The sequence below is a fragment of the Panthera leo genome, chromosome E3, assembly GCF_018350215.1.
Source record: "Panthera leo isolate Ple1 chromosome E3, P.leo_Ple1_pat1.1, whole genome shotgun sequence".
NCBI classification, from domain to species: domain Eukaryota; kingdom Metazoa; phylum Chordata; class Mammalia; order Carnivora; family Felidae; genus Panthera; species Panthera leo.
In genome coordinates, this window is record NC_056694.1 from 12,100,820 (window position 1) to 12,172,723 (window position 71,904).

At 49.1% G+C, this 71,904-nt stretch overlaps 1 long non-coding RNA gene across 1 annotated transcript; it reads right to left on the reverse strand.

The window, feature by feature from the left end:
* Positions 1–28,059: 28,059 nt before the first annotated feature.
* On the reverse strand, positions 28,060–58,028 carry LOC122210124. The gene is made up of 5 exons (XR_006197919.1): positions 57,910–58,028; positions 43,403–43,572; positions 32,394–32,865; positions 31,855–32,020; positions 28,060–28,830 (listed from the first exon to the last, which is right to left on the reverse strand). It is a non-coding gene; the product is annotated as an uncharacterized LOC122210124 (long non-coding RNA).
* Between the last annotated feature and the right edge of the window lie 13,876 nt (positions 58,029–71,904).

Here is a 71,904-nt window from a genome sequence, read left to right on the forward strand (position 1 = left end):
AATCAGAGTGAAATGCCAGGGATCTTGCCTTCTGTCTGCCTTCTACCGTTCACGGAGTCATCGTGCCTCCCTACGTGGACCAGGTGAAGTGGTCCCGGGACGCAAGCGTGCGCTGCGGCCGTCTCTGCACGCAGATGTCTATACATCAAGAGGAAGGCGAGTGTGCAGAGTTAATGACTGATGCACAGATAGGGTCACAGGGCCGGGGCATCAGAACACAAGGCCATTGGAACAGCAGGTGAAAGCACGATCTCTGAGCTGTGTCCTGAAGGCTGAGTGGGGGTTTCTGGGGAAGGAGGCAGGGAAAGGGGAAACGCATATGCCTCCAAGAATCCAAGGGGATCAAAACAGCAGAGGGATAGAAACAATACTTAAAAATAGAAAATAAAACAGTGGGTGCCTGGATGCCTCAGCCTATTGAACCTCTGACTTTGGCTCAGGTCATGATCTTGCGGTTCGTGGGTTCGAGCCCCATGTCGGGCTCTGTGCTGACAGCTCAGAGCCTAGAGCCTGCTTCAAATTCTCTTTTTCTCTCTCTCTCTGCCCCTCACCTGTTCATGCTCTCTCTCTCTCTCTCAAAAATAAATAAACATTAAAAAAATTAAATAAAGAAAACAGAATGCCAGACTTCTATTCTGAAACCTACATTTGGCAAGCACTTAATGAGCGCCTACTGTATGCCCTACACCGTATGCAAGCATCTTCCTACTGATCCAACCTCCTAAGTGATCCAAAGCCGTGTGGGTCCCCAGACAGCAAACCCTGGGGTCAGAAGTATGTGCGCCGGGCTCTTCTACCAGACACGTATGTCCTCAGCGCTTATGTAGGACGCCACACAAGGTTCTACATCAAGGCTGCGGAATGTCCCAGAACCCAGTGTCTGCATCCTGGGTCCACGTTCCGGCAGCCCCAGCTGCTAGCCATGACACTTTGCGATTAACCTCTTCATCCCAGCTTCTTCATCCGATTTGGAGGTAATAACGGCCCCTACCTCAGTGGATTATTATTAAGCGCCTACAAAATTCCCTGGCACAGAGGGAAGGACTGTGGACTCTCTGTATATGTTAGTTTGTTAACGAAATAAAATAGGTTTTATTGGAAAGCCTATTAAAAAGCGGTCCCTGCCTCCGGGAGCTGAGGATAAGAGTTATAACCTGATTCTGAAGGAGAGTCGCTATTCACCAATCTTAGCAATAAAAACTGAGCCGTACCTTCCAATAAAAGAAATTCGCCCTGGTTCTGAAAATCACAGCTGCTATTGAAAATTGCTAATTCGGGGAACCTGGGAAAAAGTCGGTCCCCTCTAGGCTAATCTTCATTCACAGCAAAAAGTAGCAATTCTGAGGCTTTGCCTGGGTAGGAGAGAAATGACGAGCAGTGGCAGTTACATTGTGTCTCTGGTCACAGGCTGTTTTCTGCAGGGATAAAAAGCATCTTCCGTGCCCTCACTGTTACACTCCCCCTCTCTTTCGGTTGACTTTACGGCGTTGTGTTTGTTTGGTTTTTTTTAATAAAACTTTTAAGGCAGAGTAAAAAATCTAACAGTATTCAGAGTCACTATTGGTTAGGTTGACTGGTAAGTAATTTTTGTAGAAATTAAAAAATCTCCTTTTTTCTCTTACGTTTTGAATCAGGTACCAATAAGGAGGGGGGAAAAAGGCTGACCCGGTCCCAATATTTGCTCTCACGAAAATGCTGGAGATTGCGTTTTCTGTTTATCAGCCCCGGGGCCGCGAGGAGGACTTGAATAGTCCTACCAACGCGGCGGGAGGGGGGAAGGAATGTGAATTTCCTTCAACAAATATGGTTGACCCACAGCCTAAACCAAGGTTCCAGGACATTCTCAAGCCTCCTGCTATCACTGAAAATGCTCCGTCCAGCCTCGATCATCACGGTTTCCTAGGGTCTCGGGGAGATGCTACCGGGCTGTGTCCGGCCCCGGGTCAAGGGTGCCTGACACGCGGGGAAAGGGTGCAACCATCCTCCTTTGGGTTTGGACGGACAGAGATGCCTTTCCCTTTTCGTTCCAGGAACAGAGGGAAGAGGCGACAATCACAACGTCAGGAATAAAAGACACATTCCAATCACTGCTTCCCTCTCAGGTTGGCTACTGGATTAGGACTACCGTTGAAAGAAAGAAAGAGAAAGAAAGAAAGAAAGAAAGAAAGAAAGAAAGAAAGAAAGAAAGAAAGAGAAAGCAGTCGCGTTTTCAGGCCAGTGGCCAGAGATCTAAGTGGGAAGAACCATAATGTGTTTGGGCTGGTTACGGTCAGAAGCCGTCACATGTCCTCGGTCACCCAAATTAAAGGCCCCTGGAGTCACAGCAAATGAGCTCTGAACCTCAGCCTTCAGGCACATTGGAAATTCTCACCTGCCTCTTGCCAGGAGCCGTGTTTTAAACGGTCGCCGCCTCCTGCCAGCCCGCTGTGGTTGCGCCCTCTTCACAGCCCGTGCCGGGGGCGGAAAAAAAAGCACGGCAAAGCTACCCGCTCTAAGGGCGATCCCTTACCAACCACAGAGGGACACAGCCCGGACTAAAGGATACTGTTAAATATGATTTTGATTTAGTGGCTCTGATTTTATCTTTTGTACTGCGCCAAGAAAAAAAAAAAGGCGGTAATATTTTATCAGCGGTTACATGGTGAAAGCATATTGGACACTTCAATTAGAGCCCCTTTATCTAGCTCGTCCTGCCTTAAGTGAAATGCTGCCTCGTGTTTCTTCCATCCCTAGGCAGCCACACGCAGGCCATGGCGAGGGGTCCAAGATGCTTTATTACACAGAAAATGAACAGAAGGCTATTGTGTCAGCTGGCAGTTTCTTGAGACTTAAGGACTTTGTGGCACTTTATTATGGGAACCGAGCTCCATCTTCCGGGACCGGCAACCCGGAGATTTTGCTGCCCGTGCTTCGCCCAGGAGGAAATTGTATAAGCCCCCAGGGGAAGCTTTGGCTGAAACCACGGAAGGCCGGCACAGCCAGATCGAGTGAACCCAGCCGCACGTCCGGCTCTTTCCTGGGCAAGATAAAACGGGCCACCGCGTGGGGTATCAGCCGATGAGATGCGGGGGGGCTTGGGGTAGATTCCATCAATCTACTCAATAAATGTTTAATGAGCCCCTTCTTTTATTTTAAATATTTATTTGAGAGAGACAGAGCGCTCGCACGAGCGAGGGAGGGGCAGAGAGAGAGGGGGAGAGGGGATCCGAAGCGGGCTCTGTGCGGACAGCAGAGAGCCCAATGCGGGGCTCGCATGCATGAACCGGGAGATCGTGACTTTAGCCAAAGTCAGACACTTAACCCACTGAGCCACCCGGGCGCCCCAAATGAGCCCTTTGTATGCCAGGCGCCGTAGGTCCCCAGGCCTTCACGGAGCCCACTGTCTAGTAAAGGGAAACACAGGCAACAAATGATCATAATACCAGAGGCATGCGGCAGAAGCTGTTGTCGTCATCATTTGCTCAAAATTCAACCCCTTCTCCCGTTTCTCGTGTCGACAGGTGCCAATAACTGTGTTGGGCAGAGGGATGTGCCCAACTGCATCCACACCTTGTCCGCTCCCTTCTAAGTTAGGACTAGGCTAGAACAGAATTCTAGACGACAAAATCCAAGCAGAAGTCTAGCGGGAGACCCTGGGATAGCTTTTGCACTCTTGAACAAAGAGGACAGACGCGGCTGGCGCTGCCCTAACTTCCATGTTTTGCCTTGAACATCGGTGCGATGTCGGGTACGGGGGCAGCCATCTTGCAACCATGAGGTGTGACAAGCGTGGCAAAGAGCTAACATGAAAAAGAATGGCAAAGCCCAAGGACAGCAAAGGCCCGCTTCCTGGTGCAAACACTGAGAAGCCGAGTCAACACCCATTGTCGCCAAAACCTGGATGTTTTGTTAAGCAAGAAAAACAAAAGACTTTTTTTTTTTTTCTGAAAGCCATTCTTCATCCAGTTTTCTCTACTTGTATAGCCATATTCCTAGCAGATACTGGCATCAGAGTTAAAAGATGTGCATAGGTTACAGATGGGAAAGGTCAAGGGAGGTCCTACTTGTTCCCAGAGGATATACTTCCTCCAGTGGAATGACAATGGAACGATCAAGCTTCAATCAAAGCACAGGAGTCCTTGGGGGGGTTGTGGGGGGAGGTCCAAGTAGAAAAACATACCCTAAGTTGAGGAAGGCGCATGTGCAGTGGAGTAGCATGGGTGTGGGGAAAGGGAAGATGTAAAAATGATGCTGGGGGCGCCCGGGGGGGCTCAGTCAGTTGAGCGTCGGATTCCTGGTATTGGCTCAGGTCACGATCTCCCAGTCGTGAGGTCAAGCTCTGAGGCCAGCCCTGCCTGATTGGGATTGTTTCTCTCCCTCTCTCTCCGCCTCTCCCGAACTCACGCTCTCTCTCTCTCTCTCTTAAAACAAACTTTAAAGAAAGAAAAAGAAAAGGGACTGTTGGCCTCCAGCTGGATGTGGGGAACCTGGCACCCGCGGATTGCAAACCTGGTGGCCGGGAGCACACTCTTCTGGCCCTGAGGAGCACCTGGGCAAGTGCCCAAGTAGATCGACCCCGCGGGGGTGGTGCAGGTGAGCACAGGATCCACCAGAAATAGATCTGCCACCGAAACCCCTCCTGGAAGAACTCCTTAGACCCATGGGAACTTTGCCTTCAGCCGCACCAAGTTAGATCGCCTCGAGACATTTTTTTTTTTTTAACGATACTACTCATAACAAACCCTTTTTTTGAGTGATTTCCCCCAATTGCCAGACACTGTTTTAAGTGCCTTACATGCATTAGCTCATTTCATCAATGACAACATCACAGGGGAAAACCTTCCAAAGCGAGATTTTTATGTCTCGCATTAAACCGTGTAGAGACTGCCACGGAGCGATGGCCACCGGGGAGAAGGGAGGGGGGCCGCGCCACCTGCGCCCTGCTGTTTTAAACCCGCTGCAGCGGGGGGCTGAATGTGTATTCCTTCAGGGCAGAGCCCCTGGAGAGAGGGGCACAGTGGCTGAGCCGGGCTGAAGGGAGGTAGGCAGGAAGGGGACATTTATCAGGACGCGTTATATGCCTGAGTCGGAGCCAGGTCCTTTGAAAGCCCATACGAAATTGATTGCACATTAACAACCCCTGAGCTAATGCTATCAAGAGGGTTATTTAATGGCATTACCCGGGGAAGAATCATGGCAGTTTTGTTCCTGCCCAGCGAGGAAATCCATTTTCACTTAGGACATCACCGCGCGAGTTCCGCAGCCAGCCGACCGGAAGAAAGCATGGATCCCATGGTCCCATCTGGAAAGGACACAGGCGATCATTCTGGAGGGCTGACATTTATCGGGGCGTGTACTCCTTGCCAGGCACGGCCCCCAGCGCTGTCTGTTCGTTGTCTCCTGGGACCCCTAGGCGGTGGGTGAAAATGGCATCTCGATCCGATGGGACGAGGAGAGCGAGGCACAGAAAGGTTTCAGTACCTTGACCAAGTTTACCCAGTGGCTGAGCCTATGAAATCCAAGATCCAGAGAGATCGGGTCACCTAGCAGGGACGCAGAAGTGATACACTGAAGGGTCCCTTCCTGCAGGGGCTAATCGGGGTCATACCCCGAACACCGGACAGCCAGTATGACCCCGGCATCTGCCGGCCGGGCTGGTAGTGGGCCCCCACAGTGGTTGGTGGGCGTCCATTGGCCGAACATCTGCCCTGGTGATGAACAGGGACCCAGCAGCATGACAACTATCTTGGAGGGAAGCCACATTTCCCCAACACCAGCACAATAATAAAGATCTAATTCTTTTTTTTAGTGTTTATTTATGTATTTGAGAGAGAGAGAGAGAGATATTGCACGGTGGGGGAGGGGCAGAAAGAGAGAGAGAGAGAGGAGAGAGAGAATCCCAAGGAGGCTCTGTATTGTCAGCACAGAGCCCGACACGGGCTCAAACCCACAAACTGTCAGATCACGACCCGAGCTGAAGTCGGATGCTTAACGGACTGAGCCACCCAGGCGCCCCCAGGTCTAATTCTTGAAACAAACTTTGAACGAGGGTTTAAACGAAGGCCAGCCATCTTTACCTGGCTTTCTTTTATTTCATGGTGCTCATGAATGCCTCCATTCAGTAAGCAAGCATTTATTGAGCACCTGCTGTCTACCCGCCCCAGCTGTTAGGACATAGTAATCCCTGCCTGCATGGAGTTTACATTCTAGTGAAGAGAGTGAGACCTTGACCAAGAAAAGTAACACATAGGTAAGCCCTACTGGAAGGGGACGCATGTTATATGACATAAAATAGAGACACGGGGTTTGGGAAAGCTGGGGCTGGAGGCAGGGCCCCAGTGAAAAGGTCACAGTTTAAGAATTTTTTTTTCATGTTCATTTATTTCTGAGACAGAGAGAGACAGAGCATGAACAGGGGAGGGGCAGAGAGAGAGGGAGACACAGAATGGAAAGCAGACTCCAGGCTCCGAGCTGTCAGCCCAGAGCCCGACGCGGGGCTCGAACTCACAAACCACGAGATCGTGACCCGAGCCGAAGTCGGTCGCTCAACCGACTGAGCCACCCAGGCGCCCCAAAAGGTCACAGTTTAGCAAGCCTTAACCAAGGTGAAGTAGCCACACGTATCTAGAAGAGCTGATACGGAGGCCTTCAGGTGCAAGCAGTCTGAGGTGCTTGAGACCTGGCTGGCCAGGGGGAAGACGGCATCTATGGGATTAGGCTCGAGTCCCAGCTCTGTCGTGTTCGGAACACGTTCTTGGCCTGAGTCTCACTCTCCTCGTGGCTAAAACGGGACTTATAATTACAGGTGCCTCTTGGGTTCTCGCGGGGATCGAACGGGACCAGATGTGCTAAGTATTCAGGATGCCTGTGGGGGTACACCCGGGGAGCCCTCAGGGATGTCTGACACCGGGACTCCATCCCACGGCGCCCAACTCCTCGTGCTACCCCATTGCCTGAGGAACAGGGACCGTGTCTCATTTCATTCTAGATCTCCAGACCTTTGATCGGTCCCTAACACTGGGTGACTTCTTGGTGGGGACTTACGGAAGAGGGGGCGGGTGAGTGACCCAGTGGGTAACTGGAGTTAGAACGGAAGTCCGGGACTTAATAACACAAGTCACTGGCTGTTGCGCTGAAACAGTATAGACACGCTCTAAAGGTGAGCGTCAGGTCAGGCATCTCCAGACCTCAGTGTTCTGGGGAAATGTAGCCAGGGATGTGAAGGAAGCACCAGAAACAGATGCTGACCCGAAAGGAAGCGTGTTAACCAAGCCTTCTGGGTGATTTAATGCTCTTGGACAGAGGTACGATTTGCCCAGGGTCCAGGGTCACTGCTGCCCGTAAAGCAAAGAAGCCTGAGCCTCAAGTACCTCCGTCCTCAAATAGCCTGGGGACAACCGGGCCTGTGCGTTAGACGAAGAAGAGAACAGAAAGGGAAGCAACGGGCAATCTCGGCTAGGAGGGAGGCCGGCCCCCACGCCCACGACCATGAGATGGCCTTCTGCACGGGCTCCGGGTGCCGTGCTTAGACAGCAGTCACCGCGGGACCGGCCGTTGAGTCCTGAGCCTCTCTTGCAGCCAAATTTAGTCCAACGCCTTGATTTAATTACACTCCTAGGTGCCTCGGGAAGCTTGTGTCCTCTTATCCACGATGCATATTAAGCTGGTAGACCTATGATTTCCTCCGCCGGGCAGGCTCCTAGCTTTGCATATCGGCGCCCGTTTACTTTGCTCCTTTCTAATTTCCCATCCTCCTGGCCCTGCGTCCCCCACCTGCTCCCCATAATAATTTCTATCCGCACACACACACACAGACACACACAACCGCCTCCCCTCTCTCCCTCCTCCGACTCCACCCAGATGGTGAGGAGCACACACCTGAGTGACCAGCGCCCCCTTTTACACCTGCCACAGAGGCGGGAAGAGTTCGGCGCTCTCGTCTTTAAGTGGAGGCGCCCTGGCTATAAACGGTCAAGGAAGCAGCTCGGAGACCCGCACGTCCCCACGGACGTCAGCGCTCGCCTTCCTCCGGACATGCCGCCTCTCGGAAGGTGGCCAAGGTCCTTACAATATCTGGGGGACCACACTGTCTCTCCAAGGAGGAAAAAGGAATAAAGGCTGGCAGGGGCAGGTTGGGGGTGTCCAGCCAAACTCTGCCTGGCTCCTACGTGTCCTCTCCCGGCCACTGCTTACGATTTGAGGACTCCCCGTGGTGTCTTGGTCCACTGTGCCAGACGCTGCCTGGCTCTTGGACCCCGGTGGCAAGTTCATGCTCCAGCCGAGCCCGAGGTCCGTTGCCGTCTGTGAGCAGTCTTTCCACCAAACCCAGGTGCAAGCATCTCCCTTCACGTGGAACCATCTGGACACTTCTAACCTGCTTGGTCCTCCAAGAAACCCTCCATCCGTTGGTCCTGTGGCCACTGGAGACCAGATGAACTCCCTGCCTCCTCGTCTATACCGCACACTGGATAACACTCCCAGGGGCTCCCAACCCTTGGAGAGGGTGGTGACAGAATCCACCTGCTGCCACGAACTCTATTTCTCCTTCACTCCGATCATTCCTTGCGAGGACTGGGGAGCAGGAAGGAAGTGAGCCCCAGGGGTAGCGGAATTCCAGGGAGGCCTGTCTTCACGCCTATCAAGACTTTCTGATAGACACCCTTCCAGAGACTCGCTGACAGACGGCTGCTGTTTACGTTTGCAAATTTTCATTAAAAATAAAACAAAACTGAAACAGACATTTTAAGGTAGGGGCATCCCTGGTGATGGGAGAGAGAGTCTTTGAAAGTCGCATGAAATGTACATGGCTTACTCTATGTAAATTGTAGCCTTGATTTGAGTGCCACGTGCTAAATACATAGCGCGTTTAATACATAACTCATTTACTCCTCACTAGACCCCTCCAAGGTAGTGGTATTTTCATTTCCTTTTCATAGATTAGGCAATCAGGGTTCTTAAACGGTGGATGATTTGCCCAGGTCCCACTGGGACTAAGTGGCAGGATAGAGATTCAAGCTCAGATGTCTTTATTCCAAACCCCATGCACTTAACCACTATGCAGAAAAGACATCCAAGTGGGACCAGCTGACAGTGTAGACACCCTGCCATCCCCATGAGGGCACGTGGCAGGGCCGGCAGAATTTAGAGCCTGTCTCAGTTTGAGGACAACCCACTCTAGTTTATGAGGCTTTCCAAAGGTCCCAACCACCAATGGACCAAATTCATAGGGTCAGCGGTAAGTCAGGGGTCCCCGATTCCTTTGGGGGACGTCACACAAGTCTCCCTGCCATTCAGGAGAAATTGTGTCTCCTCCACACAGAGGTCCAAGGGAAGCCATCCATTCTCCTGGGGGCACCTGGGACACCTAGAACTGATCAGAAACTGGGATCGTCTTTAAAGCCAAAGTCACCCTGTTTGTCAGCCCGGGTTTTCCAACCTCCCTGTAAGAGAAATCATCAGGCAGCCAGCAGAATTCTTGCTACTGGACAGAGCGCTTTCTTTTATCAGTTCTGACAAGTTCTGGCTGACTTTTCTTTTCCAGGCTGGATGCAAAGACCATCTTTCCATTATTAGACCAAATATTCCATTATTTGTTTAGATGAACGAGGAATGATTGGTCAGGTTGAAGCTGGCTTTCCTTTGCAAGCCCATCCTGAGCACACTCTGGCCAATCAGCCCGAACACGGTGCCAGTCTGGTGGGATTGTCTGGGGGTCCCCAAATCTCCTCAGGAGCGCCTTTGCAAAGGCTCCTGGAATAGATTGCATCTGCCACTCCTTCCATGCGTTATGTGTTGGTTTATACTGGTTCCATTTGGAAGAAAATCCTTCTCTCCAGGAACCTCAATTATCTCCTCGATGATAAGCTGGGGATCGTTATGCTGGATGATGCTCTCAGTGGTGGTGGGGAGGAGGAGGCTGATGATGGGGCTAAGTGACCTGTCTCCTAAGTTTGCCGTGAAGGTCATCAAAGTGGAATATTGGAGAATGTGAACCATAAAGAGCCGAACTGAAGCGGCCTTGCCTGACAGACGGTATGACAGGATAGAGCAATCCGCCGGACCGGGAGTTTGCTTGTATGCCATTTGCAAGGCTGGGCACGTCGCTTAACGTTTCAAGGGGGGGGGGGGGTCCCTCTCCCATCTGTGAGATCCAAGGCATGACTTTTGCCTTTGCTACCAGCAGGGTGGTTACAGAACCCACAGCGAGCATCCCGCAAAGTCATTTGTAAACTGTCAAGTATGGTGCAGGCATACAGCTAAATTCACCAAGGGAAGTTTCTAACATGGAGAAACCATATGGCAAAAGCCTTTTGTAACGCACATCGTCTCCTGCTTGTATGTTTCTTCAGTCCAAAGGATGCTTAGATTTCAAGTTAATTGTTTTAAGTTTATTTATTTATTTTGAGAGAGAGAGAGGAGCGTGAGCATGAGTGGGGGAGGGGCAGAGAGCGAGGGTGGGGCGGAGCGGGGGCGGGAGAGAGAATCCCAAGCAGGCTCCACGCTGTCTGCGCAGAGCCCGACGCGGGGCTCGAACTCACGAACCGGGAGTTCATGACCTGAGCCGAAATCAAGGGTCAGATGCTCAGCCAACTGAGCCACTCAGGTGCCCCTCAACTGTATTTTTTAAAGTTTATTTATTTGTTTAGAAAGGGAGAGAGAACATGCACAGGGGAGAGAGCCAGAGGGAGAGAGAGTATCCCAAGCAGGCTTCTCACCATCAGCGCGGAGCCCGACAGGGGGATCCGTCCCACAAACCGTGAGCTCGTGACCTGAGCTCAAAGAGTTGGACACTTAACCAACTGAGCCATCCGGGCGCCCCTAGATTCCAATCTTAGACGAGCTGCGATGAATTTACCACAGGTCCATACTGCGGAGAACTCCAGTCACTGGCTATTTGATGAATGAATGAATGAATGAGTGATGCCAGGTATAACAAAGAGATGGCTCTATTTTGATAACTCCAATGCCACATGATGTGTTTAAACTCCCCCATATAATTAGCTTCATGAACCATCACTGGGCAGCATAAATCTTTATTGGTACTAACTGAGAGTATCTGAATTCCTGAAAAATGTGCTCTTACTCCAAGTTTGATTAAGAATTGTGACACCCGTTAGACAGCGTTTCTGTTCATTGAGCATCGAGTGAGCGAAATGCATACAGACGCAGGGAACCGGGTAGGCACGCGGGCGAGACTTGGCCGTGCACTTGCTTTCGCGGCCAGCTTCAGCGCTGCCCTGGGCTGCAACCCCACCGAGTGCCCCGAGCTCTGCTGTGGAGAAGGAAAACCCTGCCAGCTTGCCTCACAGCCAGGCGGCCGTCTCTTCTCTCCTAGCCCTTCGGTGGCCCTCAGAATCACACAGTAGATGGTCCCGCTCACTCCGCCGTCGGCAAAGTCAACGGCAGTCTGTTCGTGCCAGCAGAAAAGAAAGCCACGGCTCTCTGGTTTCCTGGGCACCTCGCATCTTGCTTTCTCTACCTCAGTCCCCCCCTTTCAAGCCCCACCAGGACATCCTTCCCTGGTCAGCCCTCTGAACCTCACGCCATGCATGTGACCCCTCTAGGTGACAGAACGCTACCCTCAAAGAGCATTTTCCGGCATTTCCTTAACACTGTAAAAATTAATGGACTGGAAGATTTGTGTTCAGTTCTCGAAAAACTCTGAAAAAGCTGCGGTGGGAGGAAGCCTGGGCCGGCGGTGACAACGATGGCTGGCGTGGAAGCTGACCAATCCAGATAATCGGCCACAGACCTCTAATCTCGCCCGCATCCCTCTGTCACTCAGCAGGGACCCGGCCGATCATTCCATCAATACATTTATTTTGTCAGCTGTCACTGCATGGCGCCCACACGTCTCAGCTGGGTAATGTGCACCGAGACATGGAAACCTGCCAATATCAGAATCATTCCGTCCCTATCACGTGCCTTTCTTGTCATATGGATTTTCAATGCATTTCTGCCTGGCTTGGCAAATCTAAGCCATGACCTTGCTTTTAGCTGCTGGGTCCCTTTAATTATTACTATCAATTCCAACCAGCTTGAGTCAGTACATTCCCGAACTGCATTAACTCAGTAAGTTCTACCCATAAGATTTCTATTTTTTTCTGTCCAACATCCCCCTCTACACACACACACACACACACACACACACACACACACTTTTCCTATGACTGTTCATGCACGGTTTCTCTTTGAATAACTCCACTCCTGTCAGAAGGAGAGTACTGGATTCCTGACAATGTCAAATAATTAAACCATTGCCCGTTCAGCACCGAGTCCTGAACTTCCCAAACCGAGTACTGTAACAGGTTCACGGGATATCGGTCAGCATTTTGGGATCGTTTGGAGGCAACGCAAACGGTCCAAGCGTGGTTTTCAGAGAAAAATGACCTCTCCTTTCACTATAACCCCAGGGATGAAGTGAGGGCGTCACATACCTCATGAGGAAGGGATCGGGAAATGGCCTGTTTTCCCCCACTAGGACTAGAGCCCCCTTTGGGGGCTCTTCCCTTTCTGAGACCTTCGTCTGCTGCTCCCCAGGCAAGGGGCACCAACTACAATGATTTTGCTCAGAGGTGGCAGGCAGGACGCCAAGGCATGGAAGGGAAGGAAATGTGAGCTTTTTTTTTTTTATGTTTATTTTTGAGAGAGAAGAAGAGAACGTGAGCAGAGGAGGGGCACAGAGAGAGGGAGGCACAGAATCCGAAGCGGGCTCTGAGCCGTCAGCACAGAGCCGGACGGCGGGGCTCGAACTCACGAACCGTGAGATCACGACCTGAGCTGAAGTCGGACGTTTACCGGACTGCAGCCGAAGCTGCAACGCTTCTAGCTTATCTCGAAACCATCGTCCCACTCCCGATCCCTCTCAAGACAATCGGCGCAAAGGGCCCAGAGAGGCTCCTGCTTAATTCCCAATGTTTATAATTCTCTTCTCCGGCAGCATAATCGTGATTTCCCACTGGCAATGTCACCCACCGGAAAGAGTACATTCCGCAATCTCCCTTGCGGCTTACAGGCAGACATGATTAGGTTCTGGCCGGTGAGATATACATATAAGCCGTGTGACGTTTCCAGGAACTATTTTTTTTAAAGAGGAGGCATTCCCTCTTTCCTTCTCCTCCCTCTCCTTGTTGCACGGAACACGTCTGTGAGGTCTGGCACTCCAGCAGCCATCTTGGGTTATGAGGACAGGCTCACAGCCTAGGAACTTGGAGCCAAAGGAGTCTGGACCCACGACATCCCCTCGTAATGACTTGATCATTCATGGGCTGCTTCTATTCCAGGGACTTTTTTATATGAGAGGTAAATACACACACACCATCAGGGTTTTTTGGGGGTTTTCTGTTATAGACGGGCCGACACGAACGGATGTACCTGATTTCTCTGCTCCTTGCGTCTCCATTAACTCAAAGACCAGCTGAACTGAATCGCTTCCAATCATTGCTTCTCCTCTTGCTTCATTTCAAAGATTCAAAGTCTCATGATGGATTTTCCAATGATCTGAGCTTAGATCAGGTGCCCACCCTGCCTCCACCAGGGAGGAGGGGCATTGAGTGTGGAAGAAGAAGCTCCCAGAGACTCCCTAAATTGACCACACCTTCTGGAGTGAATGATAATTTCCCAAAGGGAATTAACATTGCTGCCGACAAAAGTCCACCCCCCCCCAAATCCTCCGTTCCTCACGTTCCTGTTCACCAGCCGGTGGCTTCTGGGACCCCAGGAGTCATTACCGGGGCCGTAAACAGTGTGTCTGTGATTGTAGGTGCCGGGATCCGTGACTGCCAGGAAGAGACAGACACTATCATCTCTAGGTGACTCGAGCAAGGGGATAAGGAAGCACGTCTTTGCAGCACAGAAGAGGGTCTGAGGCTCCTTTGTTCAGCATTTATCGCAAGGCTACCAAATACCAGGTCTGTGCAAGATACTGGGGGCATAAGGGTGACGAGATAACCGTCCTACCTGACGCTCGCCGCGTGGAGGGAGGTGCCCAAGTTGACAAACCAAGGTCGAGAGACAGGTGGGGTTAAAGGACCCCACCGGGGGGGTGTATAACCCCGACAGGTGGCAGGGGGGAGGCGTGGGGGGGATTATCTCCACCCTGAATCCAGCCTAGAAGCATAAGGGGAGTCAGGCAAAGCAGGAGGGAAGCAGAAAGGAGAGCAGACGGGAGACAGCGGAGAGAGGACGGGAGCGCGTGTCACAGGTCACACTGTGGCCTGACTGCACAGCCCAGAGCGTGAGGGGACACAGTGGCGCAGAAGCAGGCCACGGAGGGCCCCGAGGGATGTGAGGCAGAGCCTGGAATCTACCCTGTCGCCAAGAGAGAGCTGCTGTAGCATCGTCATCATGAGCGCGGCATGACGAAATGTGCCTTCTAGGAATGATTAGAAAGACTGCTCAGTGTGGAGAAGGACGGGGCAAGATTCAAGCCCCGGTGACCGGTTAGGAGCCTGTTGAAATAACACAACCAGCGGCCCCTGGGTGGCTCAATCGGTTGAGGGTCAGGCTTCGGCTCAGGTCATGATCTCACAGCTCGTGAGTTCAAGCCCCGCGGCGGGGCGCACAGGACCGCTCCGAATCCTCTGGCCCCCTCCCTCTGCCCCTCCTCCGCTTGGGCTCTCTCAAAAATAAAGACACATGTAAAAACTGATTTTTAACACAAATGATACAATCAAAAATAACGGGTGTCCTGAACGGAGAGGAACGTTGCTTTGGGGGGGTGGGAAAAAAAGTGCAGCAATGTTCTGGCTGGTTCTTATTTCATTCCCCCAGTGAGAGCCAAAAACAGAATGTTGTAGCGCAGGCATCTCTGTGTGCATCCAGAGGAACAGAGGCCAAGTGTGCAGATTGCTGGGATCCCACTTGTACGGGAGCACAGCATCGGAAAATTAGCAGCTAGCTCAGTGCGTCTTAGACCGTCTCGTTGGGACTTCTGTGGCCTCCGACAAGCCCGCCCCATGTCAGGAGCCGGGCGGCTGGTGTTGCCAGCGGGGGGCCGCCTGGGTGAAGCGTCCGACCTCGGCTCAGGTCATGATCTCGCGGTTCCGGGGTTCGAGCCCCGCGTCGGGCTCTGTGCCGCCAGCTTGGAGTCTGGAGCCTGCTTCGGATTCTGTGTCTCCCTCTCTCTCTGCCCCTCCCCCGCTCATGCTCTGTTTCTCTCTCTTTCTCAAAGATAAATAAACATTAAAAAAAAAAAAAAGCATGGTGTTGTTGGCATTCTGAATGAACGACGGAGGGATGAATGAACGTGGGAGCTTATCAGTTCCATTTCTGGATCAGGGCCACCTTGGCTCCTATAGTTCACCATCAGGGAGAGATTTCTCCCCCCCGCTTCCCATCTCTGGCCTTTCGGTTTAAATCCTTCTTAAAAGAACTGGAAAGTGTTACTGAACTATTCCCTACCTCTCCATACCACTCAAAGAAGTCAGCCATTGTCCCCCAGCAGACATGGGGTCTGGGACGGGTGTGGGACAACCGATAGCCTGGACTTTTAGGTGACCTTGTAGCCTTTTGCTGACTGCGGAGGTGGATAATTTGGGAAACATATTTTTGGAAACGCTATAAATGCAGAACGAAAGGTAAGCAGGTAGACACTCTTGTGACTCTATAAAAACCTTCCCTGAGAGGCGCCTGGGTGGCTCGGCCGGTTCATCATCGTCCGACGCTTGACCTCACCTCAGGTCTTGCTATCAAGATTGTAAGTTCAAGCCCCACGTTGCTCTCCATGCTGGGTGAGGAGTGTACTAAAAAACAAAGGAAACAAACAAACAAACAAACAAACCCTTCCCTGAGCTGTCTGTGTTCACTTTGGAGTCCTGTAAGAAGGAATCGTCCTGGTGGGAGGGAATCCAGCAAGGGAAATAATGTGCCGCAGGCCGAGTTAGCCAGTGTGTGTTTATGCTGGATTGTCCATTACGGGTTCACTCCCTTCCCATCCCGCCTCTTAACCTTCTGAAAGAAGAAAAGGAACGTTTCTAGGGTCAGTCCGCATCCAGGGTTATCACGCAAACGCTGACCTGTCTCATATTCAAGGAATTCTAAGAATATTCACCAATGCCTCCCTTTCCTTTCCACTGTGTTTCAAACACATTCATGAACGCCCTTGGATCTAGGGTCCCTGAGATGCTGCAGGAAACTGCCAGGGGCCTCCTTGCCACCCTGGCCCACGAAACAGGGCTTGGTCACACAAAATGATAGCACAAACTGTTGTTCAGCCAAGAAGCATCTGTGTACCACCTCACACCCATTAGGATAGCTATTATTTAAAAGAGAGGAGAGAAAGAGAGAGAGAAGATAATGCGTTGGTAAGGATGTGGAGAAATCGGGACCCTTACGCACTGTTGGTGGGAATGTAAAAGGGTGTAGCCACTACAGAAAACAGGTGGCTTCAAAGAACTACTATATGATCCAGCAAAGAATTGGAAACGGGCTCTAAAAAAGGTACCTGGGCACCCATATTAAGATTGGGGGGGGGCCGCCTGGGTGGCTCAGTGGGTTAAGCACCCAACTCTTGCTTTCAGCTCAGGTCGCGATCTCACGGTTTGCGAGTTCGACCCCCAGGTCAGGCTCTGTTCTGATGGTGCAGAGCCTGCTTGGGATTCTCCCTCCCTCTCTCTCTCTCTCCCATTTCTTCTACCACTCCAATGGTCTCTCTCAAAATAAATAAATAAACTTAAAAAAAAAAAAAGACCATGAACTTGGGAATCACTCAGACGTCTCCTTTAGTGGCCATGTGAAATCTCTTGGTCTGTCTTATCACCTGTCAAATGGGGACCCTAATATCACCTACGTGCTAGCATTCCTATGAAGATTAATTTAAATATGGCCCATGGGGTCCTTAGTATCTGCCCAGCACAATATCCGTTCTCAGTAAATGGAACCACGACCATTATAAAGGAGACGAATACACAAGAGCCTTTAAAAAGTAAGGACGCGAGAACCAGCTCAGGTTCGCTTAACGCTAGGTGCCCGTAGTAGTTTGGTTACAGTTTTGAGTTAATCCCTGTCCGGGCTGAATTCTCTCCCAGGCTCTAAGATCACTGAGCATAAACGTCACTGAGCTGCCTCCAGCTACTCATTTCTGAGTTACCTGCAGACACTTGGGTTCACGAGAAACAGGAAGAAATACAGATAGGAGCCATTATCAGTATCTCTTCAGGCCCTTTCAGAGCGGAGCCCAGGATCTCGGGGGCTGTAAGCACCCAGCAAATAAGCCCTGCAGCCGTCAGGAGCTGCCTCCCTGGGCTGTGACTGGTGCATCTGGGGGCGATGTCGGAGTCTGATTGCAGGATGCGTCAGAGGCAAAACAAGGGAGATTAAACGGACCCAAGAAGGACAGAGCGAGGTGATGATTGATCTTCATGGGAGTGTTCGAAAGAAAGAATTCGAGAACACAGAAAATGTTCACACACACACACACACACACACACACACACACACACGGAAAATGTAGCAGAACTTGACACGGTAGGAGGATCCTTCCCTCCCCCCAGGAGCTCTCTGGGACCTGGGCAGATCTGAGATACAATGCAGTGCTAAGTGTTCTTGGAACATTTGGGAAGCTTCTCACAGGGAGGGGCCAAAGTCCTATCCGAGGTAAGGAGGTTCCCCTACGTTTTAAGGGGGGCGGCGGAATAATAAGGCCCTACACAGGTTTGCAAAGATGTCCCCAGACCAGCAGCAGGCAGGATTATCTGGGAACGTGTTAGAAATGAGAAATTCTCCAGTCTCACCCCAGACCTACTAAATCAAACATTCAGTTGCTGGAGACCCAACGTCTGCATTTTAACACGCCCCCGGGGTGATTCTAACCCGCATGAAACATTGAGAACCATGGTCCTCAAACATAGAGGCAAATGAAATATACACGAAATATACATACATTCAAAGCATGCTAAGAAAAAGTATCCAAAACTTGGAAATCAAGCAAAGAAAGCAAAGTGGGACCTTTTAGTATCCCCCTGAGCCATTATTCAGGGGACAACCCGTTCTTCAGAGGAATCTACCCCTGGTTGAATTTGCTGCTTATTATCCATTGGACCCGGGACACCAGAAAGTTCTTTGTAACTCCTAGCTTCCTCTCCTAGAAAAGATGACCCCAAAGGCTGTGGGTTTTAATTCCCCTATGGGACAGTAAGCGTTTTGTATCTGACTTAGCAGTCTTTTTTGAAATGTGTACTTGCTTGTTTTTGAAAGAGAGAGAAAGAACGCGGACTTCGAAGGGTCATGGAGCAGTAGGATTTCAAGCTGAAATGCTTTGCAGACACCCCATCGTGGAGTGCCCGGCTCGGCGTGAGTTTAGAATTTGAGACGGAGTCATCGGTGGTTTTCTCATGTCTGCTACAGTCAGATTTGTTTTACGGAGATGAGAGTAAATAGCATTTACTGAGCACCTTCAAGGAGTCAGGCGTTGTTCTCAATGCTCTACCTGTGTTCGTTCATTTAATTCTTAAAGTTTATTTGTTTATTTTTGAGAGAGAGAGAGAAAGAGAGGCAGAGGGATGGGGAGAGAGAGAGGGAGCCAGAGAATCCCAAGCAGGCTCTGCAGAGCCCAATGCAGGGCTCGAACCCACCAACCATGAGATAGATCATGACCTGAACCGAAATCAAGAGTCGGATGCTCAACCGACTGAGCCACCCAGGCACCCCTCATTCATTTAATTATTGACCGCTTCTTACGGTGTCGTTACTAACCTGTTGAGAGGTCGGGAAACTAAGGCACAGAGAATTAAATAACTTCTCCAAGGCCACGTAGCCAGTAAGGGGCAAATGGAGGATTTGAACACAGGCAGTGTGGCAACGACACTGACATGCTTGGTATCATACTTAGGACCTCACTATTGTTACTTTTTTATTTATTTATTTATTTATTTATTTATTTATTTATTCACTTTTGTTACTTTAAACTTTCATACCTGAGCCTAATTAAGGGAACTTGGTGAAGGAGCGGCTGACACTTCCTTTCAAAGATTTGAAATACATTAGAGCTACCTTTCCAATTCAGGGCCTGCCTGAGTATGTTACTTTAAGAGTGTTATGGGGGGGGGGGGGGGCGGGGGCGGTGCCTGGCTGGCTCAGTCAGTAGAGCGACCGACTCTTGATCGCAGGGTTGGAGGTTCGAGCCCCATGTTGGGTGTAGAGATTATTTACAAATAAAAAAAAAAAAAAAAAAAAGAGTGTTATCGACCTCTCCAACAGACTCCATGGCTACTGTCCAAAACATGAGAAAAAGCGATTCTTCGTGGAGTTGAGAGTCAGTGTTAAAACACATGAGAGGCACCTAGCCCCCTGCCTCTGACACAACACCATAGATGCTTGCCAAGCGTGATCGGCCCGTAGTATTGCCCGTCACATTGGGACGAAAGCTTCCCCCAGTTGTAAGGGTCTCCGACACCTTACGAGCCAGTTGGGGAATATGTGGGGGGGTTGTGAATGAGCCCCTGAACTCACACTAGACCCCCTGGGTAGATTCCCAAAGCAAACCCGACCTGGAGCTTTCAGTTGACTTAGAATGGCAGGGAATGCGCGGGGCTGCCTCTGTTAAGGAAAGAGAGGGAAGAAGTGAATAGATATGAACGCTACCTGCTAAAGACAAATGGGAAAGGGATTCCAGGGCACTCGAATTACCCAAACACACACAGGGTCCCTCCGCTCCTTCCTACCAGCTTGTGGGAACAAAATGATACGACTGAACGTGCCCACCTCCGCGAGAAAGGGCATCAGGCCGCCTTGTCAACTCGCCGCCGTCTCTTTCATATACGTCCGTGGTCCCAGGAACACCTGTCGTGGGAGGGCAGGGTCGGAATGAGGACATCCAGTGGCATCCCCGCGTCTGGGAATTAAGTGCTCCGAAGGGAGCGAGCAGGGGCCATTCCTCTCCAGGAGGAGGTCTTTCCCTGGGGTTTGTAATCATAAATCCGGAGGGAGGAAAAAAAAAAAATATCTTTCATTTTCCCTTACCGCTAAGTGGGACGTAGCCTTTCCTTCCATTACGGACACAGACAGCACACTGCCATAGCCCGTGCGGGACCTGGGAGTCTCTCCCTAATAAAATCACAGATATTTTCAGATCACATGGTGCGTGGGTGGATATCACGAGAGATCAGTCATGTTCGTCATGACTTCAGCTTTAGGCTCATGGTTAGAGCCTAACCACAGCCAGAGTGCGTGACCCACGTGTTAATGGAGAAGCCGATCCGTTTACCGTGCCACGCATTTGTGTTGGTAACGTGGAGATAAATGGTTTAAGGGTCACTGGCTCCTTCTTGAATCCATTCTACGTGATTTGTGTTCTTTAAGAATGGGCTTCTGGGAAGGGGACTGTAGGGCTCCCAGACTCTCAGGGGTCCTGGGCTTCAGTTGGGTGGAACAAGCCTGCTGCCTATGAACCAAAGCATTAGGACCTTGCATAACAGAACACGCTCTACCCACGGGAAAATGTGATTCTTTCAATGTGTTTCGTATAGATTTTTTTTTTAACGTTGATGTATTTTTGAAAGAGACAGAGCATGAGCAAGCAGGGGAGGGGCGGAGAGAGAGGGAGACAGAGAATCCAAAGCAGGCTCCAGGCTCCGGGCCGTCAGCCCAGAACCCGACGCGGGGCTCGAACCCCTGAACCGCGAGATCATGACCTGAGCCAAAGTCGGGCGCTTAACCGACGGAGCCACGCAGGCGCCCCCTAAACATTTTTTCCACCCAATGAGGTGGAATTTGAGCGTCTGCTCTGCGTAGGACAGGACGCAATGTATTCATTAATGGTGTTGGGGGAGTGGGTACTCTGCACAGCCCATCCTGTGCCAGCTCCAGGGATCTAGTTTGAACCCGGGTGTGGTCCTTTACAAAGAAACTTGAGTCTCTTTATCTTGGGGTCCCCAGTTGCCTAGCAGAGGATCTCGACTTACCTGACATGCACACTCCTTATAGCCGAACTTCAGTTAAATAAATAAATGGCTTACTTACACCTTGACATTTTGGAGATGTCAAAAACGAGAAGAAGTAGAGTTCTCGGTATTGCCCGTGGCAGGATTCAGTGCTTGCCTTTGAAAGCATGACGCAGAGCTCGCAGAGAGAATGAATCTGCCCGGCTGGAGAGATATGTGGGTCTACGTTTGACAAATCGATTCCCTTTCTCGAAGGAGGAGGAGGAGGGAGGCTCCCGGGGAGGGCAGGCAGCTCATTTAACCACCGGCAAAGCGGGGCGCCAGAGGTCTTGCAGAGTCAAGGGGCCCCCCTCGCGCGGACGTTTAATGACATCCTCCCCTCCGCCTGCGGGACCGGCCTCCGCCCTCAGTCTTGCAGCCTCGGAAACATCTCGAGGCCGAAAGGCGCCGAGCGCTCTGCTAAACAGGAGAAATGCCCCCCGCCCTTGGATCCCAGGAGCCCAGACAGTAGTCGCCTTCCTCCTGTTCCTTCAGCCAACCGCCTGTCCCCCGGGGGCCTCTCCCTCTAGTGCCCCTGATTGGAGTCACTTGCCTCTTCCTTGCAGGCAGAAGGAGCTAGCTTTTTGGTACCCAGGCCCGTGACAGGCAATATGGTTTCAAATCAACAGGAGCACTTGAAGAGGCAGTGGACCGTAAGGGTGAAGAGTGTGGCTTCAGGGGCGCCCGGGGGGCTCCGTCGGTTAAGCGTCCGGCTCTTGGTTTCAGCCCAGGTCGCGACCTCGAGATTCGGGAGTTCGAGCCCCGCGTCGGGCTCTTTGCTGATAGCACAGAGCCTGCTTGGGATTTTCTTTCTCCCTCTCTCTCGGCCCCTCCACGGCTCCCGCGCGCGCTCTCTCTCTCTTAAAATAAATAGATAAACTTACAAAAAAAAATAGTAATAGTGATAAGAGCGTGGGTTCAAAGCGTAATTCTGCCACTCCGGAGCAGCGTGATCTTAGGCAGGTTTCTCAACCTCTCTGTGCCTCAGTCTCCCCATGTATTAAAAAAGGCGATTCGTTACAGTACCCACTTCAGAGGGTTATCGGAATTCAATTAGGTCATACGTACAGAGCCCTACAGAAAGGGCAGTACAGAAACTGGTAGACATCCGCTGTTGGAATGGCGAGAAAAGCAGGATGCAGCTCCCACACGCACCTCCAAGATGAGGCATGAACTTGGGATTCCAGGGGGCCTGCGGGGAAGGAGCGTTCGTCAGGCCGAACGGATGGACGCCCCCATTACGGCAGGGCTGGTGTCGTAAACATGCCGTGAGACTCTTACCTGCTATGACCTATAATCCGGGTCGTACCTTGTAGCTCTAGAGAAGTAAGTTGCCAGACGAAACGAGTGTGGTGGGTCGCCACTGGCTTCCTTTGGGGGGTGATAAAGGGTTAGGGTTAGGGTTACCGCGTTACCTTGAAATCGGTGATCACCGTTTCTCTCCGATTTGTGACCATCGAGCAAATATAACGAAGAGATAAAACTTGGCTGCTTTCCTCCACGCAAACTGCCCACTCTCCGCCCGGGGTCTGGGAGCGGAGTGCCGAAACCCCAGAAATTACAGGTTCAGAATGTGGCTGTTACAAGGTGACAGCGTCCCAGGCGCGAGAGTCACGGGGGTTGTGGCTGTGCCCAAGGGCCGGCAGGTAGGCTCCTTGGAAGGCACAAACCAGTGAATTTTCAGGTTGCGTGAGTAGCAGTTGAACGTCAGGCCAGGGAGATGATGGGCCCTTTGCACTTGCCCTTGTGAGATACCGTCTGGCCTACTGTGCTCAGCTGTGGGCACCAAGTTTGGACAAAGAAAAGGCCAGAAGGGGAGCTTCTGGGCTGGCGCGAGCCACGTCCGTGTGACTGAGACACATGCCAGGTTGTGGCTTGCCAACTGGCCAGTCCTTGGCAGAAGACAACTCAGGACGTCGCAGAAGGACAGCAGAGTTGGGCCTGTTGGTGAGTCACAGGCAGATGTCACAGGTTCAGGATTGTTTGGCCATGGCCATACTCAGAAGCTCAGGTCTGCAGGGTCCCAAGGGTGTGATAGGAGCTGGTGGAGGTAACGTCACAGGGACCAGGGCTCAGGAGAAGGACTCTGGTCCCTAGGATGGAGGGTAGGGTATAAGGCTGGGAGCTAAAGCCAGCTGGAAGTTTTGGACAGAAGACTGGAGGTGGTAAGGTAGGAGATGAGCTAAGACGGGGAACCAAACACAGGCCATGAGTATAGAGAGTACAGAGTAGTTCTCTTCTGATTTCAATAATATTTATTTGCATACTGATTCATTTATTGGTAAAAGTAGAGCGAAGCTTCGTGAGCCCAAGACCGAACCCCAAATGAGGCCAACTAACCCACATCTACTCGTCTCTTCTTTCCTTCTCTCATTGGTCTACAGCTGGCGCCATTAAGGGAAATGGCCGAACATCTTCTTGGCTAAGTCACGCTAACTTTACCTGATCATTTCTCTCCTACCTGGCTGCAGACAAAATCTCCAGATGCCTGCCTGGTCTGCCCTGGGGCAATTTTGAACTTCTGCCCTCTCCCGACCCCGGTGTCAGTCCGGGAACGCTTGTTATTGGGCCTCTCAGTGCCCCGGTCCTGGGGCGGCATCTCCTTGCCAAGCTTCTTGGGTCTACTCGGCACGTTTTTAGGACTGACATCGATTCTGTTCCTCCGTGGCTTCCCCCCTGATTTTTTTTTTCCTCCCTATTTCCACAAAACATTAGTTTGCCAATGTCCCATTTTAGAAGGCTTTCAGTCTTTAGAAAAACCCACAGTTCCGTTCTTTTGAATCCGAGAGTGAAAACACACACCTCCGTGTTCCTATCTCCACGAGAAATTACATCCTGATGTGTCACCCCCGACATTAAGTCTGCCTGGCTCATACACCTGCACCCTGTCAGCTGTCTAATTTCTCTTCGCAATTAGTACAACCTGAAGGAAAGATACCTTAACATCTGCTGGGTTTTCAGGCAGCTTATTATAGGAATCCAGCACCTGGATCACCTGTAGTATCTGCGGAGTGTTCCCCGGGAAGAGGGCTCCTGGGGGCTCGAGGCGCATCTACTCATCAGGGAATTGACACAGGCGAGTCTCGTAAATGTCAAAGGAAAGCGCATTCGACGAGATGCTTCCTTTGGTAAGTTTTAAGGGCAACCACGCTCATTCTTAGAAGGCAGTAAAGCCATGCATGAGGGGTAATTCCACAGCAAGCATTAATACATCAAGAAAGGTAAAGAGAGAGGGACGCAGAGAGAGAGACTAGGGAGGGAGAGAAGGGAAGGGAGAGAGAGAGAATGAACCCAAATCGGGGCCGAGCTAGCCGTCCTTTGGAATCGACGCCCGAAGATTCGAGACTTTGCATCGCCGAGGCAGGCGGTAGGCTCTGTGAGGACCACCGGTAGAGTAGGAGAAAAAGGGCCAGTTGCTGGTTCACGTGGGCAATCGTGTGGCACGCAGGCTCTGGGAAAGAAAGGCTTCTGAATTAATCCAAAGGCCGTCAAAAGAGGGCTGACCCTTCGGATTGGTGAGCCCACTCATTAGCTCGGCCCCATAAATATGGGCAATTACATAGATAAGAGAGAAATATGGGTCATAGATCACAGGACGCCGTTGGAATATAACACCCATAAAATCTTAACAACTGTTAATAAATTTTCGTCATGGACAAGTGTTCTAGACAACAAAGTTATTGTCATATCATGCAGTTGGTATGTCATATCATACCAGAGTAAGCCAACGCGGTGATCTGAAAGAAGGCAGTGTAAAATCTCTTCCAACCCATTACCTTGAAAAACAGGGATCGACATTTTTCTCTGATTTGTGACCACTGGACGAACGCAAGATTAAACTTTGCTGCTTTCCTTGGCACAAGCCGCCAACACGCCCGACCAAACACGGAACGAAACCAAACAAAACAACTAAATGATCGAGTGAATCCTACTGTAGCTCAATTATGCCTCCCATCCTACCATTAAGTGGCTATTAATCTGCAAATGTCCTCACCTCTCTCAATTAGCCACCGTGCGCTCACAGCCAGATTCAGAAGCCCGTACCCACAGACGTCAATGCACACGGAGTTTTTAAGAGGACGCGGAACAACGCGGGGGCCCCTAAATGGTCTTGAGAATTGAATGGACAAACTGATGAATCGGCCAAGGAATGAAGAACGGAGTGGATGCAAGAACTTGGAATCCGGTAGGAGAGAAATGAGGGAGTTTGAAGCCCTGTCTATGAATCCCGCTATGAATGCCCGTCTTGAACCAGTAGGCTTTAGAACATTCCTTCTCACTGTGCGATTTACCAGAACAGCCGGACGTCAGTCCCGGGCCATTCCTGCTTCTGCAGGCAGAGAATATGCCTTTCAGTCACACACTCGGGAGGACAGGAGAGCTGTCCCACGGAGTATGGAATAAACAGATTGCACGGGGGGTACTGAGAAGCTGGCTTCTTGTCATTTAGCATGAACGTAGGGCAGTGCTCCGACAGCCATGGGGTCAGAAATTATGTATTCAATATGGTTTCTAGTTCCTGGATGTGAAATACTCATTACCGTGTATTTGAGGACTCATTGACACGTGAGTCCTAGCATCTAGAAAGATAGAAGGACAAACGACCAAGGCAAAAATCTAACAGGGTGTTTTGAGTTTTGAGGCATAATCTAATTATTCTGCTTGCCATGTTTCTTTCAAAGGCATGATAAGTGGGGCGTTTTCCCCTTTCCAAGTCTTCTTATACTCCTTGTTTTAAACAGAATAATTCCGATGATTATGAATGAGAATACATAGTCCCTGGTGGGATCAAGGCTTCTAATTCTCTGTTATCCCATTCATAAACCTTTCCTAGGTAAGCTATCGGTTGAATTCTAGCCTTGAATTATTCCGTGGAAACTGCATTAAAATATCGTGAGGCGTAAGGGAGAGCCCGTAATGCACATTTAGTATTCTTTCAACCTGCTGTTATATGTCACACCTTCTAATCCTTCTCTCTGGCCTCAGCTCAGCTCAGTAATCCCTTCAGTGACACCTACACATGCCTACATACCCATTCTAAATAATCCCTTGCCTTGGGTGAACAACACAAGAAAGTCTTCTTCACATGCCTTCTTCCACAACAAAACTCTGTTTTTAGAGCCATGTGTTTGTTAACTGGATTTATCGTGGTGGTCGTTTTGCCACACATGCAAATATGGAATTGTATCTTTTCAAACCATGAAACAGACTCTTAACCATAGAGAACAAACTGATGGTGGCCAGAGGGGCTGGCGGGGAGGGGGGCAGGCTGGCAGGTGATATAGGGGATGGGGATTAAGGCACTCACTTGTCACGATGAGCACCGGGTGATGTGGGGAAGTGTCGAATCACTATATCATACACCTGAAACTAATATTACCCTGCGTGTTAACGGGCTGGAATTTAAATAAAACCTTAAAAAAAAAAACGTATTCTAATAATGCCGAATGATGACAGATCGTACCTGTGTTTTTATAGCTTAATGTACAGAATTGTCGAATCACTATATCGTACACCTGAAACTAATATTACGCTCTATGTTAACGCACTGGAATTGACATAAAAAATTTTAGAGCCGTTTTTTTAAATGAATGGCTGCTTTCAAGGAAAAGTATAAATAGTATCTCATTAATGGGGACCCAGCCTCAATAATCTTGTACGTGTAACCGGAGTGTGAAAATGCTGCAGCTGATCCCTTACGAGCATAGATAATTTCCACGGTTAACATAGTCATTCTTCTGCCCTGAGGGCATGGGTGGCCCACTTCCGAAGCAGGTGTATTTAAAAGAGTTTGGTTTAAATGGGACCAACTTCGCATGAATTAGCGAATGGAATCCCAGGACGCGTTTGAGTAGCGTTTGAGTAGGAAAAGGCGACTACAAATACAAATAAAAGTGAGAGTTGAGGGAGAACATAAGGTACGTTTGGATGCAACAGAGACGGGAAAATTATTGTGCTCTACTCCTTTCCTGCTGGGAATTATCTGTCTCCCTCTCTTTCTGCCCCTCCCCTACTCGTGTTGTCTCTGTCTCTGTCAAAATAAATAAATAAACTTAAAAAAAAAAAGTCAGAGTCTAGGAATGGAGAAGTGAAAAGATGGAAAGGAGGAGGAGAAAGACAGAGGTGGAAGAGAAAAGAGACAGAAGGAAGAAGAACAAGATCGCCATCTTGAACGTTTTATGACATAATATATGAAAACAAAGCCAAAATCATCTGAGGCCCCGGAGAGTAGAATTAGGAGTGAGAGGAACAGTTTCAAGGAGATTTTTCAGCTTTATACAAGAGAGTATTTTCGGGGGCACCCGGGTGGCCCAGTTGGTTGGGTGTCCAACTCTTGATTTCAGCTCAGGTCGTGATGGGTCGTGAGATCGAGCCCCACGTCAGGCTCTGTGCTGACAGTGCGGAGCCTGCTTGGGATTCTCTCTCTCTCTCTCTCTCTCTCTGCCCCCCCCACTTGTGCTTGTGCTCTCTCTCTCTCTCAAAATAAATAAACAGTTTAAAAAAGAGAGAGTATTTTCTAGTCATCAGCGCTAAAATGAGACATATTATATAATAACGAGCATCCTCTCAGAATTATGCAAGCAGAGGCTGGGTTACCAACCGCCCTGGCTCTTCTTGAAGACACCGCCCCCGAAACTCAGAGATTCATGTGACCACACGAATAGACCACGCCCGTGGAAAAATCCATAACACAAAAAAACATACGGCCCTTTCTACTATGCTCTAAAGTCTCTGTGAACATTGAATTAGTAAATACTGAATTAGTGAATATTGAACCATTGTTCCTAGGGGAAAACCGGGTTCAGTTCCTCTGGTCACGTTTTCATCAAATAGTCAATACATAACCTTGTTTTATGTGTGTTTCTATGTAAAGACAACACATTTAATATGTATTGTTGATTCATTCACATGTTGAACTCATGTCCAATGGCCCTATAACTTACGACTAAATAAGCCTTATCTAACACACATATTTTCTCCTCAAGGGACATCACCGCCTTCTTGCACTTAGGAACACTAGACAGTTCTTTAGAACTCTGCTTGGAGGTCAGGGAAACCACCAACAAAAAAACCACAAAAATGAAAAAAGAAAAAAAAAAAAGGCTCCAGATAGATGGCGAAAAGGACACTTGCCCTCGGCACGAGACCTAAAACACGAAGGCAGAGGGTTGCTTTATTAGACCCTAGCTGGGAACGTGCAAGTTTTTCACCACTTTGCATGTGTCCCTGACTGTCAGAGGTCCATACGTAATTTATTTGGGGGTCACAAATATAGATTAGCGAGTAGGGGAATTTGCCAATATGGAATCTACAAATAATTAGGATCGACTGAACTTGTGGGGAGAGGGGAACAATAATGGGCAAAGCAGACTGAACATTCTACTTCCATTCCCACAACCTCATGGTATAGAGCCGGGGTCCTTTTTGCCTGAACCACAGCTGTCAACCCCTTTGGGCACAGGCAAGGCAGGTCGCTGGCTGGGTTGTCCGAGCCACAAGGATCAAGTGGCTTTGCTGTTTGGTAACAACGGAAAGGTCTCTGACAGACCTCGTTGGGTGGCCTCATGCCGCCATTTTGCTCCTGCCTTGCCCCCTGTCTCTTCAGAAACGCCAGGGGGCGCTGTTGAGCAGAATGTAGACAGAGTAAGGCTCACAACTGGCCCAGAAAAAGAAACTGAGCCTCGGGGGGTGTGAGGCGATTTGTCTCAGATCCAATCAATGGCACATCTTTCCACTTTCTGGCATGGCTTCCAGTCACCGTCAGCATGTGGCCTTCTCGGAAGTAAGAGGATTATTTATGCTCTCCGTAACACAAACTTTTGTCCCATGGAAACTGGCCCACCTTGTAGAGCCTCCACGTCCCTGCTCACCACCTCACATTCACACACGTCTCCAAGATAAGAAAATGCTCGTCACCTTGGGAGTCTCACTCCTTCAAAGACAAAAACACAGATTTCGCATTTCTGAAAACAGGCAGAAACATACAGACGTGAACAGGAAAAGCATTTTGATTTTTTTCCCCCAAGTTCAAACCACTGAGTGGAATTGGAGATCTTTCTAGAAGAGCGGTGGACCTATCACGTCTTCGCCCAGCATCCTGCAAGGGAGTGTGATCGCTTTGTTAGAAATGAAAGCCATAGTTACCTTCTTGTGGATTTGAACGTAATGGCGTGTGCGCACTCGTTATTACCTCCTAGCCTTGCAGAAATTGAGGACTTGGCAGTTAAAAGGATGTGCTACGGCGACATGGCGTCAGTGAACTTTCCGGGGTTGGCCGAGCACTGGCCGGGGTGATGGACGAGACTAGCCAGGAGTGGCCACTGGGACCAGGGTGACGGCCCAACTGTTTTCCTCCAGCCGCCACCACATCAGGAGCCACCTCTCAGCGCTGAGTCTCCAGTGGGGTCAAGGCCGCTGTGTACGGAAGGCTGAGCTGGGGGCACCATTCACTCTCCGGCCTGGCCCAAACCAGAATGTCCTCTGCTCGTGGGAGTGGCCCTCACATGGAACATAGGGGAACATTTCCTCTTGGAGCCCTGCAACCCCATGGCCTGACTTGAAGAAGGGACTCCTGACTTCTGTATCGTTCCTTACACTTTCACAAAGAGAAATTACCTCTTTGGGTTTACTTTTTTCTTATTTTAAACAGAGAGAGAGAGAGAGCATGCACACAAGCAGGGGGGAAGAGGAGAGAGAGAATCTTAAGTTCAGTGCAGAGCCGGACCCGGGGCTCGATCCTATGACCCTGGGATCAAACCCTGAGCCAACATCAAGAGTCAGATGCTCAACCAACTGAGCCACCAGGCGCCCCAAGAAACTATGTCTTTGTTACAAAGATACACAGTCTTCTTCTTGACCTGGGTCCTGTTTATCTCTCCAGGCTCATCCCTCAATGAAATTTTTTTAATTAAAAAAAATATTTTTTTTTTCTGTTTCTTCAGTGAGTCGGGTTCCTTTCGAAAGCCACAGAGCCGTCACCTGTGTCCTCCTTCATGCAGGATGGACTTCTCCTTGCTCGCCCCCTCAGTTTCCCCTATTTCTTCAGAAATCAACCGTGGTATCACCAGGTAGGGCTCTGTTAGCTGAAATCACAGAAACCTTAACTCAACTGGCTTAAAATAGAACAAAGATATGTTATCGCACAAAACAGGAAGTCTCAAGATAAAGGAGTTCTTGGTTTGGTGAATTCAGCTGCTCGACAAGGATATCAAAGACCCTGTTTTTTGGGGTTTTTTTTTTCATCTTTCTGTTTTATTATCCTTTGCCTGTCTTACCAGCTTCTTGATGGGCCACTTGCTGCTAGAGGTCAAGGCAAAAAAGACAAGGTCACAACAACACCCAAGAGGAAGAAAAAGGTGTGCTGTGTGTGTGTATGTGTGTGTGTGTGTGTGTGTGTGTGTGCCCCCCTTGAAGAGTGAGAAAGCAGGGGCATCTGGCTGGCTCAGTCGGTTAAGCGTCCAACTTCAGCTCAGGTCATGAGCCCACTGTTAGTGGGTTCAAGCCCCACATCGGGCTCTGCGCTGACCGTTCGGAGTCTGGAGCCTGCTTCGGATTCTGTGTTTCCCTCTCTCTCTCTCCCCCTTCCTCCCACTCACGCTCTCAAAAATGAATAAACACTAAAAACATTTTTTACAAAGAGTGAGAAAGCATTTCTCAGAATCTTCTATCAGGATTTCTCAATTCTCAGTGACTGGCCTGGTGTAATAAACCCATGCCTAAATCGATCAGCAGCAAGAAAGGGATTACCAGGATTGGATTAGTGAAGCACAGATTACAGGAACAGAATCAGGTCCGCTAGAAAAGAGGATGGTGTTGGGCTGGCAACCAATACTCTTTTCTTCAGGTACCCCCATCCCACCAATTCTGTATTGCTTTAGGTGACCACATGTTGCCTGTGCCCCCCATCGTTGCCTTTCAGAAATCTGAACCCTTTGGGGGCACCTGCGTGGCTCAGTCGGTGAAGCGTCCGACTTTGCCTCAGGTCATGATCTCGTGGTTTGTGAGTTCGAGCCCTGCATCGGGCTCTGTGCTGATGGCTCGGAGCCTGGAGCCTGCTTCGGATTCTGTGTCTCCCTCTCTCCCTGCCTCTCCCCCACTCATGCTCTGCCTCTCTCTGTCAATAATATATAAAGGTCAAAAACATTAAAAAAAAAAAGAAATCTGAACCCTCTATATCATAACTGATTGCTCACGTACATGTCAACCCTAATGGGTTGAGCTGCTTAAAGCTAGACATGCTTGGGGCTTATACATGCTTGGGGCTTATGGATGAATGAATGAATTAATGAATGAATGAGTGAATACATGAATGACTGCACGAATGACAGCTATTGGGTGCATGGCTAAACAACCCTCAAATGTAGGCAATCTTTCCCCCATTCTAAACTTGGAAACACCCCCCTTACGAAGGAGGGAAAGACTCCTCTAGCGTGACTTGTATGGAGCAGAGCCAGAACTTAACTTCAGAAAGTCCGGTTCCAAGTTGAATGTTGGATACTATAGAAATGAGGACAAGGAGGTCGGAGAATTAAATGGCCTGCCAAGCATCCAGAGTGGCAGGGCTGGGAACTTGGTAAAAATCATTTTATTAATGTGCGGAAGGCCATTTCAGATTTTGACTGTAGACACACATGAATAATCCTGAGACTTTTTCTTTCCCTCTTCCTGACTCAAATCCTACTGTGCCTTCAGCTTTTTTCATCCCAGAAACATTTATGTAACAAATGGACCCCGATCTTTGGAGGATTCAGTTTGCAATCCTGACAAATTAAGGACCCCGAAGAATCAATTATTTTTACTTATCTCCCAGACTGAAGGGGAGGAAGCCCTGTAATTCTGGAACTTTGGCTTTGAAACCTCGTGCACGCATTACAGAAAATCCAAGGGAATTAGACAATAAGGATTCTTTCAAAACAGTAGGATTTAAAGGATCTTATTACCTACTTTATAATCTTACCTTAAGGCTGTAGAAAGTATTAATTGGAGCAAAGACATCCAAAAGTCATCCATATTGTTGAAGTCTGTCTTTTAGCTCTTTAATTTGTTACATTGCCTCACCCGCAGCACATCTTTCAGATAAACCTATCCAACTCCTGACTCCCTGGTGTATATATATTCTTTTTCTGGGCACAGAGAAGAAGAAGGAGGGGGGAAGAAAAAGAGCTGAGCCAAGGAAATCAATGGCACTCCAAATCCCATTTCCTGCCCTGATCAGTGGTGATCCCTTTAAGGAAAGTGGGGTAGAAAACAGAGCAGGCTGGCTCCAGGCAAATAGAAAAATCCAAGCATCTCCGGAGGAGGCTTACCTGGGGCCCGCAGCCCCAGCATCCAATTCTTCCTGGAAATAATATACTGTTTCTCCCCGGAAAGTGTGAAATGCTTTAAACTCAATTGGAACGGCTGCACACCCCTCTGATAAATGAAAGCTAGATGTGCTAACCGGATCCTGCTTTTCCTCCCTGGCTGGGCCCTGGGGACCCCCTTCAGCCCACTCACCCGTTTTTATCGAGGGATGGGAAATACATCTTATTTTTTATTCCAAGTAGTCATCGTCGACAACCATCCCGTAAAAAAAACGGCAGGGGGAAGGGAACTTCAGTCTTCAATAAGGGAACAAAAAGCAACATCAACTGCTACTTTAGGGATATTGGTCTTTGTAGAATTTCCTCTCCCCATTCGTAAGAGGCTTCTGGGGGCGCGGGGCTATCACGTGATAGCCCTTGGTAAGTGCTACTTGTCGGAGGGCAGTTGAGGGTACTGAGATATTTCTCAAATTGTGGTCCTTGCGTTGGTCAAAAGTACGCATATTCCCGGATGCCACTCTCCAATCTGTTGAATCTGAAGCTCTGAGGGGTAGGGCCCCAAAGCAGAAATGCCCGAAGCTCTTCGAGTGATTCTCACGTGTGCTGAAGTCCCAAGACCGTTGGCATCATGAATGATGATGACCGTTGGCGTCACGAATCCCGAGCTTTAGGGTCAGAAAGAACAAGGTTTGATGATCCAACGGCCAGCTTAGTACACAAGGGAAATCGACCACTCTGAGGAAAGGAGACACATCTAAGATTCCTTGGCTTGCCTGGGCAAACAAAAGGTGTTTACGAAGACCGGTGGCTCAAAACGCCAGCGTCACAAACATTTTCTAGGCAATAACTAACGAGCTTTATTTCATGAAGGGTCCAGTGCTGTGCTCAGTGTTACACTTACTTGCGTGGTTTCTGTCTTTCTCGACTCCCTTTATTTTATCATAACTTGGGCCCCAGGCACTGCCTTTTGAAACCTACCCATTCTGCGTATGGCCACGTGGTGGACGCCACAGGGTAGCGTCTGCACTGAAACATGACTTGCGTTCAGACGTCCAGCCTCCATGATCACTTGGACACAGGTGGACAGATTCTCAACTCAGAAATAGCCACAGGGCTGACCCGAGAAAGCCTGGGATCTGGGCAGTGGGCGCTCTGACCGGTAAGGATTCCCAAGCCATTTTGAGTCTGGTGAACACCCAGCAGAGCCGAGGCCCCCGCACGTAGTGATGAATTGGGTTAAAGGATGGATGTGTGGGTTTCTTAAGTTTGCTCTGATTGTAATGGTAGAAAACATGTTAAATGAGCTTAAGGGGATGATGGTGATGATGATGATGGTGATGGTGATGATGATGGGGCATTTCCAAGAACGCAACGGAAAGCTGGGCCACCCAACCAACAGAAAGATAGGGAGCCAGGACGTCTCTTGGGTTTTCAAAAAGCAGCATTGATTGGTCTTGGTTCTAGCACCCTGATTTTTTTTTTAATTTTTTTTAACGTTTTATTTATTTTTTTTTTGAGACAGGGAGAGACAGAGCATGAACAGGGGAGGGTCAGAGAGAGGGAGGCACAGAATCCGAAGCAGGCTCCAGGCTCTGAGCTGTCAGCACAGAGCCCGACATGGGGCTCAAACTCACGGACCGCGAGATCATGAGCCGAGGTCGGCCGCTTAACCGACGGAGCCACCCAGGTGCCCCTCTAGCATCCTGATTTTACTTGACTCTGTTCCCGACACCCACTCCGTCCAGAGAGAGATCCTAGTGATCCCCACGTCGGTCACTTACCCCGTGATTCAATGTGCCATGGCTTGGAGGCAAGTGTCACACAGTGTTCTAGAAGCCTAGCCCTGTGAGTGGGGTGGCCCATTTCCCCAAACAGCAATCCTAGGTAACCCCACTGGCATTTACCGTGATCAAAAAAAAAAAAAAAAAAAAAATGAAGCCAAGTGGAGTAGCCTGTGAGCTCACAGAGACTGGAAGCCTATGGAGGGCAGGACCTATGCCTGATTCATCTCTCTCATACCTCTTCCAAGGGCTCAGTGGCTGGGAACACCAGTTTTGGACTCAACCTGCCTCGGTGTGCATTGCCACTCTCCTTGGACACGTGCCTTAGCTCTCAAGCTACTGTTTATTCATCTGTAAAATAACGGTAGTGCCAGCATCTGACTCCAGGCTGTTGCAAGGAGAAAATGTGAATACTGGCACCAACGTAGCACCAGAGGGTCCACCCTCTTCCAAGCACTACTGGGAAAATGGCAGCCCCAGCCCGGGGTGGGGGGAAGGTACAAACCTCATTAGCGGAGAGCAGCAAGACTGTTTTTCAACCTGAACCTGTCGGATAATAACTAATCTCTTGAAATCTAAAAGAAACATCCCAAGGGCAGCTGTCCAGCGTTTTCAGAAAGGTCCCTTAACAACGAGGTGTCCTGCATGATAAACCAGTCCCAACACCCTTCCATGCGACCTCCATGGCGGATCTCCTTGGTGTCTTCCCTGACGTCAGAATAGCCGCTGGATGCTCTGCTTCCGCGATGGGCATCATTCAGGTGCTCACTTGATATAATGGAGTGAGAAGTTCGTTGGAGTCTTGTCCTCCTCTACTCTCACCGCCAGCCACTCCTCCTCAGGGCTGGGAGTAGAAACGGGGTCTGGCATCCCACTAGAAGGTAAGATCTGTGCCCACACCCAGAAAGTGCCTGGAGAGGTCAGGACCTACCTAGGGCAAGGCTTCAAGGAGGCAACGTGGGCGTTCTGGAGTCCCATCCCTGTGGCCAAGTCCGTTGCCAACACAAGGTCTCAAGGACATTGCTGGGCAGTGCTGGACAGCACTCCCGAGGGCATCCCCCTCTGATTGGGATGGGACTATGTGAACCCTCGAGTTCATGTACAGTCCAATGAGGGAGACGCCCCAAATAGCAGACTTCTCGATGATCTCGGCCCGTTTAGATTTAGGCTTTTTTATTTAACAAGTGTGACATTTCTTGCACTTTCAACTACCCGGAGAATACACACTAATGTCATCTAGCCTCCTGCCTGTTCCCCGAGGTGGGCTGTAGCCCACCCCCTTTTCTGTGGGGGCAATTCCCTCAGCAGCTGCTATCCAGTGATTAGAATCGGAGACCGGACAAAGCCAAGCATGGGATCAAGTGATCAGTGATTTAACTCTTCCGGCGGCTTCAATGGCATGCCCGTAACTGCAGAATGAGGGTAGAGCCTGCCAGGTGTGAGCCCACAAACCGGCTTCAACCCACAAAAAGCCAATGGGGCCTGGGCACTGGACACAGGACCCAGACCATGTAAGGTCCAGGAACAGAGGGGAGAGGCTCTCAGTAATGGCCCAGCAGCAGGAAAGACAGGCAGAGAGAAACAGGGGAGCTCAGATAAGGGCCCGAATAACCAGCCCCTAGAAGGAAGCAGCTCGAGGAACTCCAGCATTACAAAAATAACTCTAGATTTTGGATACACACCCTTTATCAGATATGTCCTTTGCAAATATCTTCCTTCCCCCATTCCGTAGGCTACCTTTTAGTCTTGTTGACTGTTTCCTTCGCTGTGCAGAAGCTTTTCACCTTGACGCGGTCCCAAGAGTTCACGGTGTGCTTGCGTTGCCCTTGCCTGTGGCGATGGGTCTAGTAAGAAGTTGCCGCGGCCCAGGTCAGAGAGGTTGTTGCCTGCTTCCTCCTTGAGGATTTTGATGGCTTCCAATCTTACGTTTAGGTCTTTCATCCATTTTGAGTTTATTTTTGTGTATGGTGTAAGAAAGTGGTCCAGGTTCATTTTTTTGCACGATGCTGTCCAGTTTTCCCAAAACCACGTGTTGAAGAGACTGCCTTTATCCCGTTGGATGTTCTTTCCTGCTTTGTCGTGGATGACCTAACCATACTGTGGTGGGTCCATTCCTGGGTTTTCTATTCTGTCCCATCGATCTGTGTGTCTGTGGGCCAGTACCGCACTGTCTTGATGACTACAGCTTTGTAACACAGCTTGAAATCCAGAATCGTGATGCCTCCCGTTCTCTTCCTCTTTTCCAGGATTGCTTTTGGTATTCAGGGTCTTTTGTGGTTCCATAAAAATTGCAGGACTGTTTGTTCTAGCTCTGCAAAGAATGCTTCTGGTATTTTGATAGGGGTCGCGTTAAATATGTAGATTGCTTTGGATAGTGTAGACATTTTGACAATGTTTGTTCTTCCAGTCCATGAGCATGGAATGTTTTCCCATTTCTTTGTGTCTTCTTTTCTCTCATAAGTGTTCTATCATTTTCAGAGTACAGATCTTTTACCTTTTGAGATAGGTTCGTTCCTAGGTATCATATTGTTTTGGGTGTGATGGTAGATGGGGTCGATTCTCTGATTTCTTTTTCTGCCGCTTTGTTATCGGTGTATAGAAATGCAACAGATGTCTGCACGTTGATTTTATATCCCACGACTTTGCTGAATTCATGTATTAGTTCCAGCAATGTTTTGGTGGAGTCTTTCAGGTTTTCCACGTATAGTGTCAAATAGCAAAAATTTGACTTCTTCCTTGCTGATTTGTATGCCCTTTATTTCTTTTTGTTGTCTGATTGCTGAGGCTAAGACTTCCAGTGGTATATTAAATAGTAATGGTGAGAGCGGGCAGCCTTGTCTTGTTCCTGACCATGGGGGAAAGGCTCTCAGCTTTTCCCCCATTGAGAATGATGTCAGTTGTGGATCTTTTGTATACGGCCTTTATGATGTTGAGGTATGTTCCGTCTATCCCTACTTTGTTGAGGGTTTGTATCAAGAAAGGAAGCCATATTTTGTCAAATGCTTTTTCTGCACCTATGGACAGGATCATATGGTTCTTATCCTTTTTTTTTTTATTAAACTCAACATCCAAAAAACAAACAGCCCAATTAAGAAATGAGCGGTAGACATGAACAGACACTGACCCAAGAAGACATCCAGATGACTAACAGACACATGAAAAGATGTTCAACATCACTCATCATAATGGAAATACAAATCAAAACCACAATGAGATATCACCTTACACCTGTTAGAATGGCTAAAATTAACACAAGAAACAACAGGTATTGGTGAGGATGTGGAGAAAGGGGAAACTTTTTGCACGGCTGGTGGGAATGCAAACTGGTGCAGCCACTCTGGAGAACAGTATGGAGGCTCCTCAAAAAATTAAAAATAGAAGTACCCTATGACCCAGCAATTACGCTATTAAGTGTTTACCCGAGTGACACAAAAACACGGATTTGAAGGGGTACACGCACCCCAATGTTTATAACAGGATTATCAATAATAGCTAAACTACGGAGAGAGCCCAAATGTCCATCGACTGATGAATGGATAAAGAAGATGTGGTATAGATATAATGGAATATTACTCAGCCATAAAAAATGAAATCTCGCCATTTGCAACGAAGTGGATGAGCTAGGATATATTATGATAAGCAAAATAAAGTCAATCAGAGAAAGACAAATATCACGATTTCACTCACATGTGGAATTTAAGAAACAAAACAGATGAACGTATAGGAAGTGAGGCAAGGGGAGAAAAAAGGGAAATAAGCCACAAGAGACTCTTAATGATAGAGAACCAACTGAGGGTTAATGGAGGGAGGTGGGTGGGAGATGGGTTAGATGGGTGATGGGTATTAAGAAGGGCACTTGGGATGAGCACTGGGTGTTGTATGTAAGTGATGAATCACTGAATTCTACTCCTGAAACCAATATTGCACTGTATATTGGCTAACTAAAACATAAATATAGAAAATAACTCCAAACCAAGGTCTTTATAATTATCTTAACAATCGTTAAGCCTGGGTGGCTCGGTCGGTTAAGCGTCCGACTCTTAATTTCAGCTCAGGTCATGATCTCACAGTTCATGAGTTCAAGACACCCATCAGGCTCTGCACTGACAACATGGAGACTGTTTGGGACTCTGTCTCTCTTCCTTTCTCTCGGCCCTGCTCACATACTCTCTCTTTCTCTCAAGATAAATTAATAAACATTTAAAAAATAATAATCATCGTCAAGTTTTATGATGATCTGTGCACTATGCCAAGCACTTTACATACATTCATTTCACCTAATTCTCCCAGCAACTTTGGCAAGTGGTATTAAGAACCCCACCCTACAGAGGGGGAAACAGAGCACATGACTTAGCCAAGATCACTCAGCTGGTAAGCAAATAGAACACTCGCCTCCTGAAACAGCAAATCCTCATTTCCATCCTCTGCACAGGAAAAGCTGCCCTGGGACTTGGGCACGTCCAATCCTCACAGAGAAGACTGCAACCCTGGATGGGTAGAGGGCACCGTGGGGCAGAGGCCAGACCCCTCTGACAGTCTTCCCACTGTGACAGAAGCAGCAAACAGAATTGACTCAAAGTACAGTCGATTCTTGTGACTCACAGTAATCACGTTCCCTAAAGTCACCATGAACACCATGAATTAGCAAATACGGAACCGTTGCTCCTAGGGGAAATACACAGTTAGGTTCCTGTGAGCCTCCAGTCACAACTTTTTCAACAGCCACATCAATACATAACCTTGTTTTACGTGTCTGTTTAAAGACACTTTGTTAAACATATATTGTTGATTCATTAACATGGAGCTCACAGCCAATAGTGCCATAACTCTGCCCCAACAAAGCTGGTCTAACACACGTGTTTTCCGCCACTCGATTCACCTTCTTGCCCGTGGGCACACAGAACTGTGAAAAACGTGGCCCAAAGTGGACCACAACAAGGACGCTTGTTCATAGTGTGAGAGCTGCTCGCGAAAAGGGCGTCGCCTCGCGCCATCTCACCCGGGAATGTGCACGTTGGGCGACTCAGATTTGTCTGCCCTTCTCGATTCCTCCTCTCTTGGCTCCGGGAGACGGACGACACGGCAGAAGAACGAGAGCTGGTTTGCGCGGGCCCGGGTGCCCGGTGGGAGTTCGCAGAGTCAAGTGCAGGCATTGAATCCCAACACATCACAGCCCCAAAGTCTTCATCATCCAGCGTTTTCCAGGCCATCATTTCACCAAATAGACAAATATCTGCATTTTTGTAGATGAAATGAATGCAGAAGGAGCTATTTCCAAAGATAGATGACTGTCCTTTTTCCTTCAGCAAAGTTTAAAAAGGTAAAAATTATCATATTATGGGCACAGTGGTCATGGAGAGAAAATGAGGCCACTGCTCAACAGGGGAAATGGCTCTCCCTGCATGGGAATGTTTTAGCATTAAATTAACTCTCCTATCTCCTGCCTGCTAATAGGAAAGCTTTCACCTCTCTGTTTGGCAGGGGATCCGCATTTGCATTTAGATGGACCTGTTGTAAAGATGGCCCCGCACGCAGGGATCTCCATCCCTTATTTACAATAGCAGCCAAGTGATAAAATGATTATCACATAAGTGGTTGTTTCACTGGTTTCGATAGGGCTCGAACCAGAGCGGGGAAGGCTGTCATCTGAATTAGTCGATGAACGGAAAGGAGAGTTGGCCCACATGGTGAGCGTTCCCTGGCCCCCTTGACAAGTCGGAGGCGTGCTCTGTCCCTCTGGCAGAGGGATGCCGGGAGGAAAAGTGACAGCGTCTGTTGCGGCTGCTGCTGCTGCTTCCTGGACGGAGTCCACGTTGCCGTTGCGAATTTTCTCGCATCCCATTTGGGGTAGCACGTGGATTGTTGTTCCCATTTTTCAGGAGGTGAGACGCAATGGTTTTCCCACGGCCATACCTAGAAAATGGCCACGTGGGAGCGAGATCCTGATCCCAACACACACTGCCCACTGCCAACAAGCCGCCTTACCATCCATCCATCCATCCGTCCGTCCGTCCCTCCGATATCCTGAGCATCTAAAACGGAAGGCGTGTTGTTGTGGGAATCCAGAGCACTCGGGAGCCATTCTGATTTCTGCAACTAACCATGTGACGTGGGGCAGCTCCCCCCACACTCATACATATTTTCAACCTCAAAGTTTCCACCTGTAAAAGGGAAGGGTTTGGACAAAGGTATTGGTAGGACAAGCTTGCCTCTCTTGTCTGAATGTTCTGGATCTAACATCACATATGCGCCCGTCCTCTGGACCGTGGGAGCAAAACGAGCAGCCGTTGGAGCTATGGAGAAAGTCATTCTATTCCCAGGCCCGCAGCAGTGTGTCCCAGGCGTTAGCTGCCATTTGAATCACCTGGAGGGCTTGTTAAAATAGTTTCCGGGGCCCCAGAGTTCTGATTTCGGTGAGTCCAGGGTGGGGCCCAAGAATCTGCGTGTCTAACAAACTCATGCTGCTTGTCCAGAGATGACACATGAACTTTGAGAACCACTGCTCTAGAGACAGACAAAGCTCAGATCACTGCAGGAAGGACTATTTTTGCACATCTGTGAAGACATATTACAGTACAAGCCCAACCAATGAAGCATCTCACCATCCAAGTGCCCCTATTGGCCAGGGGTATAACGACCGCCGTCAGTGACCAGACCAACCCAGGGGAAAGAGGAAGTGCTCGTAATGCGCCAGCGGGAAAAATCTTAACTTCGAAGAAACTACACAGCCAAGTCATGCCAGGTCTTTGGGAAGCTGGTCATATATGCGTTGCTCATACGTCCTGTAATCAAGAGACGCGTAACATCCCTTTATCGGGTCGTAGATACAAAGATAGGCAGGCCTGGACCCAAATCAACTAAATGGATCCAGAAGAGTAGCACCCAACCCAGGGTGACCCAGGAAGACCAGAGAAAGGAAGCCCTGACTTCATAGCACTTACGCTGTTCCTCTAGACCCAGAAAACACACACACTAATTGGCTTTCGTTTCACTTGATTAAACACTGGAATCTACCCACACATCCCAGCCCAGAAAGAGTTACTACAAAGCAAGCTTCACATCTCTGTGGCCAGGCACCAATAATCCCCAGTGGTGGGGAGGGCACTTGGGTGGCTCAGTCAGTTGAGCATCCAAATCACGATCTCACAGTTCTTGGGTTCGAGCCTCACATCGGGCTCGCTGCTGTCGGCACAGAGGCGGCTTCGGATCCTCTGTCCCCCCGTCTCTCCGCCCCTCTCTCGCTCCTGCTCTCTCTGTGTCTCAAAAAAATTATTAAACATTAAAAAAAAGAGAACCCCCAACAGGTTCGGGTAAGGAAATGGTCTCCGAGATTTCCCACGCAGATGAAATTCCCTGATACCGAGGGTCCCAGTATTGAAGGCAATTTATTGCTCCGAAGAGAATGTCCCCTCCTATTATGGGTGAAAAAACCACCCTCAATAAAAAGGAGTGACTTAATAAAGACGGGGAGACCCAGTCTGCCTGGGCAGATCGTGCTGTTTCCGTGAACCCCATGGAAACAAAAGACAGTGAGGTGGGCAGCCGTCGTGGCAGCTCCCTCAGAGACCAGCTGTCCCCACCTTAAGGACAGACGCTTCTATGTGAGCAGTAAAGTAGAGGCAATTTCCTATCAGCCACACTAAAAAATGAGGAAAGCTGCCCAGTGTCCAAAACAGATTTTCTCCAGTGTATGATCTCTAGTCTCAGAATGGCATGTATCCATCACCTGTCTGCCTCCAACATCACACACACGCACACACACACACGCACACACACACACACACACACACACTCTCGCTCTCTATCTTATTCTCCACCTCCCCTCGGTGCTACCCCTCAGTCGAGGTCAAGGACTCCGGTGAGAAAGACCTAATGAAAGAGGGAAACAGAAGAGGCATATTAACTTATGATAATGGAGTGTCCTACCCCGCTAGGCACTTGACCAATATACTCTTTTAGAGTCCCCGTGCCACGTGTTTTTCTGCATCAATTTAGCCGAGATGGAATCACGTTTCCCAGAATGTCCTTCCCTGCCCGGCTCCGGGTTAGGGTGGGCCACAGCAGACATTTGACGTGAGATTTGGAAAGTGTGCCCGGAACCAGCAGCCATAGTCTTTATTTGCTTGGAAGGTTGGTGCTGGGCCTGTCTGTTTCAGTTCAAGTGTACCATCGCTCAGCTCTGGGACACCTGGTTGGCACAGCGAGGCACCTTGCTGGTCACGCAGCCCATAAACGGTAGATCCGAAATCCCAGCCCCCAGTCTGGTGAGTCAGGCAGTCCAAACTCATGGGGCAGGGGCAGTGAGGATCTCCCTGGAAATGTTCCATCTTTAACTTGAAAGAGACAGGAGGTCCCCGTCTGCTTTGTGTTCTTTTAAGTAATAAAATAGGCATATCGGGCTCCTGGGCGGCTCAGTCAGTTAAGCGTCCAACTTCAGCTCAGGTCGTGATCTCACGGTTCGTGAGTTCAAGCCCTGCATCAGGCTCTCTGCTGTCAGCACAGAACCTGCTTTGGATCCTCTGTCTCCCTCTCTCTCTGCCCCTCCCCCGCCCCGTTCATGTGCTCTCTATCAAAAATAAATAAACATTATAAATAAATAAAATAGGCATATAGGTAATATCTTAAGAGAACTTCAGCTCGTCATCTACAGTCCGTCAATAATTGCTGATCTCGCCGTTGAGATTTTAGCGCTTGTTAGACCATCCCGCCTTGCCGGCACTCAGAAGTGGGTGGGTAAGCGGGGGGCGCCTGGGTGAGTCAGTCGGTTGAGTGTCCGACCTCAGCTCAGGTCACGATCTCGCGGTTTGTGGGTTCGAGCCCCCACGTCGGGCTCCGTGCTGACAGCTCAGAGCCTGGAGCCTGCTTCGGATTCTGTGCCTCCCTCCCTCTCTCTTCCTCCCCTGCTCATGCTCTGTCTCTCTCTCTGTGTCTCCCGCTCAAAAAATAAACATTAAAAAAGAAGAAGAAGAAGATGGGGGGTGAGTGGAGAGGCTGACTGCCCCTGCCAGACACCGATGGAAAGCAAGTTAAAAGATCACCAACTGCTCCTGTTGCTTTACCTCTAGCCCCCACTGTGGGGTAATGACCCCTGAGAGAGGAGAGGGACGGCCAGACAGAGCGCAGAGGAAAAATGTAGATGAAAAGAAATCAGAAGGCTTTTCCTCTCGTGTTTCAAGTACCAAATTATGCTTGACATTTGAATTTTCCCCAAGGCTCACTTCCGTGAAATCATGCCAAATTACCCTGAAAGGGCTGGAGCCTCCCGGAGAGACTTTTGACTGTAATCAAACAGGTTTCTTCCATTGTTCCAGACACTCGGCAAGGATCTAGAGGTGGGAGAGGGGCGGAAGGACCGGCGAGGGGGAGCCGGTCGAGGCACGGGGTCGTGGCTGGCTGCCTTTCTGGTCCGTCAGGGACTCACCGCCATGGAGCAGAGGGTTGGTACGGCCCCCCAAAATGCAGACAGCACCAAAGCACATATGGCTACCGTTGATGGAGTTTCCTGCGAGGCGGGCACTGGGCTGGGACCATGTCTCGTTTGACCTTCACGACAGCCGGGCACTACTATTATTCAGCCTGCAGATAGGAACGCTGCAGGAAAAAGAGAAAGGAACTTATCCCGGCCTCTTGGATGCCAGAGCCCGAGCTACAGGGACCACCGTACTGCCTGGATGACCGGGTGCAATTCCAGTGCCGGAAGCAGAGGAAAGAGCCAGCAACGGGGCCCAGGTATCCCTGGATATCAAAATACCAACAGGTACCAGCGTTTGATCCAGTCAGCCAAACCACCCACTGTCAGGGGCCTCGTCTAGACTAGCTGATGATCACTGACTGATCAGAAAACGCTCATTCTATCGCGTTGTTCTTCTGGACCCGCTGACGTCGGAGTTGGGTGGAAAGCACCTTTAGACCCAGCAGGGGCACACTGTTGCCGGAGGCCCAAATCGGCCCCCATTGCAACACGTCCTTGTGGGTCTACTCGGGAGCTGAGCCGGTCTCCGGGGGAACCTCGCTGGCTTTGTGAGTTGCCCACAGACCGTGGTTTGCATCCCTGCTCCCACTGTACTTTGCTCTTTCCGAGCACTGCATTTATCTCCCCGTGCACCGACACCAGGGTAACCAAGGTCGCCATCTTTCTCTCAGCTGGATTGTTCCTAAAATCTCTTAACAGTTCAACTCTTGACCCCTTGCATTTCTGCCAGAGCGATCCAGACCCTTCCGCGGCCTCCCGCTGCTCTCAGAATCGAGCCCAGATGCCCCACGGACTACATAAAGGCTCTGTTCCCCCGGGTCCTACCTAGGTCCACACCCTGCTCCTTGCCTTGTGTTCCATCCACTGGACGGAGTCATGCCTACAAGTCTACAAATGCATTGCGATTTCTTTGGCCCCACGCCTTTGTTGGTACCCTCACATCTTCATGCCGATAGAGCTGTAATGGCGGCAAGGGACGTGTTCCAGGGAAACTCGTGCTCACTCTTCCGGTCCCATCCAATGCCACTTGTAGGCACAAGACCAGTTTATGGGTCAGCAGTCAACATAGAACAACTGACTCCACTTGGTCTCTATGACAACCTCCCGGTTCCAGGGGCTTGACCAAAGCGACCACGGGGGTCTCCACCATGAGTGACTATTGAACGGGCAACCCACGGAACCAACGAGCCATCCAGGGGTAAAGTCCACGGCCAGGAAGTGATCCTCTAGCAGCATGGAACCCACAGTTAGCGCCACGGAAAAAGCCAACTCTGACTCCCAAGTCACGGCACGCCAGGGAAGCGAACTTAAAAGATTATTTTTCTCGTCGTCCGAGTGAGGCTTCCTGAGACGCTTCTGCGGTCCTTACCTTCAGATTCAGCTCAGCTTCGCTGCAAAGACAGCATGATGCTCCACACAGTGAACCAAGCGTCCCTCTCTGCAGCACCCACCTTGCTCTGTGACCGTAGGCGCACTGCGCTCAGAGGCGTTGGTTCAGTCCGCGTGGCGCGTGCCTTTCTATTCTTGCCGGGGAGCCTCTCAGAATCCCAGACCTTGATACCCTTCTTAGATCCGGTCAGCCTCTTTCACGGAGGGCCTCCTGGCTCCCGGTGCCAATGAACTGCGAACCCTCTGACGTTCCTCGCCCGTGATCACTTAGGTCCTCCTGCCTTGGACTCCATACTGACCCAAACCATTCCTAGGTCTCCCACTGCCCCTTGGAGTGCCAAAATTTGAACTTCCACTTATATCTCTTCGAGGCACATCCCACGTGGACCCGTTCAGCTAACCTGTGCCTGGCACCTTCCTCTGCATTGTGACTCCAAATATTTCATTTTAATCACACCGTCTCCCTCGCTGCAGGACACGCTGTGGCAATGTGCAAATGCCTGGTGACATCACTCGGCTTGACATCGCGTGGGTTTCCAGTGAATATCTGACTTGAACCATTAGCAGTTTTAATTCACAGTGACCAACTGTGGCTACAAGCTGGAGCTCGTGGCCACCAGAACCCCTTGTGTTGGAGCTGTAAATGGCGGAGCTGTAAAGAGAGGTGTCAAAGGTCGGGTTTCCCAGGAAGGAGCTCCTGCAACGCGGAGGAAGTTTACTAGGCAGTGCTCCTGGGATCACACCTGGGAAAGGCGAGGGGAGGGAAGGGGGTGGGGCCGAGAAAGCAGTGAGCTACCACGGGATCCGAAGGAAGGTCCCCGAAGACCCCTCGGGAAGCTGGAAGGCTCGGCTGGCACCTCAGAGCTCTCCAGGATTAACGAAAAGGGACTGAGCTTTTAACCCTTGCGCTGGTCAACCACTGGGTTGCCCCAGAACGCGTGTGTGATGTTGGGTGAGGTGACTTTCTTCAGCCCGAGCACGTTCCTAAGAGAAAGGAAGGCTAAGAGCTATCTGCTGGCAGTATTTCCACCCGCAAAGAAATAAACCGTTCATCTTTCGAGGGGGACCCGACCGGCATGTGTCGCCATCCAGCAAAGAGGCAGGCAATGCTCCCTCTTCTCCAACAAATCGACTCAGCCAGGTCAACCCGGTTCTGCTGCATGGAGGTGAATGAAAGGTGTCCCAGCTGCAAAATGCATGAAGTGGCTATTCACCAATATTGCCTTCCTGTCCCTTCTCCCTTTCCAATGCCCTTGGCCCATGATTTTGAGGGTCACAGTCTCATCCCCTTTCTAACTGAGTGACTCCCATCCAACCAGACTACGTCTCCCCTTCTAAGATTAGCAGACGGCGGGTTCTCGGCCGAGGAAGAATTAAAGGCTGTCAGAACGTAAGATACTAGGGCAAGGCATGATGGGAAACCAGGACAACATGGACTAGAGAAGTGGGAGCAGGAGAGGTAGGCCAGGTGGTAGCCGGGAGGACCAGCCAGGGTCTGAGGAATGGGAGATCAATGGAGGAGGCCAAGAGCTGGGAAGAGACAGAGAGAACAGAGCAGAACATTCATGGTCTGGCCTCAGTCTGGCTATGGGACCACAGACCATCCCTGGGAACCATCAATGGAGGACCTGACTCGGTTCTGCTCAGGGGTCGTGCCTTCCGGCCTGGGACCCACGTGGCCTCTTTCCGGACCCCATCCTCGAAGGCGCCATCTGAGACAGTGAGAGCATATTGTGTTTTCTAAAATCTGGCTTCCTAAAACGTAAACAGCAAGTCAGGAATCAGCGAGGATCTCCAGGCGTCCTCGACTGTTGGGCCTGGACCGGAGCCCGGAAAGGAGTTGATAAGGACGGAGTAAGACGCTCCCTGAGAAGTGAGAAGCAGCCGCCTCACCGGCTTCTTCCCGGATTCCAGATCCTCTGTGGGAGGCAGGCCACCGCGGAACTTGCTCTCCATCTGTGCGCGCCCAGGGATCTCTCAGGTCTCGTCTCCGGGGCTCTAACTTTGCCAACTCATCGCTGGAGTAGAGGCCGGGGACGCCAGCCTTGGGGACATGCTGGATGATCACGGGATCGGACGACAGCTTCCAGCTGCACTCTTGGGCGACGGCCACAGCCTTCCCAGAGAGTCCCCACTCGGTGCCTGAGCTCGGAGAGGGCCCCAGGGCCTGGCCAGTTCTGCCCCGACACGGGACTTCTCCGCGGACAATCCGCACTGGGGCTCCCCATTCAACTGGCCAAGACTTCCCAGGAGCTGCACCCTCTTGCCGCCCTTCGTTTCTTCCTCCCCCTCTTCTGGGACACGCATCAGGCTGCGTACTGGTCTGACAGCTCTCCCTGCCCATGCCATACTGGTTTGAAGTCTTAGCCCCACCGACTCATCTCCCGTGAGAAAAGCTCTCGTGATTCCGACTACCTCTTGGCATCTGTTTCCCGGAGGGCCCGAACTGGTCCCGTATCGTCCTGTAGGCTGGGATACTGAGATCCAGCGAGGTTGAATAACATACCGTAGGTTGCAATACAAGATGCTATAGAACAGACAGAATTTAGGTCTCGAGGGATAAACCCCCGTCTGAAGCCCAACACCTCCACCCCCGTTAGCGGATGGGCTGTTTAAGACTCCAGACGAGGACGGTTGATGCTGGGCCTGCCGTCATCTGGGATGGGAGGACACGAGCACCAGAAACATGCAGGTCAGTGCCAGAAGTCAACGAGCAGGCAAGAGGGTCCAGCCCGTCACCCCTGGAAGAGTGAATCAACACAAGTGTCAGGGGATCCCTAAGACCCGCCGAGAATCATGAAAGAAAGGTCTTGGAAATCCGAATCCTGAATGACAATCTGCAAGTAAGAGACGGGACACAGAAACCCGGAAAGGGGACTGGCCACTGGAACGCTCCTGAGGAGGTCTACTGACCGGGGGCCTTCTCACCCTCACCTGCCTATGCTGGTTCTCTGCTGGTGACATCTCAGAGCAAACCAGACAGATGGGATCTGAGAAAAGCCAATTTCCTTCCGTGCCTTCGTTCCTTCCAGTTGGAGCGGCAGGGATCAAAACCACAACGTGGCTATCGCTGAGCAGACATTTCTTGGTTATTTTCCAAGCCGATGGGACTTTCCCACGGAGCAGGCAACAGGCTGGCATTAAAGAATAATACCTCCCACCGCATCTGAAAAGTTTCCCAACATTCCTGATGGGGCGGGGGGGGGGGGGGTTACCATCAAAAAAATTCAAAGAGCCGTCTCCTCCAAAATAGCGGCAATTCGGCTTTTTAGCCATTGTTCCGGGAAATGGGCAACAAGTTATCTGATGCTGTGGATGAGGCAAGTCTTAAAAAATGAAATCTGTATTTCACTCATCTCAATATTAGGAAATCGGGGGGCCCAGGTGGCTCAGTCGGTTGAGCAACCAACTCTTGATTTTGGCTCGGGCCATGATCTCAGGATCGAGCCCCGCGTCAGGCTCTGCGCTGAGCCAGGAGTCTGCTTAAGATTCTCTCTCTCTCCCTCCGTCCCTCCCCTGCTCATGCACATGCACACGCACACACACGCACACACACACTCTCTCTCTGTCTCAAATAAAAAAAGAAAAAGAAAGGGGAAAAAAAGAAAATTGGTAAAACATAGGCATGCAAAATGCTTTGCCCATTTGGTCATAAGACAAAGCTTTCCTCAACACAATCTTCGTATATGTGGCGTTATACCAATCCTGACCACCATATTGGCGATGTCCGTTTCACAGAAGGAAAAACTGAGGCCCTGAGCAGCATAATGAGTTGGTAAAAGACACTTGGTGGCACAGGAACCAAAACCCGGGGCTGAAGTTCTTTCCGCTCTGCCAGAACGGCATGCGGTGTGGTGTGGGGGACTCCTCTCTGGTCCCAGACGTAGAAGAAAATGAACTTCAATTGCCTTAAACCATATTGTCTGAATTTTATTTTATTTTATTTTTATTTTTATTTTTTATTTTATTTTATTTTATTTTTTTTTAATATATGAAATTTACTGTCAAATTGGTTTCCATACAACACCCAGTGCTCATCCCAAAAGGTGCCCTCCTCAATACCCATCACCCACCCTGCCCTCCCTCCCACCCCCCATCAACCCTCAGTTTGTTCTCAGTTTTTAACAGTCTCTTATGCTTTGGCTCTCTCCCACTCTAACCTCTTTTTTTTTTTTTTTTTTTTTTCCTTCCCCTACCCCATGGGTTTCTGTTATGTTTCTCAGGATCCACATAAGAGTGAAACCATATGGTATCTGTCTTTCTCTGTATGGCTTATTTCACTTAGCATCACACTCTCCAGTTCCATCCATGTTGCTACAAAAGGCCATATTTCATTTTTTCTCATTGCCACGTAGTATTCCATTGTGTATATAAACCACAATTTCTTTATCCATTCATCAGTTGATGGACATTTAGGCTCTTTCCATAATTTGGCTATTGTTGAGAGTGCCGCTATAAACATTGGGGTACAGGTGCCCCTATGCATCAGTACTCCTGTATCCCTTGGGTAAATTCCTAGCAGTGCTATTGCTGGGTCATAGGGTAGGTCTATTTTTAATTTTCTGAGGAACCTCCACACTGCTTTCCAGAGCGGCTGCACCAATTTGCATTCCCACCAACAGTGCAAGAGGGTTCCTGTTTCTCCACATCCTCTCCAGCATCTATAGTCTCCTGATTTCTTCATTTTGGCCACTCTGACTGGCGTGAGGTGGTATCTGAGTGTGGTTTTGATTTGTATTTCCCTGATAAGGAGCGACGTTGAACATCTTTTCATGTGCCTGTTGGCCATCCGGATGTCTTCTTTAGAGAAGTGTCTATTCATGTTTTCTGCCCATTTCTTCACTGGGTTATTTGTTTTTCGGGTGTGGAGTTTGATGAGCTCTTTATAGATTTTGGATACTAGCCCTTTGTCCGATATGTCATTTGCAAATATCTTTTCCAATTCCGTTGGTTGCCTTTTAGTTTTGTTGGTTGTTTCCTTTGCTGTGCAGAAGCTTTTTATCTTCATAAGGTCCCAGTAATTCACTTTTGCTTTTAATTCCCTTGCCTTTGGGGATGTGCCGAGTAAGAGATTGCTACGGCTGAGGTCAGAGAGGTCTTTTCCTGCTTTCTCCTCTAAGGTTTTGATGGTTTCCTGTCTCACATTCAGGTCCTTTATCCATTTTGAGTTTATTTTTGTGAATGGTGTGAGAAAGTGGTCTAGTTTCAACCTTCTGCATGTTGCTGTCCAGTTCTCCCAGCACCATTTGTTAAAGAGACTGTCTTTTTTCCATTGGATGTTCTTTCCTGCTTTGTCAAAGATGAGTTGGCCATACGTTTGTGGGTCTAGTTCTGGGGTTTCTATTCTATTCCATTGGTCTATGTGTCTGTTTTTATGCCAATACCATGCTGTCTTGATGATGACAGCTTTGTAGTAGAGGCTAAAGTCTGGGATTGTGATGCCTCCTGCTTTGGTCTTCTTCTTCAAAATTACTTTGGCTATTCGGGGCCTTTTGTGGTTCCATATGAATTTTAGGATTGCTTGTTCTAGTTTCGAGAAGAATGCTGGTGCAATTTTGATTGGGATTGCATTGAATGTGTAGATAGCTTTGGGTAGTATTGACATTTTGACAATATTTATTCTTCCAATCCATGAGCAGGGAATGTCTTTCCATTTCTTTATATCTTCTTCAATTACCTGCATAAGCTTTCTATAGTTTTCAGCATACAGATCTTTTACATCTTTGGTTAGATTTATTCCTAGGTATTTTATGCTTCTTGGTGCAATTGTGAATGGGATCAGTTTCTTCATTTGTCTTTCTGTTGCTTCATTGTTAGTGTATAAGAATGCAACTGATTTCTGCACATTGATTTTGTATCCTGCAACTTTGCTGAATTCATGTATTAGTTCTAGCAGACTTTTGGTGGAGTCTATCGGATTTTCCATGTATAATATCATGTCATCTGCAAAAAGCGAAAGCTTGACTTCATCTTTGCCAATTTTGATGCCTTTGATTTCCTTTTGTTGTCTGATTGCTGATGCTAGAACTTCCAGCACTATATTAAATAGCAGCGGTGACAGTGGGCATCCCTGTCGTGTTCCTGATCTCAGGGAAAAAGCTCTCAGTTTTTCCCCGTTGAGGATGATGTTAGCTGTGGGCTTTTCATAAATGGCCTTTATGATCTTTAAGTATGTTCCTTCTATCCCGACTTTCTCAAGGGTTTTTATTAAGAAAGGGTGCTGGATTTTGTCAAAGGCCTTTTCTGCATCGATTGACAGGATCATATGGTTCTTCTCTTTTTTGTTGTTAATGTGATGTATCACGTTGATCGATTTGCGAATGTTGAACCAGCCCTGCATCCCAGGAATGAATCCCACTTGATCATGGTGAATAATTCTTTTTATATGCTGTTGAATTCGATTTGCTAGTATCTTATTAAGAATTTTTGCATCCATATTCATCAGGGATATTGGCCTGTAGTTCTCTTTTTTTACTGGGTCTCTGTCTGGTTTAGGAATCAAAGTAATACTGGCTTCATAGAATGAGTCTGGAAGTTTTCCTTCCCTTTCTATTTCTTGGAATAGCTTGAGAAGGATAGGTATTATCTCTGCTTTAAATGTCTGGTAGAACTCCCCTGGGAAGCCATCTGGTCCTGGACTCTTATTTGTTGGGAGATTTTTGATAACCGATTCAATTTCTTCGCTGGTTATGGGTCTGTTCAAGCTTTCTATTTCCTCCTGATTGAGTTTTGGAAGAGTGTGGGTGTTTAGAAATTTGTCCATTTCTTCCAGGTTGTCCAATTTGCTGGCATATAATTTTTCATAGTATTCCCTGATAATTGTTTGTATCTCTGAGGGATTGGTTGTAATCATTCCATTTTCATTCATGATTTTATCTATTTGGGTCATCTCCCTTTTCTTTTTGAGAAGCCTGGCTAGAGGTTTGTCAATTTTGTTTATTTTTTCAAAAAACCAACTCTTGGTTTCGTTGATCTGCTCTACAGTTTTTTTAGATTCTATATTGTTTATTTCTGCCCTGATCTTTATTATTTCTCTTCTTCTGCTGGGTTTAGGCTGCCTTTGCTGTTCTGCTTCTATTTCCTTTAGGTGTGCTGTTAGATTTTGTATTTGGGATTTTTCTTGTTTCTTGAGATAGGCCTGGATTGCAATGTATTTTCCTCTCAGGACTGCCTTCGCTGCATCCCAAAGCGTTTGGATTGTTGTATTTTCATTTTCGTTTGTTTCCATATATGTTTTAATTTCTTCTCTAATTGCCTGGTTGACCCACTCATTCGTTAGTAGGGTGTTCTTTAACCTCCATGCTTTTGGAGGCTTTCCAGACTTTTTCCTGTGGTTGATTTCAAGCTTCATAGCATTGTGGTCTGAAAGTATGCATGGTATAATTTCAATTCTTGTAAACTTATGAAGGGCTGTTTTGTGACCCAGTATATGATCTATCTTGGAGAATGTTCCATGTGCACTCGAGAAGAAAGTATATTCTGTTGCTTTGGGATGCAGAGTTCTAAATATATCTGTCAAGTCCATCTGATCCAATGTATCATTCAGGGCCCTTGTTTCTTTATTGACTGTGTGTCTAGATGATCTATCCATTTCTGTAAGTGGGGTGTTAAAGTCCCCTGCAATGACCACATTCTTATCAATAAGGTTGCTTATGTTTATGAGTAATTGTTTTATATATCTGGGGGCTCGGGTATTTGGCGCATAGACATTTATAATAGTTAGCTCTTCCTGGTGGATAGACCCTGTGATTATTATATAATGCCCTTCTTCATCTCTTGTTACAGCCTTTAATTTAAAGTCTAGTTTGTCTGATATAAGTATGGCTACTCCAGCTTTCTTTTGGCTTCCAGGAGCATGATAAATAGTTCTCCATCCCCTCACTCTCAATCTAAAGGTGTCCTCAGATCTAAAATGAGTCTCTTGTAGACAGCAAATAGATGGGTCTTGTTTTTTTATCCATTCTGATACCCTATGTCTTTTAGTTGGCGCATTTAATCCATTTACATTCAGTGTTATTATAGAAAGATACGGATTTAGAGTCATTGTGATGTCTGTATGTTTTATGCTTGTAGTGATGTCTCTGGTACTTTGTCTCACAGGATCCCCCTTAGGATCTCTTGTAGGGCTGGTTTCGTGGTGACAAATTCCTTCAGTTTTTGTTTGTTTGGGAAGACCTTTATCTCTCCTTCTATTCTAAATGACAGACTTGCTGGATAAAGGATTCTCGGCTGCATATTTTTGCTGTTTAGCACACTGTAGATATCGTGCCAAGCCTTTCTGGCCTGCCAAGTTTCAAAGGAGAGATCAGTCACGAGTCTTATAGGTCTCCCTTTATATGTGAGGGCACGTTTATCCCTTGCTGCTTTCAGAATTTTCTCTTTATCCTTGTATTTTGCCAGTTTCACTATGATATGTCGTGCAGAAGATCGATTCAAGTTACGTCTGAAGGGAGTTCTCTGTGCCTCTTGGATTTCAATGCCTTTTTCCTTCCCCAGTTCAGGGAAGTTCTCAGCTATAATTTGTTCAAGTACCCCTTCAGCACCCTTCCCTCTCTCTTCCTCCTCTGGGATACCAATTATGCGTATATTATTTTTTTTTAGTGTATCACTTAGTTCTCTAATTTTCCCCTCATACTCCTGGATTTTTTTATCTCTCTTTCTTTCAGCTTCCTCTTTCTCCATAACTTTATCTTCTAGTTCACCTATTCTCTCCTCTGCCTCTTCAAGCCGAGCCATCGTGGATTCCATTTTGTTTTGCAATTCGTTTAAAGCGTTTTTCAACTCCTCTTGACTGTTCCTTAGTCCCTCGATCTTTGTGGCAAGAGATTCTCTGCTGTCCTGTATACTGTTTTCAAGCCCAGCGATTAATTTTATGACTATTATTCTAAATTCACTTTCTGTTATATTATTTAAATCCTTTTTGATCAGTTCATTAGCTGTTGTTATTTCCTGGAGATTCTTCTGAGGGGAATTCTTCCGTTTGGTCATTTTGGAGAGTCCCTGGCGTGGTGAGGACCTGCAGGGCACTTCCCCTGTGCTGTGGTGTATAACTGGAGTTAGTGGGCGGGGCCGCAGTCCGACCTGATGTCTGCCCCCAGCCCACTGCTGGGGCCACAGTCAGACTGGTGTGTGCCTTCTCTTCCCCTCTCCCAGGGGCGGGATTCACTGTGGGGTGGCGTGTCCCGTCTGGGCTACTCGCACACTGCCAGGCTTGTGTTGCTGGGGATCTGGCGTATTAGCTGGGGTGGGTAGGCAAGGTGCACGGGGGCTGGAGGGGCAGGCTTAGCTCGCTTCTCCTTAGGTGATCCACTTCAGGAGGAGCCCTGTGGCAGCGGGAGGGAGTCAGATCCGCTGCCGGAGGTTTGGCTCCGCAGAAGCACAGAGTTGGGTGTTTGCACGGAGCGAGCAAGTTCCCTGGCAGGAACTGGTTCCCTTTGGGATTTTGGCTGGGGGATGGGCGGGGGAGATGGCGCTGGCGCCTTTGTTCCCCGCCAAGCTGAGCTCTGCCGTCCGGGGGCTCAGCAGCTCTCCCTCCCTTTGTCCTCCAGCCTTCCCGCTTTCCGAGGAGAGCTGTTAACTTCTGACCTCCCAGACGCTAAGTCGCGCTTGCTGTCGGAACACAGTCCGTCCGGCCCCTCCGCTTTTGCCAGCCAGACTCGGGGGCTCTGCTTGGCCGGCGAGCCGCCCCTCCGCCCCGGCTCCCTCCCGCCAGTCCGTGGAGCGCGCACCGCCTCGCCGCCCTTCCTACCCTCTTCCGTGGGCCTCTGGTCTGCGCTTGACTCCGGAGACTCCCTTCTGCTAATCCTCTGGCGGTTTTCTGTGTTCTTTAGGCAGGTGTAGGTGGAATCTAAGTGATCGGCAGGACGCGCTGTGAGCCCCGCGTCCTCCTACGCCGCCATCTTCCGGAACTCCTTGTCTGAATTTTAAACGGGAACATGGTCACATCCCTACAAGGAAGGTATCGTGAAGTGTCCCCATCCACCCTGCCCGGCACTGACGCTGGGCCGTACTCCCTCTGCGGGCCTCTCTGCAGTTCAGGATCCTGGGCTCCCCAGTGGCCTGGAGGTTAGTGACGGTGGCCTGTTTCTCTACATACCTACCCTTGGGGTCTGGCACAGAGTAGGAGCTTTTTTTAAAATATTTTTTATATGTTTATTTCTGAGACAGAGACAGAGCATGAGTGGGGGAGGGGCAGAGAGAGAGGGAGACACAGAATCGGAAGCAGGCTCCAGGCTCCGAGCCATCAGCACAGAGCCTGACGCGGGGCTCGAACTCACGAACCGCGAGATCGTGACCTGAGCCGAAGTCGGTCGCTCAACCGACTGAGCCACCCAGGCGCCCCCGGAGTAGGAGCTTTTTATTGAAAGGTATTGAAATGATTCTTGACTGTCAAGGAAATGAGTCTGAGAGGCTTCGTCCAGATAGAATTTCCACGGAATGGAACAAATACACAGAGGAGATCTAAGCTGCTACTTAAAGAAGCCCCATGGGGTATCTGGGGGGCTCAGTCAGTGAAGCATCTGACTCTTGGTTTCAGCTCAGGTCACGGTCTCAAGATCCGCGGGACCGAGGCCCATGTCGGGCTCTTGTGGTGACAGCGCAGAGCCTGCTTGGGATTCTCTCTCTCTCCCTCTGTCTCTGCCCCTCCCCTGCTCGTGCTCTCTCTCTCTCTCTCTCTGTCTCTCAAAATAAATACATAACCTAAAAAAATTGTTTTAATTAAAAATAAATAATAAAGTACAGAGGCCCCTGTACTTTGCTCTTACGGAAACCAGGGGGCCAAGGGGCAGAGTCCAGATCTCGGATCAGTCAAGGAAAACCTGATCCCACGGTGGCCGAAAACCCGGGGAGCATGATTCTGAATATAACAGCAGCACTAATAAAAAAGAAATGATTTGCAGACTCACTACAATGCTGGGCTATGCCTACCAAATGCCAAACAATAAATTATAAAACTCAGACAAATGGGTGTCTGAGTACCATCGAGAAAAAATAATTATATCCAGCCATATCCATCTGTGTCTGCAATAAACCGAAAACCAGTCTGTGCCTTAATTCCGAGCACAGAGGTCTGATTAATTGCCAGTTTCTCGAACTCTTTAAAGTCTGTTTTTAAACTCAAAGGGCTGCTATTTCAAAACATCAGTATTGTGGGTTTTCGTCTTGCGGCCCGGTAGGCCGCTGTCGGTAATCCCTGATAACGTGGACGATTCCCCACAAAAGGAATCGAAGGGATGTCTCTCTGGTGAAATGAGTCCGTTTTCACACGCCCACCCGTAAATCCGCCCTCTCTGGAGGGACAGTGATCCCACACCGTCTCCCGTGTCAGAACACGCCGCGTTCACTCTGGTTTCATCCACCTCTTGTGTCCCCCGGGAGCCCCGTGCTGGGCACGGGTCCTGGACGCAGCGGGACAGGAGCCAAGGTTTTCTCGTAGCAAGTTGTGGTGACGGAAGGTGTTCTCTGTTACCCGAGCCGCACAAAGAGGTCTTCCCGGGATTGCGGTTGAAAGGTTCGGGGGCGCCCGGGTGGCTCAGTCGGCTAAACGTCCGACTTTGGCTCAGGTCACGATCTCCTGGTTCTTGAGTTCGCGTCCCACAGGGGGATCTGGGCTAACAGCTCAGAGCCTGGAGCCTGCTTCGGATTCTGTGCCTCCCTCTCTCTGCCCCTCTCCCATTCTCTCTCTCTCAAAAAAAAAAAAAAAAAAGGAATCTGTATTTTTCATGTAGTCAGGGCATGAAGAGACGTAACTTAGTGACTACTTAATGTACCAGATTTCACCTTGATATTCTTTTTCTTATCTTTGCTTCCATCCTAGTCTTGGGCTATGCATCCACACAAATTCGTTTGAAAACTCCAGAATTCATTGAAATTGAGCAACCCCAGCAAGTGGCTGTATTTAATAGCCATTTAAAAAAAAAATATATCCCATTGTCGCATGGGTTTTAGTTGAGGCGTTGTTGGATCTCCTCCTTGTCTGGGGAGGCAGTCTGGACACTGATATGTTCCCAAATGCAATTATGCTTCCAACGGCAAACCCCTCCTGGGGCAGCTGAGTGTCTGAGTCTGCGTTTCGGCTCAGGTCAGGATCCCAAGCTTATGGGATGGAGCCCCCACACAGGGTTCTGGGTTGAACGTGGAGTCTGCTTGGGATTCTCTTTCTCTCTCTCTCTCTCTTTCTCTCCCTCTGCCCCTCCCCTGCTTCCAAGTGCACGCTCTCTGTCTCCCTCTCTAAAATTAAAGAAAAAGAAAATAAACCCAGGACTGAACCTGAATCACACAAACACGCACGCCTCCGAGCCCGTGTACGTGTCCCACATGGGCCACAGGGGCGGCCCGAAGGTTGTCAGGAGCCAATGTGCAAAAGGCATACCTAAGTCATTCCACAGCTCTGACCTCAGACGGGAACAGACCAAGTACTCTCGAGAGGGACGACGTCTCCTGACTCCGGACCCAGAAACTTCTCGATGTCTAACACGAAGGCTAATCCTGCCTGGCGGGGCTTCGCGTCATTCCGGTGGCCCAAGCTGCCTGGCCGGGTCTCCCCAACATCTGACCGCTGCCCTCGGGTTGCTGGGCCAGCGGCACATGTCTACCCTGGGACAGAGCTGCCCCAGGCCCGCCTACTCCACCATTTCTACCCCACCCTGTCCCCTGTGGTCCACCTGAAGACACCGGGTCCTCTATTCCCGCCTCTCCCACCCAGTCTTCCCAGCGTCTAGCTACTCTGCCAGCTCCGGACTTGTTCGTGCAGGGTAGAGACTAGCTCAGGTATGGCTGACTCAAGGCGAGGGCCCCCCCCAACCCGTCTCTCGTCTAAGCTCAAGGGCACCCCGAGGATCTGAGATCCTACAGCGCTCCAGGTTCCGTGCTGGACCAATCGCCAACTGTGGCCTCTGGCAATCACACCCCCTCCAGGAAGTACGTGCTCATGTAACCCTCATCTCACGATCACCACAAAGGAGCACCCCCGCCCCCGAGCAGTTCTCTTGCCAACTCGTAGGTCTCGCAGGTGGCGTGGGCAAATCAGGGATTCAGACCCGAACCTGTTCGAATCTGAAACTCACGCATTTACTATTGGCCTTTGGAGTAGCAGGACAAGGTCCGCAGGACTTAGGGAATCCGCAGGAAACCTCGGGCTGTTTTCCCTAATGAGGAGAAGGTACCTGGGAGCTCCGTCCCCTGCCTCGCCTACCTTGGCTCCTTACAGGCAGAGCTCGTTATTCCTGGTTTTAAAACAATTGTTCCCATGGCAACAGCCCCCCCCCCCCCAGCCTCTCTTAGCAACCAGGGCTGGCTCTCACAACTGCCACAAAGTTGGTTCAAATACAAAATCGCTGTTTGAAAGAGTTTTCGGAGGCAAAACCAAATGGACCGGCTGACCCGAGCGTAACTTTTCACAGCGCTTAGGAAAATCACAGCCAGATTTGAAAGCCACTGGAAAACAGTTCCATCCACCTGAACAATGGGTGGAAAAAGGGAAACACCCAGGTTCGCAGACCAGGATACCAGTTTCGAATCTAGAAAGCATCAACAGAGACGCTCTAAAATGTGAGCTCTCCCCGACTGACAACAGGTTCCCAAATCGGGAGTATTTAAGGCTTACAGATTGTATTAGTCCTTTACCGCTGCTGTGACACATTATCACCAATTCAGGGGCTTACACAGAATACAGATTGCAGACCTCACAGTTCTGTCCATCAGAAGTCTGACGTGGAACTCACCAGGCTAAGATCACGGTATCGGCAGGGCACAGTGCTTTCTAGAAGTTCTAGGCGGGTAGCGGGGGGTGGGGGGGAGATTTGTTTTCTTTTCTTTTTGTTGTCTTTTCAAGCTTCTAGAAGCTGCCTGCTTCCCTTGCCTCATGGCCCCCTTCTTCCTTCCTCAAAACCAGCCACACTGGGCTGGGTCCTTCCCCTGACACCTCTTCCAAGGCTCTCTTCTCCTTTTAAGGACTCTGATTACACTGGCCTCAGATCGTCCAGGATAATCTCCTTATTGTAAAGTCGTTTGATTGGCAACCTTAATTCCGCCCTTAATTCTTCTTCGCCACGGTAACCAAGCAATCTCTGGGTCCCAGAGATCAGGATAGGGACACCTCTAGGGAGCCATTATTCTCATTCTTAACCCCGTGGATATGGCAGCCGAGGCAGGATTTCCTAAGGAGGAGGACAATGGTGTTTCCAATTTCTTCTGTTTCCAATTTCTCCTCCTCGTGTCCAGAAGTACAGTGCCTCCCCAGCATCATGGGTCTCTCTGGTCTCTTCCTCCCGTCTGTGGCCAGTCTTTGCTCCAAACAGCAATGGTCAGTGGTGAGGAGGGGCCCCTAGAACGAGACTAGGCCACAAGGAGGAGGGATCTGGCATTCGGGAGACGGGTCCGGACAACCAGCCCTGTTGCGGGGGCAAGGGCAAGGTCGCTGCCAGGGCGGGAGGGGCTGGGACTCAGAGCAGCTGACATGTTGACGGAGGTCATCTGCGATGGACGTCGAGGCCGGATGGACGAAGCACGACCCGCTCCCGGAACACGACTGCAGTTGTCCCACGGAGACACGTACGGAGCAGGACATCAGACAAATCCCCACCGCAATCAATGAAAACAGAGGGGAGGGCAGGACTTACCAGGAAGAAGGGGTCTCCCGGGCTGGCCGAGACCGTTCAAGAATGTGCTCGGTCCTGCAGCGACACGCTGGGGAGAGCAGGAGGGCAGGGGCCCTCGGGAGCCTCGCGCCCTGGTGGGAGAGGGAAGAAATGTGCTCCGAAAAGCGAACAAGTGCAAACACACCTGTCACAGGGCCAAAGAATTGTGAGCTGTTTGCAAAGAGTCAGAGGAATTTGGGAGAGGTGGGGGTGGGGGGGCGCTTGTGGCCTGGGGTGACGGGGGTGGGCAAGGATTTCAGCAGGGAGAGGCAGGGAAGCAATAGCGGCCGGGAGTTACCAGCTGTGTGACTCAGGAAGCGACATCACCTCCCGTGCCTCAGTTTCCCTGTCTGCGACCGCAGAACTCTTGGGTTACCCTCAAGAGCCGAAGCAAGCCTGGGGCACAGTGCTGGGAGGAGGGCAGTAGGCTTGCTCTGTTGCTGTTTGTTTCTGGTGTTGTTTTTTGCTGTAGGAACTTAAAACATGAGATCGGTATACCCTCCTGGCAGATTTGCAAATGTCCGGTCCGGTATTGTTACATCGTAGGCGCAATGTTGCACAGCAGATCTCCAGAAGGCAGTTGCAGAGCTGGTGGCCTCGGGTCCCGGGATCCCAGAGGCGTTCATCCGTGTGTTGGTTCTTACACCGCGGCCGTGGTTGTGAAAATACTTCCATTTTGGTGGGAAGGAGGGGAAAGAGGCTAGATGCCCAGGACAGAAGCAGGTCAGGAAGAGACCGGCTACCAGAGCTCCAGCCACTTAGGACAGGAGGAACCATTCTTTTTTTTTTTTTAATGGTTTTTTTTTTTTTTTTTTTTGAGAGACAGAGAGAGACAGAGCGCGAGCGGGGGAGGGGCAGAAAGAGAGGAAGACACAGAATCCGATGCAGGTTCCAGGCTCCGCGCCGACAGCACACAGCCCGACGTGCGGCTCGAACCCACAAACCGTGAGATCACGACCCGAGTCGAAGTCGGACGCTCAGCCGACTGAGCCACCCAGGTGCCCCAGGAGGAACCATTCTTAAAATCTTATTCCGAAGGCGAAATGAAAGCTGATCGCCTGAAACGTCACTGAAATCTTCTAAACATGTTTCTTGATTAAACAATTCATCCGGCAGTTTCAAATAAACAAATCCACTCTGAACAAATTCCTTGAATTTGTTATTTGGCAAGTTGACCCTATTACGAATTAGACAACTGTCAGTCTGTTGGCAGATAAGCTTCTTTTGGAAACTGACCTCAAACTGGAACTCAGGCCCCAGATTTCCAGTCCGGTCTACTTTCTTCCACAAAATATTTCTCCGTACTCCGTGGTAAACACAATGAGCGTGTCTTTATCCGTGTGGTTAAATTTGGTTTCTTTATTTTTGGCAACTTTGTTTTTGCAAAATGCATTTTCTCCGGTTTTTTTCCCCACTTGCTTTCTTTTAAAAAATGCAATGCATCCAAGATGTTAATGGGCTCATTTTAATTTGCACATATCCTTGTTAATAATGAAATCTACTTAATGTGAGTTAAAACTAAAAGCCTGTCAGGATAATTCACAAACATTCAGAAAGTCTGCAGCAATTCTAGGAGGATTCCCTGTTAATATTCTTAAGGACTTTCAATGGGTATACTAACTAGGGCTTGGTATTAACAGAAATAGCAAACAAATTAAAATTGGACTCTTGGTAACAATTGGGGGAAAAATGAATATGCACACCCTTCCGTATGCAATTGAATCTAGTTGTACGATGCCTCCTACACATTTAAGAAGAACATCTTGATTGAATAACCGTCATGCTAAGTGTCACTTAAGACTGGTAGGGAGTCACCTGACTTCAACTATATTTCTTCCAGGAATGCACACGAGAACAGCATCAATCAAATTTAAAATAATGCAAGCCTCACTTGGCATCAATGTTAGCAGCTGTCTCTATCTGCGGCTTCGGCAAATCTTCATGCGAGCCGTGTAATTTCCAAGGAATGTACATTTTATTAACATTCCAGCCTCGGAGACATCTTAAAACCCGCGCTCTGGCCTTGGAGACTATCCCCAAGATCCAGGAGAAATGTCAAAATGATCCCCGATTTCCACCGTGGATTACAACTTCAAGAACAGTGCCCATCGCTGTAAGGATAAATCTCTCTTCAGGCTTAATCTCTTTGAGAGTTCCGTTTATATTAAAAGAAAAACACTTTGCGGCGTATCTGTACATAAACACACACACACACCGGGATTTAAAGCGGAGCTTTCCTACATTATCCTGTCTAATATTCACCGCGATCTTCAGTAGTAGGTATGATAATCGCCACTCGAAAGATAAGGTGCCTGAAGCTCAGAGAAACTAAATGACATTCCCAACCTCACATGACTCATGAGAAGTAGACAGGCATTGCATTTAAGTCTCCGGGCTCTGAGTCAATCAATAGTCAATAAGAAAGCAACAAACATGCATCACCTGTTAAATACACAGACCCTTCTTTTTTTTACTTTTTTGTCCCCAGCTCTACTGAGAGGTAACTGACGTATAACATCATGCAAGTTTCAGCTGTACAACGTAGTGATTATGTGTCTGTGTATATTGCAAAACGATGACCACGATAAGGTTCATTAACACAGCCTTCACCTCAGTTTTCGTGACGAAGTGTTGTGTGTGCGGTAAGACCTTTTTTAAAAAAATTTTTTTTTAACTTTTTAAAAAAACTTTTTATTGAGAAACAGAGACAGACAGAGCATGAGCAGGGGAGGGGCAGGGAGAGGGGGGAGACACAGAATCGGAAGCAGGCTCCAGGCTCCGAGCTGTCAGCACGGAGCCCGACGCGGGGCTCGAACCCGCGAACCGCGAGATCATGACCTGAGCCGGAGTCGGACGCTTAACTGACTGAGCCCCCCAGGAGCACCCCTTCCCCCCGGAAGACCTTTTAAAACGTAGGCTCTTGGCAACTTTCAACGATATACTGTATCCTTAGCAATAATCACCATGTTGTACGTGACCTCCCCAGAACTCACTCACCTTATACCTGAAAGGGTGTGTGCCCTTTGACGGCCTCCACCCGTTTCCCCCACCCCCGGCGACCAACAATCTGCTCCGTTTCTATGAGTTTGTCTTTTTTTGCGCTTGCGTTTTTGGTCCTAGCCGTCCTAACAGGTGTGAGGCACCATCTCATTGTGGTTTTGGTTGGCATTTCCCTGATGATGAGTGATGTGGAGCACTTTTTCCCGAACCTGCTGGCCATCTGAATAGCTGCTTTGGAAAAAGATCTGTTCTGGTCCACAGACCCTCGGCGGCTGGCACGCCTGCGCGGAAGTGGCAACTGTGTGCATTGCCACTAACTGTGACCTATCGCCTCTCACCTGGGTGATTTCAACAGCTTGCTGATGTATCTCCCCGCCCCAAACCTCAACGTCCCAAGGCGCCACGTCAGTTGCGATGACCCGCCTCACGGTCATGTCGTACCCCTGCTTACCACCCCTTAAGCGGCTCTCAATCATCGATGAGAATAAAATTCAGTCTTCACAGAACTCACAGACCCTTCACCGCTTCTCCCCAGCGTCTCCCAACTCGGTCCTCTCCTCCGCCAATTTCCTCCGTGTGCTCTTTTCTCTACCTGAGATGAGCCTCCTCCCTCCAGATCTGGGAAAATTACCCAAGGCTGAGTCGAAGATCTCCTTGTGAATCCTTCCCAGATGTTCCGCCCATGACCTCAGGCAGAATGCCCCGTGCCTTTCCGTCTGTTACAAACAGTCCCGTTGTTTCCTAACTCACTCTTCTGTCCATCTCTCCAACACATGGAACTTTCAGTGCAACAAGTCAGTAATTAATCCTCTGATCTCCCTACCAGCCCATACCTGACGTGTTTCTTGCTGGGCTGCCCTAAAGTCAACAAGCTCCACCCCACCCACCAAGGTCTGATGCCTGGTTTTGTAAAGTTTTACTGGAACGCACTCATGCTCATCCATTTACGTCTCGTACGCGGCTGCCTTGCAATACAGGACAGAGACCGCATAGCCTGTGAAACTGAAGCTATTTATGATTTGACCCTTCACGGAAGAAGTTTACTGATCCCCATGCTGGAAGTTAGGTCCGAAAAAGTCAAACTGTAGCCCTATAAAGCAGGTAAACAAATCTCTATGGGATATCAGGGGACTGGAGCTCCAGTCTAAGTTCTGGGAGGGGCTTACTCTCGTAGGTTGCATCGGATGACATTCCTGTCGACGGACCTCAGTTTCCATATCTGCAAGATAATACAGCTAGATGAGATCAGCGATTTTTATTTCTTTTTTAAATTGTTTACTTATTTATTTTGAGAGAGAGCGAGCACATGTGCACATGTGTGCACGAGTAGAGGAGGGGCAGAGAGAGAGGAAGAGAGAGAATCCCAAGCAGGCTCCGTGCTGTCAGCACAGACCCCGACGTGGGGCTCGAGCTCACCCCTGGAGATCAGGAGCTGAGCCGAGATCAAGAGTTGGGTGTTTAGCCAACTGAGCCACACCACGTTCTCCTCGATCAATGATTTTTAAACTGGAATGCATTACCTAGGTGTTGTCTACAGCAAACCCTGTGTGTGAAGCAGGTAAAGACAAAGCTATTCTGATACGGACTGGAGAGGGAACCTGGTGGCTTAATCGGTTAAGCATCTACCTCTCGGTTTCGGCTCAGGTCATGATCCCAGGCTTCGTGGGTTGAAGCCTTGCATCGGGCTCTGTGCTGACAGTGCAGAGCCTGCTTGGGACTCGTTCTCTCTCTCTCTCTCTCTGCCCCTCCCCCACTCACCCTTTCTCTCTCTCTCTCTCAAAATACATACATAAACTTTAAAACAAGTTATTCAGATAACGGCTGGAGTTGGAAGCCAGCGTCCTACCCCATCATCTCCCAGCCTTGCCTTGCGACACAGGGGCTCTTGAAGGGGTCTCACAGTCCCCTACAACCCCAGGCTGAAGGCCACTCTCTAAGTTCCTTCTACAGCTGCCGTCCGTGATTCCGAGTCTAAGCCACCGTGAAACCCTCCAAGACTTAATACCCTGCAAAATCAAGCTCCATCTTCCAGGAGCTTCTTCCTAACCAAACCACAGCTAAGGTAGACTGGAAAGGAAATAAATAAATAAAGATCGTCAGACATTTCCCCCACTGAGCCACAGGGCAGCCTAAAGGGTCCCCTCTTGCTTTCTGGGATGAACTGGCACTTTCTGTGATCTGTCTTGGGCATTTTAAAACACAAAGGCAGAGTGTCAGCTTTGGGGAGATGTACAGCACGAGGGGCTGTCACTCCAGTGACACAGCACTCTGGGAAACGGCGCCGTTTCAAAAAGCATCAGGCAGGGAATAACACCGTGAGTTATTTGTTGCCCGAGCGGAACTATTTTGAGGGGCTCACAAGTGCATTGGAATTGCATCAAAGAGTATTTCGGTCCCTAGGTAGGGAGCTACCCAGAAAGATAGCAGGTTGGGGTGCCTGGGTGGCTCAGTTGGTTAAGCATCCAACTTCAGCTCAGGTCGTGAGATCGAGCCCCACGTCCGGCTCTCAGCTCTCCTGCTCTCCGCACAGAGCCGGCTTTGAATCCTCTGTCTCCCTCTGTCTCTGCCCCTCTCCCTCTCTCTCTTTCTCTCTCAAAAATACATAAACATAAGAAAGAAAGAAAGAAAGAAAGAAAGAAAGAAAGAAAGAAAGAAAGAAAGGGAAAGAAAAAAGAAAGAAAGAAAGAAAGAAAGAAAGAAAGAAAGAAAGAAAGAAAGAAAGAAAGAAAGAAAAAGAAAGAAAGAAAGAAAGAAAGAAAGAAAGAAAGAAAGAGAAAGAAAGCAAGCTGGTCAAAGGTCCTTAGAGTTCAGGGCTCTGGAGCAGAAGGTCACTCCCCCTCACCTTCCTTTGCCAGGCCCCCCTCCCTTCTCAGACCCTCTAGAGCGAGGACATCCCTAAGGCCCTAGTCTCACACTCTTCTGTTCCCGCCAGTACCCTTTCCTGAGGACATAATGTTTCGCCCCACGACTCTGAACGGGCTGACGACTCTCAACGTCCCCTCGCCACACGGACCTAGCCTCTGAGCTCCAGCTGTCCTAATGTGTCCATCGGGATGTCTCAAAGGCATCTCAAACGTACAAGTCCTGAACAGATAGATGGTCCCTCTCTGCTCCAATTGCTGGGCTCCTGCCAACCCATGTTGCTAAGGGGCACCGACCGCCATCTACCCAGCCGCCCGGGCCACCGATCTAGACCCCTTCTGGGTTCCTCTCCTCCTCTTACATCCGCTACCAAGTTCGTCCTTAAGTTCCTTCTGCTGCGCTTCCAAAACATACATGATTGACTCTGACGTCTTTCACCACGCTCCGCTGCTATGAGCCTGGTCCAGGGCACTGCCACCTACTTCCTGGGTGCCTGTAACATCTCGTCCCAACCCTGAACGCAATTTAGAGCAGCTGAACGCAATTTAATCTGTTTCCAAAAGGCGACTGGATTTTAACCTGAAGTTTCTCTACGGACCATGTGCCCAAGAGCTCTCGACTCAAGAGTCAAGCTCTGTCACTTTCTTTTTCTGTATTAAGAACGGAGCAGGTACAGAATGAAGTCGATTTGGTCATTTTTGCAAGCTGGAGGAGAATTTGAGACAAGCTGCCATTCTGTCCGCCCCCTCCTCTCTCTGCCTCCAGTACGTGGCCCTAATCAACCAAAGCACGTACTAAGCTTTCCTGGAATCGCCAGCATCTGTCTGCTAGAGAGGATGCGGTCGTAACGACAGGCCATGCCGGAAGCCCTGGCCTGGGCAAAACGAGCGAACTGGAATCAGTCAAAGGCTGCGTAAGCAGAGAAACGTGTGACGAGCCAAGCTAACAACCGAGCATGTCCAGGAAGGTCTGGCAAACCCAATTCTAGAACAGGTGAATGCAAAGACCCAGGGGTCCAATTGTAAAGGCTGGGAGAAGTGGCCCTCAGCGTCTAAAGGTCCCTGAGTCTCTGTGTTGACACTTATTCAACGGATATTTTCAGGGTCCACGACGGACCCTTTCAAACCTCCATGTCAAAACCCAGTTTGGATGTCACGTCCGGCCACAAGCAGCCTAAGCTTCAGACCTCATCGACGATGAGAGGTGTCTCATTTCGAGTTCTCTAGTTGGTTCGTGGAGGTAGTCTACAAACGATTTTTTTGTTTTTTTAATTCAAGTTGGTTAGCCCATCCCCCACCCACCTCCCCTCCAGCGACCCTGTCTGTTCTCTGTATTTAAGAGTCTCTTATGGGGCGCCTGGGTGCTTCAGTCGGTTAAGCGTCCGACTTCGGCTCAGGTCACGATCTCGCGGTTCGTGAGTTCGAGCCCCGCGTCGGGCTCTGGGCTGACCGCTCAGAGCCTGGAGCCTGTTTCGGATTCTGTGTCTCCCTCTCTCTCTGCCCCTCCCCCGTTCATGCTCTGTCTCTCTCTGTCTCAAAAATAAATAAACGTTAAAAAGAAGAATTTTTAAGAGTCTCTTATGGTTTGCCTCCCTGTCTGTCTTTATCTTGCTGTTCCTTCCCTTCCCCTCTGTTCATCCAAGTCCACGCGTGACTGAAGCCAGAGGATGCTTGGCTTTCTCTGCCTGACTGGTTTCACTGAGCACAATCCCCTCCGGCTCCATCCACGCTGTTGCAAATGGCAAGATCTCATTCTTTGTTGATCACCGAACAATAGCCCATGGTATAGACAAACCACATCCTCTTTATCGAGCCGTCAGTCCATGGACATTTGGGCTCTTTTCCAAAATTTGGCTACTGTTGCTAGCCCCGCTGTAAACACTGGGGAGCTTTTTTTTTTTATATCGGCATTTTTATATCCTTCGGGTAAATGGTAGTGCAATTGCTATCGGAGGGCAGTCTAGTTTTAACTTCTTGAGGAACCTCCGCCCTGTGTTCCAGAGCGGCCGCGCCAGTTTGCATGCCCACCCACAGGGCAAGAGGGTTCCGGTTTTCTCCGCGTCCTCGCCAGCATCTGTTGTTTCCTGACTTGTTCACTTTACCTCCTCGTCTCATCAGGGAAACACAAATGAAAACCACCACGAGACACCACCTGGCACCTGGCAGAATGGCTACGGTTAACAACTTAGGAGTGATTTTTTTAATACACGTTTCCAAAAAGCTTAGCCACACCCGTACGGCGACTGTGGCCAAAAGCTACGCGCTTTCAATTTCTTTGCTTTGTTTCGTCATCGACGCAGTCACGCATCACTCACCCTGGGATCCCTTCCCCTGTTTCGGAGAGCACAGAGGAGGCAAAGACAGATCTCTGTCTCTGCGAAAATCTACTTGCAGAATTTTGAAATCATAACCCATGCAAATACAAAGCGAATCCTTGTCTAAGATTTCATTCTACTCATCAATTACTGAGGGAACGAGTGAGATGTTGAGACTGGGTGCAAATAGCATTTAAGGAACCAAGGCTTTGCGGGCAATTAATTAAACGGCTATTAGGATAAAATTTCTGGACCAGCCACAAACCCTTTAATGTCCACCAGGGCAATAAGCTATAAACTTCGGAGTTAACTGTTCCACAGGACAGAAATCGCCTGTAGCTCCAACTGGACAAAAATCTATAAAAGTTGACACGTAACTTCACTAAATCTAAACTGTAGTCAATACTAAGCAATAAATCGAACAAGATAAACCCCTCTAAATTTGCGTGGGGCGGGGGCGCCTGGGTGGCTCGGTCGGTTAAGCGTCCAACTTCGGCTCAGGTCATGATCTCGCGGTTCGTGAGCTCGAGCCCCGCGTCGGGCTCTGTCTCTCTCTCATAAATAGATAAACATCGAAAAAAAAATTAAATTTGTGTGGGGCCGAGCTCCTGGCTGACACGGAAAGGATATGGTCACCCTCTTTTTTCCAAGCCTTGGAGAGCTCGGCAATATCTCCACCATCCTCCCAATATCAAAAATAACCGCTCCCCCCACCAAAGGCTGGTGTCCGTATGTTTGGCACGATTACTCACATACGTGCAGAAAAGGTGTCTGTTAATGATGCATCATCTCCTTACATTTGCCCTGCAAACCTGGAGCCCTTCGGTATTAGGCAAAATCTGTGCGGAGAGCTTCAGTAAAAAAAAAAAGTCTTGGATTGAGCTTCTGAAAACCTCTGTGCATTTGCCCTTTTATCCCGGGGGTGCCCCTTGAATTCCTCTCTTCTTGGGGACTCCCACCTCTATACAGATCCCCGGCCACCAGGAGGTTGACTTCCTTCCCAACTGTGACAGTAAGACTCTGTAAGCCAAGTATCAACGGATTTCCGTGGGAGTGATTCGCAGGCCTTGGTTCTGCTTAGCAGTTCAAGAATTGTATCAGGCAGCGTTCTCCAGAGAAACAGAACCAATAGGATATACATATATGTATTTTTAATGTTTGTTTATTTTGGAAAGACAGAGAGAGAGCGGGTGCAGGGGAGGGGCAGAGAGAGGGACAGACAGACAGAATCCCAAACAAGGTCGGCCCTGTCAGCCCAGAGACGGACTTGGGGCTCGATCCCACAAACCATAAGATCATGACCTGAGCCGAAATCAAGAGTCGGACGCTTAACTGACGGAACCACCCAGGCGCCCCAGATGTACATATATTTAAAAAAATCATTTATGATAGGAATTGGTTCATGCAATTGCGGAGACAGGGAAGTTCTGTGGTTTGCGGTCTGCTACCCAGAGGTTCAAAAAAGCTGGTGGTGTAATTCTAGTCTGAGGCTGAGGGGAGTCTATGGTATAAAGCCCTGTTCCAGGGGCGCCTGGGTGGCTCAGTCGGTTAAACGGCTTGATTTCAGCTCAGGTCATGATCTCGCAGTTCGTGGGTTCCAGCCCCGCATCGGGCTCTGTGCTGACAGCTCAGAGCCCCCTTGGGATTCTCTCGCCCTCTGTCTCTCTCTGCCCCTCCCCCGCTTGCTCTCTCTGTCTCTCTCTCAAAACCAAGAAACTTTAAAAAATAATAGTTTAAAGCCCGGTTCTAGGGCGAAAGCTGATGTCCAAGCTCCAGCAAAAGGCGGATGAATTCTTCCCTCCTCTGCCTTTTTGTTCCATTCGGGCCCTCAACAGAATGGATGTCGCCCACTCACATCGGGGAAGGAAGTCTAGTTTACTGAGTTTGCTGATTCAAGTGCTAATCTCGTCCCTCACAGACACACCCAGAAGCGATGGTTAATCTAAGTGCCCCACGAGGCAGCGTAAAATGAGCACTGCAGTAATATTCCTCAATGGAGGGTTTGCCATACCAAAGTAAACGACAATCCCTCTCAAATATGACATCCAGTTATGGCCTTGGTTGCCCAATGGATCTGTCCAATTACAATCTGGTTAAAAAAAAAAAGAAGACGGATTCTTACAAACTCATACAAAAACTATACTGGCATAAAAAAATAAGGAGGCTCATTAAAAGTATTTCTTTCTGAACTCGGAAGGATCAAGTAAGAATCAGACCATTAAAAGTTTCCCTTTGGTTGAAAAACAACCTACCCCACTGAGGGTTAAGGAAGGAAAAAGGAGAAAAGGCTTTCTTGTATTTTCCTACACGTCCATAAAATGTAGACCATTAAAACCACGTCAACGGTATTGCAAATAAACAACCCAAATTAAATTTCCCCTATCAGTCCACTCGGGCCTGTATAATTAATTCTCATTCTGCTGGGGCTGAGTAAGCAATCTGTTTTCACGCAGCAGGCCAAAGAGAGTCCTTGAAATTCTGACTCGTCTACTGATGCATTCTGAAAGCTGTTTCGGCTACGTCCCCTCAGAGGCGTAGATCTACTCTCAGACCCATCAGTAGTTTGGAGTGTTGGGTACAATCCTTTTCCCGGAGGCTCTGGGACTGACCCGTCTTGTTGAAGACGCAGTTGCTGGGCTGTACAACCTTCAGGCAAACATCAGAAAACAGCGGCAGCCTCTTTGATTACGAGACTGAATGACTATGGTTAATTCATTACAGTAATCAATAATATCAGAATGGAGAAGAAAATTCTATAACAGGGGAGAGGGCATAACTGTTTCATCAGACTTTGATTGCTGTTTCCCCTGAGGCTCCGAACACATTATGGATAGCAAGAGTATTGATCAATCTCCAGGGCGTTCCCGTAAAATGTACGACTTCTGAGGTATTTGAATTAATAACACTTTATTTTTTATTATAATTTTTTTTAAATGTTTTAATGCTTTTATTTTATTTTTGAGGGAGAGAGAGAGAGACAGAATGCCAGCAGGGGAGAGGCAGAGGGAGAGGGAGACACAGAATCTGAAGCAGGCTCCATCCAGGTTCTGAGCTGTCAGCACCAAGCCTGACGCGGGCCTCGAACCCATGAACTGCGAGATCATGACCTGGGTTGAAGTCAGATGTTTACCCGACTGAGCCCCCCAGGTGCCCTGAATTCATAACACTTTATGGAAACTTAACCTAGGGAAAGTTGAATATCCTTTGATTTGACAGGTTTTGCCACGCAGCTCTTATGATATTTTGGATTTTGAACTGACTGAAAGGGATGAGGTAAAGCAAAACAAAACCACCCAAATTGTTTCCAGCATCTGTTTTCATACGGTGAAATAACAGACATTTATGATTTCCAGGAGATCGCTTGAAAACCCGGAATATTGTTTCTGATGTAAAAAAAAAAAAAAAAAGCCATTTTATTTTTCTCAATTTAGGATTCCAATTTGGGTGACATCAAGAGCTACCAGAGAAGATGCAGAAACTTGATTAAGGTAGGATCACGGGGGCCAAGGGAAACTATATGGCTACCTATTTAATCAAGGTGACAATATAATATTTGTAAATATTTTATTTTTTACTATTTATTTATTGAGAGAGAGAGAGAGAGAGAGAGAGACAGAGTGTGAGTGGGGGAGGGGCAGAGAAAGAGGGAGACACAGAATCCGAAACAGGCTCCAGGCTCCGAGCTGTCAGCACGGAGCCCGACGCAGGGCTCGAACTCACAAATGGCGAGAATGGTGACCTGAGCCGAAGTCGGACGCTTAACCGACCGAGCCTCCCAGGCGCCCCAATTTTTGCAAATATTTTAAAGGCAGCATGTTTGTAAGAAACCTCAACTTGTTTACAGTGAAGACGTTTTGCTCTTTGCCGTTGTTATTCATTTTTAAACAATCAACACGAGATACAGTCAACAGAGAAGCCAGCCAATTATTCTAGTGAGGCCCCGCATCCTTACTACCAAGCTGTATAAGGGCTGTAAAACCAATTTATCATTGTAACAGAGAGAATGCCAAAATTATGAGTTAATATAGTGGTAGCAGAAAAGCTTTCATGAGTTTCCTTTTTCTTTTTTCCTTTACACAATCTTGTGGATAAGCCCATCAAAACTGAGCAAACTTTGCCAAAATGTGAACGCATTTCACATCCTCTTTTCAGACTCTGGTATTATAAGCCCAGACAAATAAAATCCATTTTTATACCCTCTACATCTTGCGATACATATTCGCTAAGCTCTCGTATTCTGGAACAAA